Source organism: Gossypium raimondii, chromosome 1 (genome assembly GCF_025698545.1).
Source record: "Gossypium raimondii isolate GPD5lz chromosome 1, ASM2569854v1, whole genome shotgun sequence".
Taxonomy (NCBI): Eukaryota; Viridiplantae; Streptophyta; class Magnoliopsida; order Malvales; family Malvaceae; genus Gossypium; species Gossypium raimondii.
In genome coordinates, this window is record NC_068565.1 from 45,755,422 (window position 1) to 45,827,510 (window position 72,089).

Below are 72,089 nucleotides of genomic sequence, written 5' to 3' on the forward strand. Positions count from 1 at the left end.
ACATATTTATCATACGTATTTAGATTTATTATTCATTTGACATTTCAATTATTCTTACGGATAACAAAATTTGTATCAGCAGAAGTCCAGATTTCGTGTCTTATAATAGATTTAGTCTCATACCGACCCTACGAAAGGTCCACGGTCGTTTGGGATGATGTGTACGACCTTAGGGAAAAATCTTGAATTTCGGGCCCACATACGCCCGTGTAGTCCACACGGCCTAAAATAGCCCAGACCGTGTGTCGTACACAGCCTGGCACTCGGTCTTGTGGCGTCGACAGTGCCCAATTTCAACTTTCACCATTCGCTGTTTTTCGGGTTTCTCATTACATACCTTGACTAGTTCTGATGCTCGAACACCCATAAGACTTTCCAAACCTATACGCATCCATTTGAATCCAAATTAACGACGTGCACGAGTGAATAAAAAATACACACCCTCAATTACTTCCTAGAACAAAATCAAACGAACCACTTAAATAAATTCAGAAATGTAATAACTCCTTATTGCAGAATGAACAACAGCCACACACACAAATTAAGTTGCTAGAGGAAAACCCAATGATTTTCAATCTTCTCCTAAACAACACATCCACAAAAATCAATTTCCCAAACCACAACACAACTTTGCCACTCCAAAAACCCCTAAACCAAACGAACTTACAAAATCAAGAAATTAAAGAAGAGCAAAGCGCTACTTACCAAGCCAAATGAAGGAATAAGGGAAATCCAAATCGCAACAATTCAAATGAACAATTTGTGGAGAAAATCAAAAAAAGAAGCGAAAAGGGAGAATAACCAGAAGGAAAACATCAGAAGGGAATTGTAGAGAAAAAGAAAAATAACGTGGGAAAAAGAAGGGATTTTTGGGAAAATAAAAAATTAAAACTAAAATTTTAAAAAGAATGATCTAAACTTCCCACTATCCTCACTAACAACCAAATCTCACAAAATCCAACACACTAATCCTCATCCCAACCACCACAAAATTTCAATTCCACCAAACTTCTACTACATAACCGACACACACACATAGAAACAAAAATTGTTATCATTCGCTCACGCAGAGATTCAAACACAAGACCTTAGGGTAAACTAACACCTTACCACATGAACCAATAGGCTCATTCTAACATGAGTTGACAGAAAATATAATATAAGCCAAACAGTTAAGGATAAGGCTAGGAACGAAAATAGCAAAATTCCCAAAAGTGAGACTTAAACCCAAGACCTCAAACACACACACAAATCATTTAACCGTTGAATTAGACGCTTATTAATGACATAATAAAACAAATCAGAAATTCATATTTTTCGGCTTTACATATCCCGTATATAACAGGGGGTCTACACTATTGGCATTCATGTACCGAGCATTTATGAGTGTGACCTACCAAAAAGCCATTGGATTAACAGTTGTTAAACCCTCCTACAAGTAGTGTAACACCCCCTAACCTGAATCCGTCGTCGAATTAGGGTTATGAAGCATTATAGATCAAAACACGGATCAGAACAGTCAATTCATTTTCATTTCATCCATTTTTTTACCAAGTAGAATCGTACCTAAATAATCGACTAATCATTCATAAAACATATTCATTCTTTGCCATCATTTAATCATCAAAATGTCACATATCGAAATGAGCGTGCTAAACACAATTCCATCATATACGTCATTTTCAAGCCAAATCACATGGATAGATTTACATTTCAAAAATATACTAATAGATCACTAGCCTATACATGCCATATGTCATATATACAAAGCTTCAAAAGTACCAACAAAATGATCGATAGTGCGATGACGTTTCCCAACGATCCCTGAGTCTAAGCTAACTTCGATAATCTATAAAACAGTGGAAGAATGGACAAAGTAAGCTTTGGAAGCTTAGTAAGTCATAAGCAAATAAATCATTTCAATGAAAATTATAATTCAATTCAACTAAGCTGAACTCAAACATATCACAAATACATATACAATTAACTATCTCATATGAACTCATATTATTACATTAAGGGTTAACTTACCTTTATATTTTATAAACATATAAATTCACACATACCTGAACTATTCAGTTTAAAACCACATTCAGATTTGTTAAGAACACACAAAATCTTATAAAATTGTACAATGCCATACCCCGGATATGGTCTTACATGTTAACGCATATCGATGCCACTGTCTTAGATAGGATCTTATACAAATCATATACGATGCTAATGTCCCAGACATGGTCTTTCACGTTTTCTTACTTTGATGCTAATGTCCCATACATGGTCTCACACAAAAATCGTATCTTGAAGTCCTATTATCATTTCATCAATATCAAATACATTTTCTATGGTTCATTTAGAGCTATCGACTTCATAATTAAATCATTTCATATATATTCAAATACGAATCCAATTCAGCAATGAATATCGACATACCCAACAATTCGGCAACGTATAACCATTCACGAATCAAGTTCGGCAATATATAATCATACACAAAACATTTGGCATCCTATATTCATAAACAATTCAATATCGACAATATATAACCATGTACGAATTAATTTCAGCAATGTACAACCTTGTACGAATCAATTCAGCAACTTATATCCATATACCAAACAATTCGGCAATGTATAACCATACACGAATCAAGTTCGATAATGTATAATTAAATACAAATCCAATTCGGCATCCTATATACATAAACAATTCAATATCGACAATATATAACCATGTACAATTTAATTTCAGCAAGGTAAAACCATATACGAATCAATTCGGCAAATTTTATCCATATGCCAAATAATTCAGCAATATATAACTATACACGAATCAAGTTCGATAATGTATAATCAAATACAAATCCAATTCGGCATCTTATATACATAAACAATTCAATATCGACAATATATAACCATGTACAATTTAATTTCAGCAAGGTATAAAACATTTATATTTAATTTCAAAAACATTTAGTTACTTACAAACTTACCTCGTATTCGAAATTGGCGAATCGGATCGATTACACGATAACTTTCGAATTTTCCCGATCTAACTCCGATTTCTTTCTTTCTTGATATAAATCAATTCAAATTTAGCTCATTTAATCACCTATTCATTCAATTTCATTCAAAAATACTTATTTGGGCATTTTTGAACTTTAGCCCCTAAAGTTTCATATTTATTCAATTTAGTCTCTATTTCACAAAATCACAAATTACACAAAATTTCAATATACCCATGCTTAGCCAAATTTATTAGAGGTCCCTAACAGCCCAAAAATTGCATTTATTTCACATTTCAACCCCCAATTTACAAATTTCACAATTTAATCCATAATAAACATTTTTATCAAAAATCACTTAAGAAAATATGAAAACCTATCAACAAATATTTATTTTTCATCATCAAACAAAAAAAAAGCTTGAATATTCATCAATGACGTTTCTCAAAATCATCATCAAATTCGAAAATTAAAGCATGGGCTAGCTAGAATACGAAGCAACGATCTTAAAAACGTAAAAATTATCAAAAACCGAACAAAGAACATACCCAAATCAAGCTTCTAGAGTGCCGAACCCTAGCTCTAAAAAAATGGATTTTCTTTCTTTGATATTCGGTTGAAAAAAAGAATGAAGAAGATGACAATTTGTTTAGTTTTATTTATTATAACTTTAATTACTTAATTACCTAATTAACCTTTAAAATTAAACCAAATTTCAAAATTTCCAAGCCTCTTCCACTAACTCACTAATGGTCTAATCACATCGTAAGGACCTCATAATTAATTAATCATAGCAAATAAAATCTTAAACAATTAATATGCCACTTTTGCATTTTACGCGATTTAATTCTTTTTACCGAATTAAGCATTTAAACGGTAAAATTTCTTAACAAAATTTTTCTATTGTCACTCTATCATGCAGCAAAACTTATTAAAATAATAAAATAAATATTTTAACTCGGTTTTGTGGTCCCAAAATCACTGTTCTTATCTGACTCAAAAACGGGCTGTTACAAGTAGTATGTGGATGTTGTTCATAGTGTCAATTCCCTCTTATCCGTTCTCTTTTCCATTGGAGAAAAGATACGAAGATATTTATATTTAATATTTAGAGTGTATTTTGAGTTATAAAGTTTTCTTTATAATGTGCCTTCATTTAAAATTTGTATATAATTCATATCTGAACTAATATCGATAAATATACAAGTGAAAGGGTAAGTTATTAGCATATTTCTTTTTAAAGAATTAACAATTATTGTAAGCTTATTTCTCCATTTATTATAATAATTTGTAGTTTCTATAGACACTGCATTGGGTTGAGGAGATTCAAGTCATAGTATCGAGAGACGTAGCCGAGGAGGTGTACATCCTGGGGAGGGTTTACATGTTCGTTATATGCTTTCATATTGTCGAGTGACAATATCATGATCGAGTGTTACAATAGTTTAGCATTTGGAAATCAATCCCATAAGAGTCAATGAACATGGATACACTTCAAGATGGAGTTTTGAGAGGGTGTAAAAAAAGAAATTGGATTGATAAATGTAGACAGAATATCTAACTTTTTTTTTATAGGAGAGAGGGTGATAAAGTTTGAACCCATGTCAAACAACTTTTTGATAAGAGTTTTTATCATCGCTCCATACAAGTTAAGATACAAAGTATCAAACATTAGGACAAGCGTAGACATTATGCCATTTTTAGAGACTCAATCTTAGGATATAAGCTCCACATAGACTCAAGATATACGAATTGATTTAGGGTTAACAATTTACTGTTTTTATATCTTGATGACCAATATCTTGTGATCCCAAAACTATGTGCAGAGAGCAATTGTTGAACTCGACATAAATGAGCCCAAGCTCAAGCGCATGAGATAGTTTTTGAGGAGCTTGTCCCACAGCTAGTCCAACTTGACCCACGCATTGAGAGTAACCATCAAAGTAGGGAACTATGAGCCTGAGCACAAAAGCTTAAGCTACCAAGGAACCTATCAAACAAGCTACCCATTTTGACAAAAAAACTATAATCATTAAGGGCTAAAAAAATAGTTTTCCTTTCTTTGATTCAAAAAAAAATTAAAAGGCCACATCCCGACTTGTTTAGCATTGCTTCTAATAAGTACTTTTGAGACAAAAATACTTTTGAGATAAAAGCATTGCTAATGAAGATGCTTTGGAGCTTTTCAAAAATACTTTTGGGATAAAAAAATCTTTGCAAAATAATTTTTTAGCCAAAATCAGAAGCAGAAGCAGAAACAGAAAATTTAACTTTTGCTCAAAAGTGTTTTTTGGCCCAAAAACACTTTTGAGAAGAAATATTAAACTAAGCCTAAGTATTTCTATAATTTAATTAATGGGGAGCTAGAAATTTTATTTAGAGAAATTAAAAAAAAAGTTATAAAATTTAAAGGTTAAAATTAAAAAATTTATATTAGAAGTGTTTAAATTAAATTATTAATTTAGTACATAAGCATTCTCTCTAACCCTCCAAGCCAAACATTGGCTTTGAACATACACCAAATTGTTCTTGTATGAATACCATATTACTCTAGTTTCCATAATAAGCTTCCTCAAGATTGCAATTTAAATGGAGCACCTGAACCAATGGCAGAACTATAAAGAAGCCAAGGGATCTTGTCCCCTAACAATTTTGGTTTTCCTACCCTATATGCTTATATATATATTAAATAAATTAAATTGGTCTCAAAAACTTCAAAATTCCTTCTTATTATACACATTTGTATTTGAATAAAATTAAAGTACCACCTCAAATTTATATTTTTATCTATAACATGGTTATTTTTTCATAAAAATAAGTCATAAACATGTCAACTTAGACTTTTTGTTTAATCATATAATTACTTTTTCGTGTCTCTCCTTTTAAACTATCTTTACAAAATTCAATGAAAATAATTGGTAAGTTTTTGCTATAACATTCATATTGTCTAATCATATAGATTTTGTTTTTACTGTTTGTATTTCTTTTTATAATTGAGATAGGAGATTGGATTGTTAAGAGATTCATGAATCTAACTTCTCATACTATATAATAAAATCATCTTTGTCATTAACTTAAAAGTTGTTGATGTTTTGTATCCTTATTATTATTTTAGCATGATATAATGTTTTCTATGTAGGTTATAAAGGTTTTGTTGTTACACAGGATACTAGTGAAGGAAAGATATAAGTCAAGACGTTTGGTTTGATGGAAAGTGATCACTAATCTGAGAATTTAATCACTTGAAAAATGATTTCAGCATTTGGTATGTCAAGTTATATTTACTTTCTTTAGAATCTGTGGGGTGTGCCTCGCGTTTATCAGACACGTTGCAGGCACCTTAGATGAGAATCGACGAGCAACAGAAGAATGGCTAAAACAGGCTCGATGTCAGGATGAGAAGTGCTGACTCATCGGAACAACGTGCTGGACGACGTCGTGACGAGGCGAATGGGACTTTGCGATGTCATGACGTGTTTTCCTATTTGGAAGTTGTGTTTTAGACTTCAAGCAAAGCTTCTTCTCCCAGTTAGACTCTAATTATTCCAGGGATATTTTAGTATGATTAGAACTTTAATCTAAACTTAATTAAAGGGGCCATTGTATCCCTATTTTATTAAGTCAATCAAGATGTAGTTGTAGGATTTTTCTTTGAGGGCGACAAGATGTAGTCGCATATGAGTTTTGATGAGATTTTTGCAGTAATTATGGAGAGTATTTTATACCCCTTTTGTGAATGCCCAATGAGATTTAGGATTTTGTTTGCTAGTTTGCTCTTTGGGATTTTGAGCTTTGTATTTGAGATTTGGGTTTGTACGTTTAGTACATTTAGGTTTATTTTCTCCATATTGTACTCTCGTTTGTTTACTCATTTAGTAGAATTTTCCCATCGTTTTTTCCTTTTTGAGGTTTTCCACGTAAAATATTTGTATTCGTTCTTTTCCACTTTTACCATCTTATTGTTTATATAGGTCGATCCCCAACAAATTGGTATCAAAGCCAAGGTTCAACTTTCACAAATCGACTCATTCAGTAGCACAACAATGATTTTGGACACCGAGAAGTTTGACAGATCATAAATTTTAGTTTCTGGCAATTTCAGATTATTACAGAGGTAACTGATATGGTCGAGACAAGGGTGATGATTCGTTGTTCTCCACATAATCTAGTTGAAGGTGGAGTCGCGTCAGATGTTACGCATGTGCCTGATTTAGAGAAGAATCTATCTAATACCCTTTTGGGTCTTTAAGACTTGAATGGTTCCCAGAATGTTTGTGTAATAGCTCGATTTAGACCCTAGTCGGACAGTGGTTTTGGGACCACAAATCTGAGTTAAAAAAATATTTTAATATTATTTTCTATGCTTATAATATGTGAATTGATATGTGTGAAATTTTCGTAATTTAATTTATCTGTTTGAGTGCTTAATTTGGAAAAAATGGGCTAAATCGCATAAATAGTAAAAGAGGCATTCTATATGTTAAAGGTGTTTATTTGCTATGGTTTGTTAAACATGAGGTCCTTATAATGTTATTAAACCATTAGTATCTTGACTGGACCATTATGGACATATATTAGTTTATTATTATGTATTATAATTAAGGTTAAAATAGTAAATAATAAAATAAACTATAAGAAAAGTATAAGAAAAACAAAATAAGCCATGCATGTTCATCTTAGGATAGCCGAAACTAGCTAAAGAAAAGAAAAAGAAAGCCACATTCGGCCATAACTATGTTTGATTAAGGTATGTAAGTAGCTCGATTTTTAATAATTTTTACGTTTTTGAGATCGTTGCTATGAAATCTACAAAGCCCATGTTTTAATTTTTGAATTTGATGATGATTATGTGTTTTGCTATTGATGGTAGCTTGTGATTTTTGTTATTTGATGATAGAAAATAAAATATATGTGATAGATTATAATGTTTTGTGTTTAGATTTTTTATGAATTTGAGTAATTTGGGTTAAATTGTGAAAATAATATTTTGAGGGACTAAAATGTGAAATAAATGAAATGCATGGACTTGTATGAGCATGAGGAAGATTCGGCCTAAGCATGATGTGTGCAAATTTTGCATGTTTTGTGTTTTGTGCAATTTGGACTAAATTGTAAAAAGTGCTAACTGTCAGTGGCAAAATGGTAATTTGCTCATTTATGCGTTTTGGACTGAATTGAATGAAATTATGTTTGAATGAGTTTAATTTGAATATGTTTAGATCAAGAATTAAAGAAATCGGACTTGGATCGGGGGAAAACTAAAGTCGTCGATTAATCGTTTCGTTTCGTTTATCGTTGTCCGAGGTAAGTTTACAAGCAAATAGACGTTGTAAATTTTAAATAAATATTAGTTATATATTGCTGAAATGAAATATGCAAATATATATATATATATATATATATATATATATATATATATGATAGCCGAATGTGTATATGTTTGAGAAGCAAGAATAAATGTGAATGTGATTTGTTGATATTTAGCACTAAATGTGAGAAACTAAAACGACAATGTGTGAATAATAGGCACTAAGTGTGCAATATCGGGACCAATTTGGTTTAATGCGATGACACTAAGTGTGCGATTTCATTATGGCATTCAGCTAATTATTGAGCACTAATTGTGCGGATCCAATGAATGATAAAAAGGTGATCAAATTAGTTAATATATCGAGTTCTAAAGTGGTAAATGTGATATATAAATACATGTTATTACAGGTATGTAATAAGTTATTAAATACTAAATGATAACAAGGTAAGTTTGCTACTTGATTTGTAATACAAATTATATATGATGCAAATGAAGGTATACGTGTGTATGAAAGTCTATATTCGCCAAATGGTAAGTATATGTGATATCGTAATTGTGATTTATATGCATTTATATATGAAAGAATACATTCGGTAAAGAGTGTGAATGTGACTTGAAAGTGAAAAATAACTATGTTATTATCTACATGTGTATTCGGCCAAGTTGAATTTGATTCATAGTTACATGTTTGATATTTAAAATTTTCAAACTCGAATGTGTATATATGAATACAATAGCATTATTTGGTTTTGTTATATTGAATTATTAACGTCATTGAATTGTTTATTTGCTTATGACTTAGTAAGCTGTGATAGCTTATTGTGTATGTGTGTTTGCCTCGGTTTTATAGATTTTGGAAGCTAGTTACGGACTCGGGGATCGTCAGCGAAGTCAATCACACTATCGCCCGTTTATCGATACCTATAAAAGGTAAACTTAAAACCTATGGCATGTATATGCTATACTACCCTTTTGAATATATTTTGAATGATGTGTATATATATAATAAGCCATGCGAAAAGGGCTTGTTTATTTTGATGTGTCTAGTTTCATACTTTGATCAAATATTATGGTTGAAGATTTGGCTATGTTTCATAAATGATTGAGGCTAATATAAAATTCTTTAACTTGATTATTTATTATATATGAGAATGAGTTGCTTATATAATATGTTATATAAAGAAAAGTGTTGTTATGTTTTGGAAGATATGGTGTTTTGATAAATATGCATATTGGTTGTAATAGCCAAGTAAAGTTGATTGATATGATATGATATATGTTTGAGCTATGTTTGAGATCATGGATGGATATATCTTTATAATCGGTAATTGAGATTGAATTTGGATTAGCTTTTGCTATGTGAAAGTTGTATATTGATTTGCAATGAATATATAGTAGTTGGAATTGGTAATTTGCATAATGAGTCTTGTTTATGGAATTGGTCTTATAAATGACCTTTGACACATTGAAAAAAAATTACTAGCATATATATTATCGGCTTTAGTGTGTTATGCATGGAAATGTTTGAGTATTGGTGAATTTGACATTGGTTAAAGTATAAGTTTTAAGCATAATTGTAATCGGCTAAAGCTTGAAAAATTGACCATATGAAGAGTAACTTTAGTTATTTGATGAATGAATATCTATATGCGATTTTGATAAATGGTTTTGAGTATTGGATTAATAATGATTGAATGTACTATGAAGGTATACAAATGCTTATGATATATTCGCCTAATATATATATATATATATATATATATATATATATATAATTGTTTATATTTACAAAAGTTTTATATATATGTGCATGTTATAACATAATGGTTACATGTAAAATAGGCAAAATTTTAAATGTGAGTTTTATATACATAAATATATCATTGTTGTTTATAGTTGGTTTGTTAGCCGAGTAGGCGATGGTTACGGGTTAGGGTGTTACATTTGATTGATATCAGAGCTACGGTTTAGTCGATTCTCGGACTAACGTAGCGCGTATGAGTCTAGTTATACATGCCATATTTTATACTGCGATTATATTTATTATTGTAAAATACTTTTTTCACCCTTTTACTTACGCTATAAATCCAAAAACTATATTATGAAATTAAATTATTTGGTGGCAAGTCAAGGCTAGCAACTATGAGTCAATGTAAGTATATATATATAGATTTAATTTAATAGTTTTAATTTAATGGAAATTTTTAGGAATGCTATACTTTCAAAAAAAACTTTAAAGTCTTAACAATGATAGTAATGAAAATGTTGGGATTATAATGGGACTCATTAGTTGTATTATTATTGGGGGCCCGTAACAAGGAAGTCCCTAAAAATTTCGTTTCTAGCCCATTCATTAAATGTGAATAAGCAAAATCGGCCTCATCTTCTAAAGGATTTAAATTTGTTGATGCAGCCTGCCCTATCCACTGATTTCATAATTTTTGAGTTGGACATAGTCGTGATCCACAACCGACAGGTGTTGGGTGCAGTAATACGTCATATTACACTTTTAAAGAAATGTGCACGTTCGAACTTTGGAGTTGACATTATTGTCAAGGATAGTCTTGAACCCCAAACATGAATTATAAAATGGACATAAAAAAATATAAAAAACTAATAGTCATCATCCACAACACCATGGTGAGTCGTGACCAACATTATGTTGTTATAAGGTTGAAACTAATAGATGTCTTGACCGGATTGACCATCGGCCTAATTTAAAAAATATTAATAAAAAAATTAAAAAGGTAAATATATCAAAATAAGAAAAATAAATACATTTTAATTGTTCATTATTGCATTATCATATTTCTATAGCATGCTAAAAGTTATCATGTTTCAATATTAAAATTTAATTATAAAAAAAATAATATAAAAGTAGATTTAATTTTTATTTTTAGAGAGGGCGCTTCAATTTGTAGAGAGCTTCAAGGGTTAATTATTGTAATTTTCTATATCTTTTTATTTCAATACCTCGATAATTGTAAAGTTAAAAAACGTATCAAATAATTTAGGATTTTGCATTTTAAAATTTAATTTCTTATAAAATTAGAAAAGAAAAAGAAGTTATTTGAAGTATGCTATTTACCAGTTTATGTGTTGAATGAGTCTTCCCTGCAAAAGCAGCACATGGTGGGGGTCCTCTGGACGAGGTCAAAATCCAAGCAAGGTTGATTCAATTAGCATGGGGAGCGAGTGCGATGATGTGGGCCTTCCTTCTATTGGGGGCTTGCCTCAATATCACGCTAGTGCACATATGCATGGCAAACAGGTCGAAGGCATCTCTACTTGCATTGGGATACAGAAAATGATGTCATGGAGGTGGATGATTCGAAGAACCGTACTCGTGCTTCTTTTCTTGCGGATCGAAGTTTAACACCTAGTAAACAGTTTAATGATGATGCTTTTGGGGTCTCCCAAGTTATCGGCTCACATCCGTCGATAGCCATGAATTACTACTTGGAACTGCAATGGTCTGGGCAATTCAAGCGCAGTACTTTCCTTTCGGGGATCTTGTACATACATATAAGCCCACTTTTATTTTTGTGTGTGTGAACCTTTAGTTAACTCTAATAAGATGGAAGAGCAACGTGTCTCGTTGCAGTTTGATAGTTGCTTTTGTGTTGATAGTGCGGGTCGTAGTGGAGGCTTGGCCGCGTTGTGTAGCTCTACTGATGTTGTTTCGGTCACAGGCTACTTTAGGAATTTTATAGATTTATCATTGAGCAGCCTGATCATACGAAATGGGGATCGACTGGCTTTTACGGGTTCCCTGAAAATTCTTTTATACGAGATAATTGGGATCTCATTCGGTCTTTGGCGCAACAGTATGAGTTATCATTGTTGGAAACATCACATATATAATAAATATAATTATATTATTATCATAAAATATTAGTTGAAATTAAATTTATCTAATTTTATTAAAGTTTATTGAGTTTCAATTACTAATTAAAATATGAGGCAAATACATGTAGATATTCTCGTACTAATTTCTAATTTATGATAAACTGATTAAAAATTAAGATTAATATGCAAAAATTATATATTAAGATTATGATCCTCAAATTATACACACGTAACTTTTCTGACATCTCATCTTCAAAAAAGAAAGAGCCACATTCTCTAAATAACTTGTGTGTTAATTTGGAAGATTAAAACCGTAAGATTTCAAGATATCAATGGATTCATGTATGCATCTAGTTTTGTTCTTAATGATTTGACATGACAAATCTTAATTTATTAAGTGTTGTATGAACAGTTTTAATGTTCTAACAAATAACATCAGAGCCCCGTTATGTCGAATCATTGAAAATGAATTGATTTTCTATTATTTTTGAATTGATTTATTTTTTAGATTTTATAAGTTTAATATTTTGGTTATATATATGTTGATGTTTGAAGATCTATATTAAAGTTTTTAGATCTTGATTAATTTGAATGTTTAGGGTTTGATATTTATATTTTAATTTTGACGGATTTTGAAAGCCTGTGCTTTAATTTCTATTGGGCAATCTAAAAATAGTGATGTGGATTGAATTCTATTACTCCATAGATTATTCCACAATTGAGAATTCAAGATTAACAATTTTAGTTTTATTTGGTAATTGTAAATGCATTAGAATTTTAATTTTACTAAAAATATAATTAATTCATACTGTGGTGTATTTATATGTAAATTTATTGTGTATTAAAAAATTATTTTGGCGCATCTCAAGTTTATTAATAAGAATTGCTTTGATGCATATTATTGCATTATTTGTTTGATTCAAAATTTAATTGATTTATATGATTCATATTTAATGTTTTCATGTGTATATTGTTTTATGAAATTTATTATTAATTCTTAAATAGAATTTAATAAATTAATTAGGTTTAAATCAGTTAAAGATTTAGCTTGATTTCCATTCAATAGTGATTCCTTCTGGTTTTTATTTTCGGTTAGAAAACCTAAATTATATAGGTTTCTCATGGTTTTAGAACATTATTAATTAATCCATTAAATTAAAAGAAAAGGAACTTGGGTTTGTGAAATCAAAGAAAGTAATTCAAATTCAATTTTTGTTGGTTTGGTTTTAATAATTGCGGTATTTTATTCATGTTAGTGATATATATTGATTTTCTACTATTATAGTTATAGTTTTTAAGGTAATTATGAACTTATTATATTAAAATTACATCTTTAATGAATGATAATTACACTTATCGTAATATCAATATGCTTATCATTCTCTTGATTTTCATGGATTCAGACTTTGACTTGAATCGTGGCGGACTTTATATATATATATATAAGGTCTTGTATATATTATATATTATTTGTTAAAATATAAAAATCTATTAATGATTTGTTTCTTTATTATGCGTAATTTGGGGTAATATTTGTTGTTAGTCCATTGACAGTTTTCATGAACTGATATTGAATTGATACAAATAAATGATTCTTGAATTTTTGCATAACTTAGGTAAAATTTACCGATTCATATTTGTTAGTTTTGTAAAGTGATGAATTCTAAATTGATTGTACACTTCAGTTTGGTTTTAGTCGGCTACAAATTTAAAAAAAATCTCAAGCACATATATTTTGAATATATATATATTTTTGCTCTATAGAGAATTGTCAATTTATATTTTGATAATTTTGTTATATGTTTAGGTTGAATGCACGTTAAACCCTTATTCAATTGAAATTGTTATCTTTTTTTTATATGAATATATATTCATTTTGGGTGTTTTGACAATACAAGTTTAAAGAATTTGGTTTTAAGTTTGGTTTTATAAAATTTGGTTTTGAATTTTAATCATACAAAATTTGATGGCTGCTTGTTTAAATATTAAAAGAATTAGTTAAAGATTAAGGTTTCGATATTTTATTGCTCTATTTAGACAACCTTATGTTGGGTTATTTTGAAAACTTTAGTGCAATAAAAATTTTAATTTTAACCTTTGACTATCGAGTAAATTTTAAATTTGAATATTGGTATGTTAATATGTATTTTAAAATAACTTAATCGAAGTAATAAGTCACCAAAGTGACATCTGTTATGAAAAATTATATTATTTTAAAATATAAAAGGTTGTGTGCATGTAACTTAAGTTAAGTTAATATTGATTAGTCTAAAGGAATGTTAATATTTAACAAAATTACATGTACAGTTGTAATAATAAACATGTGACGATTTTTAATTTTGCATGTGAGTAATAAATCGGCCTAAAGGAAGATTTATCGTTTAACATATTCTTCTTGTCGGTGTTTGATTACTACACCAATATATCGTTTACAAGTTAATATTTTCTCCAAAATGAAATATTAATAGAGTGTCCAATATTTTGAGATGGGGTTTACCTTTATTCAAATTATTTTGGTTTAAATTTAAAGTATTATGTGATATTGTTTTGTTTTATTTAGCTACTATTATACCTACCAACATCATCGCATGCATTGAAACATTCATGGGCATTATATCTAATAAGATTATTACAACAAAGAATTCATGGCTAACATTTAAAAGAGGTTGGTTAAGAACGAAAAGGTTAAAATTGGTATGTTCATAACAAAGCTAACTTCAATGGGGTATATAAAGAAAAATAATAAAACTATGCATACAACACTTCAAAAGAAATAATAAAATGAATTAACTAAGGATGGTTGTTTCTTTTTTGGTGCGACATGTGCATTTCTTACTGTTTGTTTATTTTAAGGTTAATTTGACTACGATACTTAGACACACTAGGTGGATAGATTCCGATGCAACAACTCACATTAGTGTGTCTATGAAAGATTGTTAGAATTATTGAAAGCCTAATGATGATGAAAGATACATCTATGAAGCTAGCGGTAATTTGATAAAATTTGAAGCAATAGGGACTTTTAGATTATTATTAAGAACTGAATTTTATTTGAATTTGAATGAGATTTTTTGTACCATCTTTTAGGCGGAACTTGATTTCCATTTCGACATTGGACAAATATGGTTATTTTTGTTCATTTAGAAATGAAAATTTTAGTCTCTTTAATAATTCAAATTTGGTTGGTTCTGATTTTTTATCGTGTTATGATAATATATATATATATATGTTTGATACTATTGCTTCCTTTTATAAATCAAATTAACTAATAAGAATGCAGCTTCGTTGTGACACAAGAGATTGGGTTACATCTCTAAAAGAAAAAGAGAATTGAGAACTTGTGTCCAACGGTATTATTAATCCATTTGATTTTTCGGATACTTTGAAAGATCTAAGGGTTTAAAATTTTATGATCCCACTACTAAGGTTATTTTTAAGATGTATAATGTTTATTTTTTTGAGGATGTTTAGTTTGTGAGAGAGAGGGCATTAAGGATATTTTCTTTGGAGAAGAATATGTTGATATTTCTCAACACATTCTTTTACTTGCTATCGAGTATGATTAGGAAAAGTCTATTATACCTAAAATTGTTCAAGTAGAAACACCGAATCAAGAAAATGTTGATGACCACTAAACTAACTATAAATACGACAAAGGCAAGAGTACCTATCGAACAATAGTATAACTATGGTGAGTGGAGAATATCGTATCCACAAGGACTAAGAGTATTAGTAATTACTATTTTTCTATTATTTAGTCGATAATTTGGGGTGATGTGTTTTAATCTAAATTTACTAAGCTAATTTAACTAAGAACGCAACAGAGAATGAATCAAATAAATAATCGAATATTAACAAATGAGAGAGACAATACCCAGGAAAGAATCCACCTAGACTTCACCTATTATTAAGAATCTTAATTAAACGATTTATTCACTTGGTGTCTTGATCTGTAGAAATCCCTAAGTTATGTTAATATCTCTTTCGAGAGTAAAAACAACTAACTCTAGGTTGATTAATTGAAATATCTTTCTAATTAAAACTCTTATCGTCACATTAACTCGATCTATGGATTCTCTTATTAGATTTGACTTTAATCCAGTAGATTTATGTCGTCCTATTTCTAGGATTGCATGCAACTCCACTCATTTATGCTAGATCTACTCTTAAACAGAAACTTTTCCTCCACTGAATTAAGCACATTAAACATGAATTAATATCTTGAAAATATTAAAACAAGAAATAATCACACATAATTGATAATAAGAATCAAGCATTTATTGCGTAAAAACAGAAATTAAATAAAAGGATTCATCATAGGTTTCATCTTCCCTAGGTATCTAGGGAATATAGTTCATAATCCTGAATGAAAACATCTCAAAGTCAGAATAACCACAAGACATAAAAAACTTAATAAAACTTCGAAAGAAATTAAAAGGAGATTTTCAATCTTGATGGAGATTCGCTTCCGAGTTTATTTCGATGGTGTTCTTCAAGTGTTTTCTTTGATCTTCTCTGATTACCCCTTTATGTCTTCTTTTAATGGGTGTTTATAGACTTTAGAATGCTCAGACAGCCTAAAAATTAAGTTCCATGTATTTGGGAAGTTGGATGCAAAATCGATACGATCTGGCACATAGGCACGTGTCCAGCCCGTGTGGCTCACACGGGCATGTGCCTAGCCCATGTGGAAATGCCAAGGCCGTGTGGCTCTTGAAAACAACTCTATTTGTTTGATTTTGGCTTGTTTTTCGCTCCTTTCACTCCCAAATGCTCTTCCAAGTATAGAAACGTGAGTTTAAAGGATTAGGAGCATCAAATTCACTAATTTGCATAATTAATCATCCAAAAATGCATTAAGAATGCGATTAAAATATGTTGCTTTTATAGCTTATCAAATGTCATTGAACCTTTAGGTTAAGTAACAAAATCTAAAACCTCAAGAACTCATGACACTAAAAAGGTCCACTAGAGAAATAATTATAATGACTTTAGGGATATATTTTGACCTTGAGCTACATTATATGGATATTAAGACTGTATTTCTCAATGGTGACATTGATGAGATGATTTATATGGTGTAACTAGAAAACTTTGTGTTCAGCGATGCAAAGTTATTTGTTTGCAAATTAAAAAAAATCATCTATGGGCTTAATTAGGTCTTTTGTTAGTGGTATTACATTATTCACCAAGTGGTTATCTCATTTGGTTACAAGATGGCTTTAGTTAATGATTGTATATATCACAAGTTTAGTGGGAGTAAGAATAGTCTTAATCAATGCCCCAAGAACGATTTTGAAATTATGGAAATGCACAAGATTCTTCACATTTTAGCAGTGAGAAGTCTAATATTTGTTCAATTTTGCACATGTCTAGATATTGTGTACATTGTTTGGATGTTGTGTAGATATTTGATCAATTCGAGTGTGGACAGTTGGAAAACAACCAAATGATTCATACATTATCTTTAAAAAAAAATTATATGCTCACATATCAGAGGTTTGGTAAGTTAGAGATTGTCAGGTATACAAACTCTGATTTTAATGGAATATGGAGGCAAAATTTTGTCACTAAGGTGCAAATTGTGATAACAAATTGTAGTCATTTATTCCAATAACAACAATAACACATGAAAGTCAAAGCACATGGGCTTTAAATTCTTGGTTGTTAAAGTAAGAGTTCAAAGTGGTTAGGTGTCTATCGAGTATAATGGTAAAAACTCCATGAATGTGGATCCCTTAGTGAGGGACTACCGTCCAAGGTTTTTTTAAGCACACCGCTTATATGGGTGTAATGTCTTTTCAAGATATTCAATTTTAGTGGGAGTTTGTAATTTTAAATGATTTTCTATTATAGACACATTTTTCAGTTATTTCAGTTTACGTATATTAATGATATTTTCTTCAAAAATAAAGTTTATTTAGTTTATTCACACTTTGATTTTAGTAAAATTTGATCTTACTAAGGCTAAGGAGGACCAGTTGGAAATAAACATGTTAGATCACATTGCATGTAATTTATACGCTACACTTTCATACTTGATCTAAGCCATTTGACTGTGCTAATACACATGATCAGGGATGGATTTAGTTACGATATATGTAACGAAAGTCATTCTGGTCCTATGTTAACATAATGAATGGATAAGATGGTTCAGAATACCTTTTGAATATGATAGTAAGGTTTTGAGCTCAAAAGGTTATGTAAGGACTTGTAATTATAAGGTAATCGATATATATATGTGGTCCAAATGGGAGATAGTTGGAAAAATATGGACATCACATATATAATAAGCATAATTGCATGTTATAATTTAATATCATAAAATATTAGTCCAAATTAAAAGTGATCTAATTTCGTCAAATTTTATTGGGCTTCAGTGAAGTAAGAAGGAAATCACCAGAAAGTCTAGTACAGTGATCTACTCAGTAGGTTATTTGCCATTGTTGCTGGGGCCTTTGTTAGCTTCTTGAGCTAAAAGAAAGATAAATTTCCCTATCAAATTATTAAACTATCGAAACTTAACATGCATACAAGAATCAGTATCCAACAACCAAGAATCAAGAAGTTTTCTTCGTCATAAATAGTTCTAAGATCTATGCATGTAATATTATAAACACGTGAATTTCTTCGATAATAACCTAAGGGTTTACTAGAAATTACCAGTAAGCTGGTACAAGCGTAGGTGCTCAGTAAACATTGAGAACCCTCTTCGATGAAGCTTTCTACTTTAAGGTTTTCTAGAAACTTATAGAATAATTCAAGGAAGAAGAAGATGTAAAGGTAACTCATGATGGCCAACAATATCCTTATATACTCATGCAACGGAGACGAGATTTAATGGAAAAATCAAATAATCCCACAAGCACCCTTGATTCCTGTGATTAAATGCACTTAAGAATTTTTAAGTCTAATCATCTACATCATTCTATTTTAGTTCTAACTAGGACTTAACTAAACCCCAACATTACTAATTAAGCTATCATAATATGCACTAAATATAGAAACAAATCTATTAAAACTGCGAACTTAACGAGTTCGCCCAAAACATCTGGGGTGGGCGGATACATAACAAAAGAGTCTAGCAAACCCTAGAGTTCACCAAACCTTGGAGTTCGCCAGATGACGAATCCCATAGAGTACGCCACTCAGCCAAAATAAATACTTTACTTACTCAAATCTACCCTTGACTACCCTTAACTTAACAACTTATACGCCAAACAGTAACTTGATATTGAGTCTCTGTCAGGTGGGCTGTTACATTTTCGGCTTTCAACCAAATGATATTCTCCGCTATTCTCATACAATGAACTACTTTGAGTGTAGGTTCGAACCAATTGAAACAAAACACAAAACTAGAAAAGTTTTCTTTTCTTTTTGGGGTGAAAACAAAAATTCTCTCTTCTTTTAATAGACACCAGTAGAATTGTTAAATATTCTCTATTTTAATATATTTAATAGTTGAGAATAAATTCTCTCTATTTTCAAGAGAGTAACAATCTATCAAAGTTGTCTAAATAGTTTTATCGTGTCATCTATTTATAAAAGAGAAAGTAAAACCCTTATTGAGTTGTAGTGATTTATTTCAAATAGACAAACAACTTCTTACTTAGAGTAGGAGTGGGGTGGACAACACACCCTAGTAATCCTATTAGGGTTGCCACCCCATTCATGTTACATAAGAGGCTTTGGGCCTCTTTCATATCAAATACAATTACGAGTACTTTCCGACTTTTGACCTAATACTTTGTAATTTGATCCAAGCCAATTCGCCTTTTTATTCCCCAAAATAAACTTCAATATATTTATATTAAATAATTTTCCCATCCCAATTTTACCATTGGAATTTTTTTACAAATTTACCCTAGTAAAATTTTGATGGTTTTAGCCTTAATAAAATTTCGAGAAAATATATTTAATATTTCACCATTGAACATGTCCACTATGATTGAATGGTTTATTTTCATTTTCGGCTTTAAAACAACTTAAAAACATAAACTCATTCTCCCAATCATTTTGAGTAATCAATGTACATTTGCAAATGTATCATTTCTCATTTACATTTCCATTTCCATTTTGAGAAAACAAGATTCATTTTCAAATGATTCCATTTCTCAATTTCGGATAAAACTATAATCATTCTTAAATGTTTTTTGTTTCTCTATTTCTATTCACCCCGTTCAGTTCTATTCAAACACGCAATCCATTTCTAGTTTCACGAGCTAGCGGAGGGACTGATTGGACATATGTAATTAGGGCTCAAATGATTTATAATTAAATTTCAGCTTTTCACCTATTAAATATAAACTCATTTAGTCACAAAGTCATTCAACTATAGAATCATGATTAAGCTCTCCCAACGACATACCATTATGAAAGCAACTACTCATTGCTCGTCCAATGACCTTGTCATAAGTGTGTTGCCCTCATAGGATATCATTGATCTCTTTGGGATAATATCCATTCTCCCAATATGATATTATATCCATTCTCCCAATATGATATTATTCTATCTCATGGTAATCATTACATCTTCCTTTATGAACAGTTAATTACTATCAAATCGTAATCAAGTCATTCATCACAAAGACGAACAACCTATGACCATGCTTGCTTTTCATCAACCATGTAATGTCAGTGACAGGATATTATTTACCCATGTCTTAGGCTATGAATTTCACTGTTATGAATGACGCTACATACGGCAAAAGTCGTACACCCAATACACCAGCTTTTTGCTCCTAATCTATTTGAACTCAAGCTTCTACTTACATCAAAGTGTACGAGTCACGTATACATAGTCCGCGATCCACTCAGGATTGAGGTATGTCACACTATGAACATCACAAGTGGATCAATTCATAAACAAATTCAGGATCTATTCGATTTGAGTCTTGTTCAATGTACTGTTAGTCCAGTCAGTCACATCTATGTCTCTATCTTCTAGGAGTCATTCACTCAATGCCCAAGACAAGACATCTCTCTAATTGGACTTGATACAATATTAGTCTTTCAATTGGTTTGCTCATTTTTTTATTAGACTAAGGACATGTTTAGGTTTGTCTACTAATAGAAGTTGTCTTTCTGTGCTATGATTCGACTACATAATACCGCTTAGTATTAGTTTAAATATTAGACAACCAATGAACAACATTTGCTTCTATTTTGCTTTGTGTTCAAAAACTATTTGAGGACAATAATACAAAGTATATTAATTAATGAATACTTTTATTAATCAACTTGTTCAAAAATTACAAGTGTACTTAGATGAAAATACTACATTTAGGGCACTAGATCCAACACCCTAGGTGTATTACACAAGGCTAGAATGAAAGATTGTTGGCACCCTTTAGCTTGATAGAATTTCACACGACGTTGATGGATATGCATTCGAAAAGACACTGGTCTTGATAAGTTGAATTCAACTTTTACCGACGTGTTGGCCTCTTATTGGTGCAAACATTTTTCACGTTGTTGTGGGTGACGTGAAGCGAGGTGAGTTCCTATAGAGCTTAATGATACTATAATTTATCTTATACTGAAAAAGACAAGCCTTATAGTATAAATGACAATAGATTGCTCATTGCAATGTCTTATACAAGATTCTTGTCATGATCTAGTGTCATTTAATGCCTTTAGTGTAGTGATATTGTTTATGTACTTTATGTATATGTAATTTTTCAAACAAATTGATTTAATAAATTCTATCATTATCGTTAATATATATTTTATAATGTCCTCAAATGGTTTTTGCACAAAAAAATGAAAGCAAATATTAGCTCATTGATTATCTAGTATTTAACTAATACTAAGTTACATTATGTGGTCGGATTATAATGCGAGAAGGCAACTTGTATTAGTAGAAAATCTAGAGAAGTTCGTAGTCTAATAGAAATTGAGCAAGTCAATTGAAAGACTATTATGCCGTCTATTAAGTCCTAATTGGGAGATATATTGTCTTGGGTATCAAGCGGATGACTTTCGTAAGATAAAGACATAGATGTGATTGTCGGACTAAAAATAAATCGGACATGACCTGAGGAGGATACATCTTAGAGTAGTTTATTAATTTATTCATTTGTGGTGTTCATAGTGTGATTTACATTAATCCTGAGTAAGTGATGGACTATGTGTGTGTGACTCGTATACTTTGATGTATAAAAGTTTGAGTTCAATTGGTAATAGAGTCAAACGTTGGTACATTGGATATACGACTTCTACATGACATAGCTTCACTTACAGTGGAATTCATAGCCCAATAAAGAGTAAATAATATCCTCTCATTGGTATTACATGATAGATGAAAAGTAACGTGACCATGGTTCATTTGTCCAAAGATGAATGATTTAATTACTATTTGTTGGTAATTGAATTTTCATGTAGGAAGATGTAATGATTACCTTGAGATAAAATAGATCATATTAGGATAACAAATTTTATCCCAAAGAGATCAAGGATATCCTAAGAGGGTAACACACATATCACAAGGTCCTTAGACAAACACTTAATGTAGTAGCTTTCGTAGTAATATATAATGGGGACAACTTAGTCATGGTACTTTAGTGGAATGACCCCATGACTAAATAATGTTGTAATTAATAGATGAAAAGCAGAAACTTAATTACAAATTATTTGAGCCCTAATTATATGTGTCCAATTGGTCCTTTCGCTAGCTCGGTACAACCTTGATGGTTTGCATTAATTGATGGTATGAAAAATGTGAAACCATGAACTAGAGAAATAGACTGCATGCATCACTATCCGCAATGAATGCATTTTCTCACTATGAAAAAGAGATGACTAGATAATTAAATTAATGTCTTTGAATTATTATTTAATTAATTTGTAAGTAAATAATTGAAGTTCGAAGGGAAGTTAAATTAATTTTAGTCATCATGATTTCATGAGAACAAGTTAATTAAATTAATATCATAGATTCTAGTATGGTAAAGTTATCATGACTTTAACGGAATTAGAATTGGGTTAAAAATAAATTATTTAAGTTAATTAACTAATTAATTAATTAAAATAAATAAATGATATTTTGGGTACAAGAAATATATACCCAAAATATCATTTATAAGATTGGATAAATTATATGAGTTGGCTTAAACATGCATATTTGCCTCACGTCCTTAAATAGGAGGATAGTGCGTTTTAGCGCTTTCGAATCTATGTCCTCCTCGAGATTACGTCCTCTTACATCGGCAACAATGCCGATGTCAATTGATTTTCGACTTTCAACCAAATGATATTCTCCGCTATTCTCATACAATGAACTACTTTGAGTGTAGGTTCGAACCAATTGAAACAAAACACAAAACTAGAAAAGTTTTCTTTTCTTTTGGGGTGAAAACAAAAATCTCTCTTCTTTTAATAGACACCAGTAGAATTGTTAAATATTCTCTATTTTAATATATTTAATAGTTGAGAATAAATTCTCTCTATTTTTCAGTAGAGTAACAATCTATCAAAGTTGTCTAAATAGTTTTATCAGTGTCATCTATTTATAAAAGAGAAAGTAAAACCCTTATTGAGTTGTAGTGATTTATTTCAAATAGACAAACAACTTCTTACTTAGAGTAGGAGTGGGGTGGACAACACACCCTAGTAATCCTATTAGGGTTGCCACCCCATTCATGTTACATAAGAGGCTTTGGGCCTCTTTCATATCAAATACAATTACGAGTACTTTCCCGACTTTTTGACCTAATACTTTGTAATTTGATCCAAGCCAATTCTGCCTTTTTATTCCCCAAAATAAACTTCAATATATTTATATTAAATAATTTTCCCATCCCAATTTTACCATTGGAATTTTTTTTACAAATTTACCCCTAGTAAAATTTTGATGGTTTTAGCCTTAATAAAATTTCGAGAAAATATATTTAATATTTCACCATTGAACATGTCCACTATGATTGAATGGTTTATTTTCATTTTCAGGCTTTAAAACAACTTAAAAACATAAACTCATTCTCCCAATCATTTTTGAGTAATCAATGTACATTTGCAAATGTATCATTTCTCATTTACATTTCCATTTCCATTTTGAGAAAACAGCATTCATTTTCAAATGATTCCATTTCTCAATTTCGGATAAAACTATAATCATTCTTAAATGTTTTTTGTTTCTCTATTTCTATTCACCCCGTTCAGTTCTATTCAAACACGCAATCCATTTCTAGTTTCACGAGCTAGCGGAGGGACTGATTGGACATATGTAATTAGGGCTCAAATGATTTATAATTAAATTTCAGCTTTTCACCTATTAAATATAAACTCATTTAGTCACAAAGTCATTCAACTATAGAATCATGATTAAGCTCTCCCCAACGACATACCATTATGAAAGCAACTACTCATTGCTCGTCCAATGACCTTGTCATAAGTGTGTTGCCCTCATAGGATATCATTGATCTCTTTGGGATAATATCCATTCTCCCAATATGATATTATATCCATTCTCCCAATATGATATTATTCTATCTCATGGTAATCATTACATCTTCCTTTATGAACAGTTAATTACTATCAAATCGTAATCAAGTCATTCATCACAAAGACGAACAACCTATGACCATGCTTGCTTTTCATCAACCATGTAATGTCAGTGACTGGATATTATTTACCCATGTCTTAGGCTATGAATTTCACTGTTATGAATGACGCTACATACGGCAAAAGTCGTACACCCAATACACCAGCTTTTTGCTCCTAATCTATTTGAACTCAAGCTTCTACTTACATCAAAGTGTACGAGTCACGTATACATAGTCCGCGATCCACTCAGGATTGAGGTATGTCACACTATGAACATCACAAGTGGATCAATTCATAAACAAATTCAGGATCTATTCGATTTGAGTCTTGTTCAATGTCTTGTTAGTCGATCAGTCACATCTATGTCTCTATCTTCTAGAGTCATTCACTCAATGCCCAAGACAAGACATCTCTAATTGGACTTGATACAATATTAGTCTTTCAATTGGTTTGCTCATTTTTTATTAGACTAAGGACATGTTTAGGTTTGTCTACTAATAGAAGTTGTCTTTACGTGCTATGATTCGACTACATAATACCGCTTAGTATTAGTTTAAATATTAGACAACCAATGAACAACATTTGCTTCTATTTTGCTTTGTGTTCAAAAACTATTTGAGGACAATAATACAAAGTATATTAATTAATGAATACTTTTATTAATCAACTTGTTCAAAAAATTACAAGTGTACTTAGATGAAAATACTACATTTAGGGCACTAGATCCAACACCCTAGGTGTATTACACAAGGCTAGAATGAAAGATTGTTGGCACCCTTTAGCTTGATAGAATTTCACACGACAGTGATGGATATGCATTCTGAAAAGACACTGGGTCTTGATAAGTTGAATTCAACTTTTTACCAGACGTGTTGGCCTCTTATTGGTGCAAACATTTTTTCACAGTGTTGTGGGTGACGTGAACGAGGTGAGTTCCCTATAGAGCTTAATGATACTATAATTTATCTTATACTGAAAAAAGACAAGCCTTATAGTATAAATGACAATAGATTGCTCATTGCAATGTCTTATACAAGATTACTGTCATGATCTAGTGTCATTTAATGCCTTTAGTGTAGTGATATTGTTTATGTACTTTATGTATATGTAATTTTTCAAACAAATTGATTTAATAAATTCTATCATTATCGTTAATATATATTTTATAATGTCCTCAAATGGTTTTTGCACAAAAAAAATGAAAGCAAATATTAGCTCATTGATTATCTAGTATTTAACTAATACTAAGTTACATTATGTGGTCGGATTATAATGCGAGAAGGCAACTTGTATTAGTAGAAAATCTAGAGAAGTTCGTAGTCTAATAGAAATTGAGCAAGTCAATTGAAAGACTATTATGCCGTCTATTAAGTCCTAATTGGGAGATATATTGTCTTGGGTATCGAAGCGGATGACTTTCAGAAGATAAAGACATAGATGTGATTGTCTGGACTAAAAATAAATCGGACATGACCTGAGGAGGATACATCTTAGAGTAGTTTATTAATTTATTCATTTGTGGTGTTCATAGTGTGATTTACATTAATCCTGAGTAAGTGATGGACTATGTGTGTGTGACTCGTATACTTTGATGTATAAAAGTTTGAGTTCAATTGGTAATAGAGTCAAACGTTGGTACATTGGATATCGACTTCTACATGACATAGCTTCACTTACATGGAATTCATAGCCCAATAAAGAGTAAATAATATCCTCTCATTGGTATTACATGATAGATGAAAAGTAACGTGACCATGGTTCATTTGTCCAAAGATGAATGATTTAATTACTATTTGTTGGTAATTGAATTTTCATGTAGGAAGATGTAATGATTACCTTGAGATAAAATAGATCATATTAGGATAACAAATTTTATCCCAAAGAGATCAAGGATATCCTAAGAGGGTAACACACATATCACAAGGTCCTTAGACAAACACTTAATGTAGTAGCTTTCGTAGTAATATATAATGGGGACAACTTAGTCATGGTACTTTAGTGGAATGACCCCATGACTAAATAATGTTGTAATTAATAGATGAAAAGCAGAAACTTAATTACAAATTATTTGAGCCCTAATTATATGTGTCCAATTGGTCCTTTCGCTAGCTCGGTACAACCTTGATGGTTTGCATTAATTGATGGTATGAAAATGTGAAACCATGAACTAGAGAAATAGACGCATGCATCACTATCCATAATGAATGCATTTTCTCACTATGAAAAAGAGATGACTAGATAATTAAATTAATGTCTTTGAATTATTATTTAATTAATTTGTAAGTAAATAATTGAAGTTGAAGGAAGTTAAATTAATTTTAGTCATCATGATTTCATGAGAACAAGTTAATTAAATTAATATCATAGATTCTAGTATGGTAAAGTTATCATGACTTTAACGGAATTAGAATTGGGTTAAAAAAATAAATTATTTAAGTTAATTAACTAATTAATTAATTAAAATAAATAAATGATATTTTGGGTACAAGAAATATATACCCAAAATATCATTTATAAGATTGGATAAATTATATGAGTTGGCTTAAACATGCATATTTGCCTACGTCCTTAAATAGGAGGATAGTGCGTTTTAGCGCACTCGAATCTATGTCCTCCTCGAGATTACGTCCTCTTACACTGGCAACAATGCCGATGTCAATTGAGCTAAGACTCAATCGACAAGAAAAATCATGCTAATTATAAGTAATAAAGTTAAACTTTTGTACCAACAAGTGTTGGGTGCAATGGTAAGGCACGTTGCATTCGCAAGGGAAGATGCAAGTTTGAACCTTGGAGACGACATTGTTGGGAGGAACAACTACAAACCTTGAACATGGACTGTAAAACAGATATGAAGAATAAAAAAAATCAAATTTAAATGTAATTATAAAAAATTAAAATGGTTAAGATAAAAAAAATTAAAAGTTGATTAAAATATCAAAATATTGTACAAATTAGCATGAATTGATGCCTACCAATCCAAACCAATATAGATCGAAACGAATCGAAATACACCGAAATATTAATAAATAAACTATTTGATAAGACCGAAATTACAGTGTGCACTATTATGATTTCGAAATGAAATTAGGTAAAAGAAAATTACGTATGGCACCATGTAAAATTTAAAATTTAATGGCAAACTTTATTATTAGTTTAGTGTTTCTATAAATTAACAACATTGCAAATCTTTCAATTGTATGCAACGATATTTAATATCATTGTAATTAATAAATAGATAATTAAATTATTAAAATATTTAATAACAATTTATTTTAATATTATGTGTCAAATTCAAAATTTACATTTGTCATTGAAATTAGCACTTTGAAAATTAAATTTAGCTAATTATCTCTAAGTTTTTATATATGTTTCAATATGTAATGTATTTGCAAAAACCCATTTCACTTGTAGTGTACTACTTACTTGGCATCTTAGGAGAAAAATATTACAGGAAAAATATACTTTGTGTTTGAATCAATAATGTCATCACATCTGAAACTGTTCCTAATTTATGTGTGTAATTTTAATATTTAAAATATAATTTATATAAATAATTTATATTAATTTCTTAAAATATTAATGTATTTAATATCGTCTTTACTTTATAATTTTATGTTTAAAATGAATATTTTAAATTTTAAAATCAGTTTTTAACAGCACCGTAAACAATACATTTCGAATTTTTAAAAAATTACGTTTTCATTTAAAGTATTTTTAAGATGTTTTGACAAATTATTTTTAGCAAAAGATGGAAATTTCCACTAATTTTTGGAAAGAATAGGCAAGCTAATTAATAGAGAAAATATTAAGTATTTATAAGGAAGCTAAGAGTTAGATTTGAACTGTCTGAGCTGTCAAAATTCCTATGTTTGGCATTTTGTTTGAATTAAATTATATACTAGTTTAGGATATGATGTTTTGGCAACCCTTATATTTTATAAAAATATTATTTTAGTTTTTAGTCTTAAATTTGTATTATTTATCAAATCACTCTAAAATAGATAAAAAAATTAACATTTCTTAACTTTGCTCACGGAATTAACAATTAAAATCTATATTTTATACTCTGTATATTCTTTTGAATTTTTAAAAGTTTAAAAATTTAATTAATTGCTAACATGATATCCACATGGCAACTCTTCCGTCTATATTGAGGTGAAAAATTAAGTGGAGGGGTAAGATAAAGCTTTTGTTTTTATAAAATTGGAGGGAGGTATGGAATTAAGGTGGAAAGACTAAAAATGGAATGTCACTGGGTACTCATTGACATAATTAACCTTTTGTATAGAAGATGTGTTAATTTTTGAAAGGCGAAGAATGGTTAGAAGTCAACGGCTACTTCTGTATTCTAATAATAGCGCCATTTCTTTCCCGCCCTTTTAATTTTTCTTTATTATAACAAAGAAACTTGAAATTAAATTTTGAAACACGAAGAACCATTGGAAGCCAGCTGCTATTTCGTTATTTCTTTGCTTCTCTTCTTTAGCAGACAATTATCATCATCAGTATCCCAATCTAACAAAAATAACAACAGTCTTTGAACCAAATTCAAAAGATTACACATGGAGAACCAACTCAAAAGCCAAAATACGTTATAATAGAGCCATAAAGAGAACTTAAACTGTGGCTACCATTCAACACAAAGAAATTAATTAACTAGAAAAGCCCACTACCAAATCCAGGAGAAGTTGGAGCAAGAATATCGGATCCCTCAGGGTTGGGATTGATGTGTCCTTCAGCAGGACGATTAGGATTGTAATTTGGAGTTGGAGCTATCATATTCGGATCAATGTATTCCCCACCCATCCTATTTGCATTCAATCCCATATTGTTGTTCATTGTCTCATAATTAGGAGTCCCTCCTTGGCTTGAACTCCCAATGAAAAACAATGATGGATTTCTATCCATCTCTTGGATTGAGCTTCCAGTGAAAAACTGTTGCGGATTTGTATCCATTCCTTGGCTTGACTTCTCATGGAAAAGCTGTCGTGGATTTGTATCCATCCCTTGGATTGAACTCCTAGTGAAAAACTGTTGTGGATTTGTATCCATCCCTTGGATTGAACTCCCAGTGAAGAACTGTGGTAGATGTGGATTTGTATCCATTCCTTGGCTTGAACTCCTAGTGAAAAATTGTTGTGGATTTGTATCCATCCCTTGGATTGAACTCCCAGTGAAGAACTGTGGTGGATGTTGTGGATTTGTCTCCATTCCTTGGCTTGACTTCTCATTGAAAAGTTGTGGATTTGTATCCATCCCTTGGATTGAACTCCTAGTGAACGGATTTGTATCCATCCCTTGGCTTGAACTCCTAGTGAAGAACTGTGGTGGATGTTGTGGGGGAGAGAAGAACTGTGGTGGATGTTGTGGATTTGTATTCATCCCTTGGCTTGAACTCCCAGTGAAAAACTGTTGTGGATTTGTATCCATTCCTTGGCTTGAACTTCCAGTGAAAAACTGTTGTGGATTTGTATCCATTCCTTGACTTGAACTCCCAGGAAAAAATTGTTGTCGATTTGTATCCATTTCTTGACTTGAACTCCCAATGAAAAACTGTTTTGAATTTGTGTTCGTTCCTTGGCTTGAACTCCCAGGGAAAAGCTGCTGGCAATTTGTATTCTGAATGATAAGTTGCTCAGCTTCCCTTTGCACGATCTTTTTCAACTCTGCCATGGCTGATCTCAGAAACTGGAGTTGTGGGAGGCTAAGTTCTTCAATGGGGGACTCCCACCAGTTTTGCTCTTGGCTTGCTTTCCTCATTTTGTCAAGCTCTTCGCCACGCTTTTTTTGGGCTTCTATTTGGCTCATCATCTGATACAAATGACTCATGCACACATAATATTTATGTAATATTGTTCATTCTACAAGAAGAAGAAGAAGAAGAAGAAAAAGAAAAAGGGTACCAAACCTCAGTAAGCTGCGCGTTGAGCCGAAGGATAATAGCATTACGATGAGCCTCAATGAGCTGCCAAGTTGGAGAAGTATCCTTTGTGTTGTGGACATAACGGTTGAGAATGTTTTCAACATCAGGGTGGCCAAAAGAGAAGACCTTATTGCCAGGTGAAAATACTATAATGGCGATTTCAACACCACAAAGAGTACAAAGTTCACTAGCCTTTTTGAAGAGACCAGACCGACGTTTTGAGAAGGTTACTTGGAGATTGCTCTCATCTTTTATTTTCACCATCTCAATCTTTTGGCGGCCTAAGGTTTTCTTCACCATCTCTAAAACCAACAAACAACAAAAGACAAAGGGGAGAGAGGAGGGAGGGGGATATTTTGGAATGGGCAAGATAATTAATACAGGAAAATTTTCAATATTTATAAGGAAACTAGGAATTAGTTCTTTTAAAAATTTGAGCTGTCCAGATTCACTATATTAAGTTAATATTGTATTGTATTTTTTTAAATTAAATTGTATACCAAATAGGAATCATTTTTATTTATAAGATTTAATCCTGCAAACACTACAGAATTAATCTTACTCGATATTCATTCAATTTTTCATATTTTTTTTCTAAATATTTACACAACCAAAACTTTTATTTTATTTTTATAATTATAATATTAGGGAAGAAGATGGTGGATTATTAGGGATATCTAGTGTCCGGATTGGACAATTTTATCACTTCAATAGGCCAAAACTAATTAATTTAAAATTTTGAAGTTAAAGTTTTTTTTTTTATTATCTTGAAACTACAACATTCCATCTAACTATAAACTCTATATGTAGATACCAAATGATGCATAAATGCCTCTTTCGGTCATAATTAATCTTTTGTATAGAAGGTGTTTAAGATAGTTAAAACATTACTATTTCAAAAAGAAACTTTTAACTAATTTTGAAAGGCCCACTTATGAATTTTGGCGGCACCATTTCTTTCTCGCTCTTTTTAATATATATATATATATATATATATATATTCTTTCTTACCATAAAGTTATAAATACATATGAAAGAAATTGTTTGAATGGAGTAAACTGCCTCCTCCCATATGTGATAATTAACCTTTCATATAGAAAGTTTACAGGATATATAGCTCAACCTTTCCCTTTGAAGTGAAACTTTTACTTAATTTTTGAAGAATAGCAGGATAATGGTTTCCTGCTACAATGATTCCTAATTACTCTATTAGGAATCTAATTCAAGAGTAGAATACCAAAGTTAAGCATTTTCTTATATTCAAGGTGCACTTACATAAATTATAAATGAGCTGTAAACTTTGTAGGAATGGATGGAGCAAATGAACTCAACAAGATTTAATTCAGAAGCCGACACAAGAAGAGTAAGTTGAAGATTTGGGCAGTTTGGAATTGAAGTTAATAAGGTTTCCTCTCCTGTTTAACCTTATTGAATTAACATGAAAATATAAGGACTGAATATACAGGGTTTGCTATAAATTGCTTAACAACATTTGGATATGTTTCTGAATCATTTCCAAGGAGGCATGTGGTAAAATGAAGTTTTAGATTTGCCTCCAAAGGGGAGGATTTGGAGCATCTAGGAAACATGAACCATTTAAGAAATTAATAGAGGCGTTTTCGCAAATATATGGGGTAAAAAAATGGAAGCTTTGTTGGATCAAATGTATACAAATCAGCGGCTGGCACTTTTCCTTTTTCTGGCTAAATGATTTCTAATCTGCCTCCTTTTAACAGTTGATAATAAGGAGTAAAGAGGTTTTTATTTTATTTTATTTTATTTGCATATATGTCAAAAGTAAAAAGAAAAATAGTAAAATAGGTTAACTGGTCAATTATTTAGTTAAAAAAATATACAGTACTTGGAAAAAGTTAAAAGGCATGAGATGGCGTCCTCAGAAGATGTTGGTAAAACACAACGATTTTAGGGGATGTCGCCAGCAGCGGCTGGTCACTTTAGATGTCGCCGTCATGTGCTCGCGACTTTAGTCAGTAGGTGGCAACTTTGATACAGAGATTCCGAGTTGCACGGGTTCATTAGAAGTTTCACTAGCTAATTGGTTCATTGAAAAATTTGGAGCAAAATTTGGTGCAAAGATTAAACATAGAGATTCCTGAGTGATTAGGAAATTCATAGCAGGATTCTCACTTTTGAAATGAAAATTTTGTCTTTGTAAAGTTTGAAGATGCAATTTGCTTACATAACGGTTTCATTCAACTTCGGAAGGAATTATCATAACTTTTTTTAAAAGAAAAACCACTTTGCAGTAAAAATTTAGATACAATTGACATACCAATAGGATTATATGCATGTTTGAATAGAGATTCTACATGTTATATAACGGAATCTAGCATTTGTTATAGATTCTCGGGTTATTTAACGAGATCTAGCTTTGTTGCAGATTCTCAGGTTATATGTAACATAGGTTTAGCCTGGACGGGTAATCTGAGGTGATTTCAGCTCGAACGAGAAACTTAATTCACCCGTGTATCCAAGTCCATTTTACTAGAGTTTCATTGGACAATATTCATTTTAATTGAAATGAGTGACTTGAAAAGGTATTGACAATGAAATGATATATATTTATAACTTGATATGTGCCATGTGATTATCTTAATGTTAGTGATATTATTCATGATATGTAAGCATGTCTAACCTATTTTATTGTTAATGTTGTCAAGTGCCTAGTTATACCAATATATGCCAAGGATAGCCATTTTGAATGCCTAAATGATTTTTAATTATTATAATTTAAATGATCAAGGTAAACATCGTAATTTTAGTTGAACTTACTAAGCATTGGTATGGTTAGTCTAGTTGTTTCCCTTCCCTTGTAGATCGTCACCTTGTAAAACTTGTCGACTGGATTAGTGGGAAGCACATACTATCAAAACACAATAGAATTACGTTTTTTTCAGTCTAAATTTTGTGGCATATATATGGGGGCACCTTAGTGTGCAAATGGTCATTTTAGATAGTTGGTTATGTGGCAATTGTGGTATGGTTGAACTTGTGTAATACAATTTCCTTGTGACTTGGTAGATGTATGGAATTGCTAGTATGAGTGATGATATAATCTTGTATGATTTTGTATGTGAAAGATTAAAAAATGAGGTAATTAGTGAAACTAAGTTGATGAAAGGTTGGTATTGGTATAATTGAATATTATGCTTGAAACATAATTGGTGTATGTTTTTGGTTTTGGCTCATACTAAGGTCATATAGGTTCTTGGTGTTCAAAAATGTATAGGTAAGCATGTGTTGAACTTGAATGACATAGTTGATATGTTTAGGTGAAAAAATGGATTGATTGAACCTAAATGATGATCATGTATTGAATGTCATGTTAAATGGTTGAATTCAAATGTTATGAACTTGTTTTAGCTTTTTTTTTATATATATGTTTTGGTATAGGTGGAATTGACATATGGATGAATGTGATGAAATGTTTTGGTTGGAAACGTTTGAATAGGTACCAAATGTGCATTTTGCCAAAAACAATGGAACCGTCGCAACCACGAACCCCCAATGTTGTGGCATAAGCTAACAGTAAGTGATGTAGTGACATCATGATGCCTAAAGTTGCGAGGTGACTCACTGAGTTGGCAATATCACGATGAGGAAACTATGAAGTTGCTATGTCGGACTAAGATTTTGAAAACTTTACAATTTGGTCCTAAATCACCCTCAGGTCAACAAAAGAGCTTTTGTAAGCTCATGTGAGACTCAGAAATGATTATTTAGCTTAACATGAATGTGGTTTACACTTAATTACATGTATGAATGATAAAATAGTGTATAATTGTTTGTATTTGCTCTGAAAACAAATGTAGCATATTGTAGCTTGGACCCGATGATCAGGTTGGGCAAAGGGTGTTACAGAGAGAGAAAGGGGTGAGTGAGCGAGTGAGTAAGTGACTAAAAGTCAGAGATATTTTGGAGTAGGAAAGGTAAATAATAGTAGAGAATATTAAGACTTTCTAAGTAACTAAGAATTAGCTTTTTAACCGTTTTGGTTATCCCAAGTCACTATGCTAGGTTAATTTTGTATTGTATTTTGTTTGAATTAAATAAGGTTAAATCGCTATTTGGGGCTTGAAATTGTTCTCACATTGGGGCCCAAATGTGGGAACAATTGCCAAATTTAGCGCTTAACTTTGTGGTTTTTATTTATTTGGAATTAACCGTGCAAAAACTAAAAATTGTAATGCTGGTTAGTACTCATTGAAAAGTTACACATCCAATTTTACAATGATTTTATATTTTGAATAAATATGTAAAAGATAGATAATTGAACCAACACTTTTATCTTTTATAGTTACAAATTAGGGAGATGATTGGATTTTAAGGGAACATTAGTGTTAGCATTGAACAACTTTATCACTTCAAGCTGTGACTATATCACTCAAAATAAATTAATTTAATTGCTTGAAATCGTCCTTTCAATTAGTAAACTTTTGTTATATATCTTAACATATGCAAAAATAAAATTTCTTATCTTGAGACTATGACATCCTATCTAAAGATAAACTTTGCATGTAAAATACCTATTATTGATGCATAAATGTGTCTTCTTAGAAGTCATAATTAATCTTTTGAATAGAATGTTTACATAATAAAAAAACTTTCCCTTTTTAAAAGCTGTCACCTAAATTTGGAAGGAAAATAATTGTTAATAGTGAACAATTACTTACAATTTTAGCAGCATCATTTTATCTTGCTCAATTAAATTTTGTTTTCCTTTTCCTTTATATTATAAAGTTTTAAATACAAAAGAAGAAAGTATGAAAGAAATTACTTGAATGGATTAAGCGAAATTCTAATGTAAAGTATATATCTAATACAAATTTATGCATAAATGATGCCTCCGAGTGCTCAGAATTAACCTTTCATAGTGTACAACATATTAAATACTTTCAGTTTTGAAATGGAGACTTGTATTCTAAATTATATGCTACTCAACTTCCTTTTCCACATTCTTGTACAACTCCCCCTTGGTAGATCTTTGTTTCTTGAGTTGTGGGAGGTTAAGATAGCCTCCTTCAATGAGGGGCTCTTACTACTTTGCTCTTGACTTCCATTTTTCTTTTTTTCAAGCTTTTCATCATTCCTTTTTGGGAATTCTATTTGGCGAGTCATCTTAAACAAATGTGACGTAGTACTAATATAATATTGTTTATGTTAAAATCAAATAAAAATAAAAATAAAATGGCTACCAAACCTTAGTAAGTTGCATCTTGAGCCATAGGAAAATAACATTACAGTGAGCCAAATTGAGTTTCCAAGGCGAAAAAAAATATCATGTGTATTGTCACTATGCTAATGATTTTTAAAGTCTTCTACATCAAGGTGGCCAAAAGAGAATACATTTTTGGCAAGTGAGAAGAATGGAAGTCAAGAGGAAAGTAATAAGAGCCCTTCATTGAAGGAGGCTATCTTAGCCTCCTACAACTCAAAAAACAAAGATCTACCAAGGGAGAGTTGTAAAAGAACGTGGAAAAGGAAGTTGAGTAGCATATAATTTAGAATACAAGTCTCTAATTCAAAACTGAAAGTATTTAATATGTTGTACACTATGAAAGGTTAATTCCGAGCACTCGGAGGCATCATTTATGCATAAATTTGTATTATATATATGCTTTACATTAGAATTTTGTTTAATCCATTCAAGTAATTTCTTTCATACTTTCTTCTTTTGTATTTAAAACTTTATAATAAGAAAGGGAAAAGGAAAACAAAATTTAATTGAGCAAGATAAAATGGCGTTGCTAAAATTGTAAGTAATTGTTCACTATTAACAATTATTTCCATTCCAAATTTAGGTGACAGTTTTTTTAAAAAGGAAAGTTTTTTTTATTATGTAAACATTCTATTCAAAAGATTAATTATGACTTCTAAGAAGACACATTTATGCATCAATAATAGGTATTTTACATGCAAAGTTTATCTTTAGATAGGATGTCATAGTCTCAAGATAAGAAATTTTATTTTTGCATATGTTAAGATATATAACAAAAGTTTACTAATTGAAAGGATGATTTCAAGCAATTAAATTAATTTATTTTGAGTGATATAGTCACAGCTTGAAGTGATAAAGTTGTTCAATGCTAACACTAATGTTCCTTAAAAATCCAATCATCTCCCCGAATTTGTAACTATAAAAGATAAAAGTGTTGGGTCAATTATCTGTCTTTTACATATTTATTCAAAATATGAAATCATTGGAAAATTGAATGTGTAACTTATCAATGAGTAATAAGTAGCATTACAATTTTTAGTTTTTTCACGGTTAATTCCAAATAAATGAAAACCACAAAGTTAGGCGCTAAATTTGGCAATTGTTCCCATGTTTGGGCCCCAATGTGAGAACAATTTCAAACCCCAAATAGCGATTTAACCTTATTTAATTCAAACAATATACAATACAAAATTAACCTAGCATAGTGACTTGGGATAACAAAAACGGTTAAAAAGCTAATTCTTAGTTACTTAGAAAGTCTTAATATTCTCTACTATTATTTACCTTTCCTACTCCAAAATATTTCTCACTTTCAGTCATTTACTCACTCACTCGCTCACTCACCTCTCTCTCTCTCTCTCTCTCTCTCTCTCTGTAACACCCTTTGCCCAACCTGATCATCGGGTCCAAGCTACAATATGCTACATTTGTTTTCAGAGCAACTAAAAACAATTATACACTATTTTATCATTCATACATGTAATTAAGTGTAAACCACATTCATGTTAGGCTAAATAATCATTTCTGAGTCTCACATGAGCTTACAAAAGCTCTTTTGTTGACCTGAGGGTGATTTAGGACCAAATTGTAAAGTTTTCAAAATCTCGGTCCGACATAGCAACTTCATGGTTTCCTCATCGTGATATTGCCAACTCAGTGAGTCACCTCGCAACTTTAGGCATCATGATGTCACTACATCACTTACTGTTAGCTTATGCCACAACATTGGGGGTTCGTGGTTGCGACGGTTCCATTGTTTTTGGCAAAATGCACATTTGGTACCTATTCAAACGTTTCCAACCAAAACATTTCATCACATTCATCCATATGTCAATTCCACCTATACCAAAACATATATATAAAAAAAAGCTAAAACAAGTTCATAACATTTGAATTCAACCATTTAACATGACATTCAATACATGATCATCATTTGGGTTCAATCAATCCATTTGTTCTCCTAAACATATCAACTATGTCATTCAAGTTCAACACATGATTACCTATACATTTTTGAACAACAAGAACCTATATGACCTTAGTATGAGCCAAAACCAAAAACATACACCAATTATGTTTCAAGCATAACATTCAATTATACCAATACCAACCTTTCATCAACTTAGTTACACTAATTACCTCATTTTCTAATCTTTCACATACAAAATCATACAAGATTATATCATCACTCATACTAGCAATTCCATACATCTACCAAGTCATAATGAAATTGTATTACACAAGTTCAACCATACTACAATTGCCACATAACCAACTATATGAAATGACCATTTGCACACTAAGGTGCCCCTATATACATGCCACAAAATTTAGACAGAAAAGAACGTAATTCTATTGTGTTTTTATAGTGTGTGCTTCCCACTGATCCAATCGACAAGTTTCACAAGGTGACGATCTACAAGGGAAGGGAAACAACTAGACTAAGCATACCAATGCTTAGTAAATTCAACTGAAATTTCTATGTTTACCTTCATCATTTAAATTATAATAATTAAAAATCATTTAGGCATTCAAAATGGCTATCCTTGGCATATATTGGCATAACTAGGCACTTGACAACATTAACAATAAAATAGGTTAGACATGCTTACATATCATGAATAATATCACTAACATTAAGATAATCACATGGCACTTATCAAGTTATAAATATATATCATTTCATTGTCAATACCTTTTCAAGTCACTCATTTCAATTAAAATGAATATTGTCCAATGAAACTCTAGTAGAATAGACTTGGATACACGGATGAATTAAGTTTCTCGTCCCAGCTGAAATCACCTCAGGTTACCCGTCCATGCTAAACTTATGTTACATATAACCTGAGAATCTGCAACAAAGCTAGATCTCGTTAAATAACCTGAGAATCTATAGCAAATGCTAGATCTCGTTATATAACATGTAAAATCTCTATTCAAACATGCATATAATCCTATTTGTATGTCAATTGTATATAATTTTTTACTGCAAAGTGGTTTTTCTTTTCAAAAAAGTTATGATAATTCCTTCCGAAGTCGAATGAAACTATTATGTAAGCAAATTGCATCTTCAAACTTTAAAAAGAAAAAATTTTCATTTCAAATGTGAGAATCCTGCTATGAATTTGCTAATCACTCAAAAATCTCTATGTTTAATCTTTGCACCGAATTTTGCTCCAAATTTTTCAATGAACTAATTAGCTAGTGAAACTTCTAATGTACCCGTGCAACTCGAAATCTCTGTATCAAAGTTGCCACTCATCGAGTAAAGTCGCCAAAGACATGACAATGACATCTAAAGTGGCTCGTCACCGGCAACATCCCCTAAAATCGTTGTGTTTTACCAACATCTTTTGAGGACGCCATGTCATGCCTTCAACTTTTTCCAAGTACTGTATATTTTTTTAACTAAATAATTGACCAATTATCCTATTTTACTATTTTTATTTTTACTTTTTACATATATGAAAATAAAATAAAATAAAATAAAAACCTATTTTCTCCTTATCATTAACTATTAAAAGGAGGCAGATTAGAAATCGTTTATTCAGAAAAAGGAAAGTGCCAGCCACTGATTTGTATACATTTGATCCAACAAAGCTTACATTTTTTACCTCATATATTTCTGAAAATGCCTCTATTAATTTCTTAAATGGTTCATGTTTCCTAGATACTCCAAATCCTCCCCTTTGGAGGCAAATCTAGAACTTCATTTTACCATATGCCTCCTTGGAAATGATTCAGAAACATATCCAAATGTTGTTAAGTAATTTATAGCAAACCGTGTATATTTAATCATTATATTTTCATGTTAATTCAATAAGATTAAACAAGAGAGGAAACCTTATTAACTTCAATTCCAAACTGCCCAAACCTTTAACTTACTATTCTTGTGTCGGCTTCTAAATTTAATCCTGTTGAGTTCATTTGCTCCATCCATTCCTACAAAGTTTACAGCTCATTTATAATTCATGTAAGTGCACCTTCAATATAAGAAAATGCTTAACTTTGGTATTCTACTCTTGAATTAGATTCCTAATACACTAATTAGCAATAACCATCTGCTCGTTATAGCATGAAACCATTATCCTGCTATTCTTCAAAAATTAATTAAAAGTTTCACTTCAAACGAAAATGTTTAGCTATACATCTTGTAAACTTTCTATATGAAAGGTTAATTATCACATATGGGAGGAGGCCTTAATATATCAAATGGTTTTTACATACAAGTCTCATATAAGATTTCAGTTTACTATATTCAAACAATTTCTTTCATATGTATTTATAACTTTATGATAAGAAAGAAAATATATATATTAAAAAGAGCGCGAAAAGGTTATTTACCTTTCCAACGGTTATTTAGATTTCAAAAACTTTAAAGAGAGCAAGAAAGAAATGGTGCTGCCAAAATTCATAAGTAGTCGTTGGCTTCCAACGGTTTTTGGCCTTTCAAAAATTAGTTAAAAGTTTCTTTTTGAAACAGAAATGTTTTAACTATCTTAAACACTTTCTATATAAAAGATTAATTATGACCGAAAGAGGAATTTATGCACCATTTGGTATTTACATATAGAGTTTTGTAACGCCCCAAAATCTCTTATATATTTTTCCATATGTTTGTGTCATAAATATCTGTCAGCTTTAATGGTTATGTGTTCTGACAGTGTTTGGGAGGTCTCAAGTTTGAGCCTTCACTTGGCTAAATCTTTATTTTTAATTGAATAAACTCCTATCTCTAGCCAGTAGCCTTAAAAATAAATATTGTAAAAAATATGACAAAATGAGCCTGCTGGTTTGGTGGTTAAGTGCTGTGTTAGAGTGTTAGGGGTCTTGAGATTGAATCTCTGTATGTGTAAGGGGGATTTTTTTTGTACATGTGCCGTGAAGGAATTTGAAATGTGGTAAAATTCTGAGTATTTGAGGAGTGTGGGGATGTTGTGGCCGATTTTTAGGAGGATGTTGAGGGAATTTTGGTTGTTCAGGGATTTGGGGATTGAGGGGAGTGTTTTATGGAGATTTGGATGGAGGAGTTTTGATTGTACCGAAACTAGTAGTGGCAATTTCGGCTACCCTCTCTCATTCCCCAATTTTCTGATAGTTTTGCCGTTTTGGCTTTTGGTTTTTCTCTATGTTTTCATCTTTTATTCTTTTTATTTTTCTTCCCAAGCCGAATGATGACTGTTTCTTTTCTCAAATCTCAGTTGCTCCTAATCTTTTGACGTTTTGAATTTATTTTCTTTGTTGTCGAATTACTACCAAAATTTCTATTGAAAGTTCTTTCCCCTCTCACCTATTTTCTTTTCCTATTTGCTTCTTTATGTTCATTCGTTCCATGAGTAAGTGTACGTTTTCGTGGTTCGAAAAGTTATGTTTCTACTTCTTGATTAACTTTTGTTTGGTTAAGTGGTTTGAGGGGATTTTCTATTGGTTGATTAGGAGTTGACCAAAAGGTTGGAGGTCTTTGATTGGCGTCTTAAGTGGGCGAAACCTCCCTCTTTACTCACTCGAAGGTAATGTTGTTGTGAGTTTAACGCTTGGTCAACTTGTGTGTATTCGATTGAGTAAATGTTTAAGTGAATAATTGGTGATTGTTCGGTCAAGTGTAGGTTTCAAAGACTTGGGGCAGTTTTCTCAGCAAATAGAAACAAAGTGTGTAAACACAACCCCAGAATTGGAATTTGACAAGAGCCAGAATAGGTGAAGATCGACCCTCGTATGGGCCACATAGGCGTGTAGGCCCCACACGGGCGTGTGGGAATATTGGGCCAGGCTGTGTGATCTACACGGCCAATGCCATTTTGGGCCGTGTGGGCCACATGAGAATGTGGGCCCACATGGGCATGCAACATGGGCCTATGGGCCCATTTTTACTATTTGACTGCTAAGGTTGCACGGGTCACCCGAGTCGATTGTGGACCTACTGTAGGGTTGGTAAGCTTACCTAGACCCCTAATTGACTGAAATGACTACATGACTGATATGAATAAGCATGATGATGATCCACTAATTTGATACTATATGCCCTGATTACATGCATGATATTATGCTATAGTATATCATATTTGTATACTACACTGCATTGGGTTGGAGGTTTATTTTGATTGGAGGAAGTCTACTGAAAGGGCTCGAGCCTAATTTTCTGGCAGCTCAGCTGCAAACTACTGTCTAGTGTCGCATTCAGTACTTTTTGGAGTGTAGGGATGAGTGGGTTGATTATATCCCCACATGGAGTGTAGGGTTAGACGAAGATGGAGTGTAGAGGCTGGCTGGGTAGGACTTGTATACTGTATAACCTAATACTGTACTGATTATTGTTACTATTATGGGCCAAGGCCCAAACACATGATTGCTTATGTGCTAAGATGAGCTAAAGCCCAAACTGATATTGTCACTGATACTGAAAAGGGCATAGGCCCAAGCTGTGATTACATTCTGTCTGTTTGCTTTATATGGGATTTACACATTGAGTTTTCGTAAACTCACCTTTCTGATTTGACTGTACAGGTAATCCCCAGACATAGGCGGTTCGGTGCGACGGAGGACTCAACGGTGGCCACACGACCTATTTAATTTGACTTAGTACTTAATTATAATTTTGAATTTATTTTGGGGGTATTTTACTATATCATGGCCTCTTTGGATTTATATTTTTAATTTGGGATTTTTATTGTTTTGATTTATAACTGCTAGTAGTAGGGATAATCGAGCTTTCAAAAAGAACCAAACGTTTTAACAAAATTCACTCAAATATGCAACTGTTTTAAAAAGCTTCCGCAATAAGTGACGTTTTGAAAATTAGTAACGTCTTGAAATAGAGTAACTTTATGAATTATGTTTTGAAAATGAACGACTCTTCCTGAAATTAACATAAGATACTGTCAAGAGGTTATATAGGTAAGAGGTTTTTGACGACAACTCTTTTTTTTCGAAAAACACTATCATGTGACATTACCAAATTCGGCCATAACGTCTAGGCCGGGTTTGGGGTGTTACAAGTTTATAGTTAGATGGAGTGCTGCAGTTTCAAGATAATAAAAAAAATAACTTAAATTTACTAAATGCAAGGACAATTTCAAATTTTTTAAATTAATTAGTTTTGGTCTATTGAAGTGATAAAATTGTCCAATCCAGACACTAAATATATGAATAGATTTCTCCTACTTATAGGTGCCAAAATGGATAATTTATTCCCATCCCTCTTACTTTTTAAATTTACAAAAGAATACACCATTTTTTGCAGTGCTGCCCTCACTCTCTGGCTTATTTACACCAATAACCCTTTTGTTTATTCAAACCTTCGATTTAATCTGAAATTCAAAATTAAAAGTAATTAATTGCTACATCAATCCTCTGTCTTCTACATTTTTTTATATTTTAGTCCCAAAATCAAGTTATGTCCTTTTGTTTCCAACTTTAATAAATTATTTACACTTATATCTTCCCTTTCATTTGCATTTATACCTTATATATTTAATGTCAATTGTACACTTTATTTTAATGTTTTATATTTATTCACACTTGTATAATTTTTATTTATTCTTATTTCGTCTTTATTTATTTTCATGTCTATTTATATTTATGTTTTTTTACACATTCCGTTACATATGTTTTAATATTATTTATTTATGTTACTTTGATTCTTTTATTGTATTATGAATAAGGTGTATTATTGTTATTATTATCATCATGTCAAGGTTTTATTTATTTCATTTATTTAATTTTTCTTTTTATTATGGCCCTTTTTGAAGGAGTTTTAACTTTTCATTAGCTTTAGTCAATTTAATTAATTTTCCTATTTTATTACTATTCATTTTAAAAGGTGAAACTTTAGATCATTTTTCCATCCTATAAATGTTGACATGAAGTTAGTTAAGTAGGTGTTACATTTTAATGAAACCATAAGATTTTTACATTTGAATTTAAGTTAATCTTTAAGATTTTATCTACCTTTACCCTAGAAAAATTATAAATAATATGTAGGATTTTTTAGGGTTTTAAATTAATTTTAAATACCGTATAGGATTACTCTTTAGAATCTTAAATTAATGTGTAAATATTCTTTAGAACTTTGTTCAATATTAAAACTAAAGATTTTTTAGGTGAATTGTAAATCATGAGTAGGTCTTTCTAAGTATTTTATTTTAGAAACTCTTTAGGAAAACTAATAAATGTTATTTAAGATATACTATTTTAGGATTTTGACAATTTAAACGCTAGATCAAGAATTTTATAGTAAGAAAATCATAAACCCGACATAAGATACTTTCATAAGATCTTGATAGGTTCAGCGTTATTAATTAAATCTTTTAAAAATAATCATAATAAAATATCGAATAAGTTGTAGATGGATTTTAATATTTCTCTTAATTAATTGGTAATTTCTAGGTTTTTAGAATTCAAAGATAGAATTAATTTTAGGAATTAAAGGTATTTTACTAGAACTATTTAGGTATCCTTTAGGGTTCCGTTAAAAGTAAAATCTCTAATTTAAGTTTCAAATTACATAAGTTTAGTGAACATATCTTAATTGAGTTAGAAGTAAACCAGAGGCATTTTCTTTAGAGTTTTTTATTTAAGATTTCCATAGGGTTTTAGCCTAGATTAAGACATTAATATGCTGAAATTAATAAAAAAAAACCTAGCTCCCAAGACCCCGTAGGACTATCCTCGAATAGGCATTGTGGGGGTGTTATAACCTTCCCCACACATAATCGTACTCCTGAACTCGAAATTTGGTGATGAGTTTGAGTCTAGACTTTTAGGATTTTTCGTAGTATTAATTCTAGACTTTTAAACGATAGGTGGCTAACCAACCTAGCCCTAATTGGTTAGTGGCGACTCTACGTTAATTTAGGTCATTCGTGTCTAGCTTTGCTTACTAGGCCCCCGTACTCTTATATAGGCAACGTTATGACGAGAGAGAGATGTTGTAATACCCCGAAAATTACTACAGTAAGAAAGTAAGATAATATCCTTGATATAGTAAAATAAGGAAATAAAGTGATAAAAAGGGTAATATTGAGTTATGTCAACATTAGGAAGTATATTATGACATATTAATTTAAGAAATGATTAAATTGCAAAAGTGAAAAAAGTTTTGTTGCCTAATAGTAAATACTCAAAATTTGAGGGTTAAAGTGTAAATACGAAAACTTTGAAGCACCAATAGTGTAAATATTTTAAAAGTGGAATAATCTAGAAACTAAGGAAAATGGATGAATTAGGACCAAATTGAAAATGTGAAGAATTTTGAGGATTAAATTACAATTTTACCAAATTAGGTGATGACTCAAGGATGGAATTTCAAAAGATTATAAAGGGAAAAATGGTCAAATAGAGAGAGAGAATTCTAGAAGGTAATGATGATGTTTGTGATATTTTTTAATTAATTAATTAGATAAATGCTATTTAATTAATATTTTATTAAGATTTTTAGTATTATTTTATTATTAAATGATTAATATAAAAGGGAGGAAAGATGATGAAAAAAATTATCATCTTTCCATGCAACCAATGTTAGAAGAGAAGAGAAGAAAGAAAGTTTTGCTTTCTTTACAATTTGGTCCTTTCACCAAAAATTCACTATTTTCACCTAGAAATCAAAAGAATTTCCATAGCTTCCAAGAGAGAAAAATAATAAGGAGACAATGGAGAGCTAGAATGTCAAGTTAGATTCAAGAAATAGAAGCTGGAGGAGAGAGAAAATCAAGTTAAAGATTGAAATCAAAGCACAAGGTAAGAACATCAAGATTTCAATATATTTTTAAGTTTGTTATTGCTGAAAAAGCATGGAAATGATGTTATAGTAGAGTTTTCTTAAATAAAGTCTTAGGTTCTTGATATATTAGTGAAGGAAATAAGTGAAAATGATGGGAAATATTATAGAGAAAGGGAATTAGGGAGTTATAAACTTAGTAACCAACATCTTGTACTAAAACAGTTTTGGACAATAGTAGTAGGTTAAATTTGAAAAATCACCATAAATTGTAGAAATCTAATTAGAGGATGAAAAATATGGAATTAAATAATATTAAGTCTAGTTTCTCATAGAAGAAATGGTGTAAGTAATGGAATTGTAAATCATGAGATATAATAAATTTTGTGGGACAAGGTCAGAATGAATTCGGGTTCCCCTGTTCTGATTTTGGAAAATCATAAAAAATTGAATAAAAATAATTATATGTTTAAATTTATATTTTTAAAATCCTGAATGAGCCTATTTTCAATAGAAATAAACGAAAACATCATCCAAACTCTGTAAAAAGAGATAATTAATTTTTAGTGAAGAGGGGTCGGAACTGTCAAACAGTGAAACATGGGAAACTTTAAAGAATAAAATATACTTATTGGCTAAACCAAAATTTTTTTAAATCTTATGGTAAGAAGATATGTGAGTACAATTTCATAGGAATTTAGTGGATATTAATTTTTAGTTTCGTAGCTCAAGATATAAATAATTTAGTGACTATGACTCAAGTGGATGACTTTGAATTAATATATAAATAAATGGTGGAATTATAGATAACGTTACATATAAGCATATTATACATTAAGGATGTGGAATGGAGAGGAGGAGGAGAATAAATTATTATTCAACTAGCATGAGTTCTCATTAAAATGGCCAATTTGCATGTTTTAGGTTCAAGGACTAAATTGAATAAAAGTAATATTTTAAGGGTAAATTGGTAAAGATGTCAAAAAGTGACCAAATTGCATGAAATGAATTATTTTATTATTTAAATTAATAAATTGAATCAAATATTAATTTATATCGAGATTGGGTGAAAATTCGAGGAAAATAGAAAATTACCAAAATGTCCCTAAATTTTGGTATTTCTGCAATTTAGCCTGGTAAGTTCGTGTAACTTGAATTATATTCTTAGATGATTGAAATACATATATTTGATTGAGAAATTGATTTGAATTGTGAACATGAGAAATTGTGAATTGAATGAAATGAAAATGAAGCTTTGAATTACATGAGTAAATATCGGGTCTCGTAGGCCCTATTTGTTATGAATATAATATTCCGAGGATATGTTGTAAAGAATTATAAAAGCACGTTAATAATTTAAAAGTTTTAATTCGGATGAAATTTTGTAAGTCGGTTTAACACTTATACAAATGTATGTCTTCTAGTAATGCTTCGTACCCTATTCCGGCGTCGAATACGGGTAAGGGGTGTTACAATGTGACATCGCCAGATTCGGTCATAATGTTTAGACCGGGTTTGGGGTGTTACAGATGTCTTGGAGCAGGCAAGAATATTAATATGAGAAAATATTAGATTTTATGGGTAACTAAGAATTAGCTTGTATTGTGGTATGGTTGGGCCTGGTATGGTTTTGTTTTGTTAATTGGATTGTGATTAAAAAAAAGAATTAGCTTTTTAACAATTTGAGTTATCCAAATTCACTATGTTAGGTTATGTACCACCCTATACCCGACCTGGTTGCCAAATCCGAATATTAGGATGCCACACCATCATCTCATGGCAAAACCAACAAGTAAAAGCTCATTCCAACAAAGCATCCATTAGTTTGCTATTCGCATTGGTCTTAAGTCAATTATACTAGCTAGTTATCATTATCATGTGCTAAACTTACATTAAATATGTAACACCCCTAACCCGAATCCGTCGTTGGAACAGGGTTACGGAGCATTACCAAAATTTACAAATTAATTTTCAGACATTTCATTTCATCTAGCATTCATATTTAAAACCAACCAAAATCAAAATATTATTGAGCCAACGTTGGCTAAATTAACTTATACATGCCACTATAACTAGAATCAAATCATCCAAAATTACCGATAAAACCAATGGATAGTATGATATATCTCCGACAAGTTTCCAACCCAATAGAGCTTCTAATAATCTGTAGGGTAAATAATAAAAAAATAAGTAAGCAATGAATGCTTAGTAAGCACGTGTAGTCTTTAATCATATTAGTTCTTTTAAAATATGAAATCTATACATATCAAGGATAACGCAATATTGATACCACAATACCCATGAAGCTATATTCATCAACTTACAAGGTGAATAAATCCACAGTATCACTTAAACATATTATCCCAAGCTTGGTAGGATTTTATATAACTTTAACTCTTGATAATTTCTTTATTTTCATTTTCATTTATTTACTTTCCATGATTGTTCCATATGCATGTCACACAAGTCATAAACATATCATTCAACCATGGTCACAAGCTAGTGCATTTACCCAAAGCCTTTCCCGAACTGATCACATGATAAGTCATTTCATAAAAAAATTGTTTAATTTAAACCTTAATACTTTTTTATGAGCAGTAGCATATTTTCACTTAAATACTTACCAATTCAATGCATCATATAAATAATTATATTACCATTCAAGACAACTCCCGATATTTTACCTTTCGAAGAACAACTTACGGATATGAATACATCTTTTTCAAAAGCCCGAAGGCTGAACTTAAGCTCATGAGAGCTAAACAGATAGTAAACACGAAAGTCCACAACAAATGTTGAACCTCAGTTTACTTGGGTAATTTGCCATCAATTCATCCTTTGGCACAGAACGATTGTACTCAATCCCGCGTTCAATCCAAACTGGGTATTAAATTCGATAATATATTTCCAATAATAATTCAATTCCATGTTTTCTATTACCCTTATTATTTTCCATATCTATCCTATTGAATTCCTCGAAAATTTCGATGGATTTTTAGAGGTACACTTTAGTGTACCAATCCGAGTCCGTCAATTCATATTCATGTGCACACATTTCTATTTCAGAGAGTACACTCCCGTGAACCTCATCCTTACAGTGGAATTACCAGTCCAGGCTAAATCCCCTGTAATATAAACTCATAGAGTATTGTCGGGATTACCAGTCTAGGCTAAATCCCCTGCAATGACAATTACTCTAATGAGCTTGGATCTGAATTACCAGTCCAAGCTAAATTCAGACCTAATTCAAATTACCTGTCTGGGCTAAATCCATTTTCCACATATTTTTTGAGAGGGCTATATCAGGATAGGATCACCCGTCCGGGCTAGATCCTTTTTACCGTTAATTCCTTTTCAAAGATCCATCGAATTTTCCTTCCATTCAACTGAGATTTCTTCCCCTTTTTTATCAAATACATCAATGTTTCATCAATTTTCATACAATGAACATTCAAATCATATTCACATCAATAACAAACATTTCAAGCATTTAAGAATATAATTCAAGTTACACGAACTTACCGGGCTAAATCGCAGAAATACCAAAATTCAGGGACATTTTGGTAATTTTTCATTTTCCTCGAATTTCCACCCAATCTTGATCTAAATTAATATTTTATTCAATTTATTAATTTAAATAATAAAACAATTCATTTCATGCAATTTGGTCTTTTTGACATTTTTACAAAATTACCCATAAAATTTTACTTTTATTCAATTTAGTCCCTAAACCTAAAACATGTAAATTAGCTATTTTAAAATAAACTCATATTAGCTGAATATTCACATATATTTTCCTCCTCCTCCACTCCATTCCATATCCTTGATATATACATAATACCACTATTTACTTGTTTACTCATAACAAGCTATTCACTTGAGTCATAGTCACTAAATTAATTATATCTTAAGCTACAGAACTTCGAATTGAGATCCGCAAATTTTTTTTGAAACTATACTCATATATCTTCTTACCATAAAATTTTTAGAATTTTTAGTTTAGCCAATAAGTACAGTTTATTTTTTAAAGTTTCTCTTGTTTCATTGTTTGACAGTTCTGACCCCTCTTCACTGAAAATTAATTATCTCTTTGTACAGAATTTGGATGATGTTCCTGTTTGTTTCTATTGAAAATAAACTCATTCAATATATAATTTTAAGCTACTAATTATTTTTATTCAATTTTTTATGATTTTCCAATATCAGAACAGGGGAACCCGAATTCATTCTGAACGTGTCTCACAAAATTTATTATATATCATGATTTACAATTCCATTACTTACATTGTTTCTTCTATGAGAAACTAAACTTAATAAGCTTTAATTCTATATTTTTCATCCTCTAATTCGATTTCCATAATTTATGGTGATTTTTCAAAGTTAGCCTCTTATTCTTTGTTCAAAACTGTTTTAGTGCAAGATGTTTATTACCATGTTTATAACACCTTATTTTCTTTCTCTACACTATTTCTCATCACTTTCTCTTATTTTCTCTTCACTAACATATCAAGAACATAGGACCATATATATGAAAACTTTACATTAACAAACATTTCCATACTTTTTCAATAATATCAAACTTTAAAATATATTAAAATCTTGATGTTCTTACCTTGTCATATTAATTTCAATCTTTAACTTGATTTTCTCTCTCCTCCAGCTTCTATTTCTTGAATCTAACTTGATATTATATCTCCTCATAGTCTCCTTATTATATTTCTCTCTTGATGGATATGGAAATTGTTTTGATTTCTAGATGAAAATGGTCAATTTTTGGTGGAAGGACCAAATTGTAAAGAAAGCAAAACTTTCTTTCTTTCTCTCTTTTTCTAACGTTGGTCATGGGAAAAATGGTGGGTTGGATGATTCTTCATCTTCCTTTTCTTATATATATACTAAATAAAATAATAATAAAATAATAAAATATCATTTAAAAATCAAATTAAAATATTAATAAACTAATATTTATTTATTTATTTAATCTAAAATATCTCCAACATCATCATTATATTTTAGATTTCTCTCTCTTCTAATTGACCATTTTGCCCTTTATGATCTTTTAAAATTCCATCCTTGAGTCATCACTTAATTTGGTAAAATTGCGATTTAGTCCCTCAAAACTCTTCACCTTTTTCAATTTTGTCCTAATCTATCCATTTTCCTTAGTTTCTAGATCATTCCACCCTTAAAATATTTACACCATTGGTCCTTCAACTTTTTCATATTTACACTTTAACCCTTCAAATTTTGAGTATTTACTCTTGGGCAACCAAACTTTTCTCACTTTTGCGATTTAATCCTTTCTTGAACTAATATGTCATAATATACTTTCCAATGTTGACATAACTCTAAAATTTCAGAATTAGGTTTTAGGTGGAATTAACTATTAACTAGCCGGTATTACCTTTCACCCTCTACTAATTAATTAGTTGGTAGGTAATTGCTTATCTCTTGACCTCACTTTCGCTACTGGGATAAACTATGATTTACTTGGTAAACTTATCTCTTGACCTTACTTATCCTAGATTACTTCCTAGAGTTGTCACTCCTAAGGTTTAAGCACACATAATTTATTACTAATTAATTCCTCTCAGGAAACCTAATCCGTCCGTTAACTACTCTCACACCCACTCGTTAATCTTCCTAGAGATTTAGCCTCTGTTCGATCCATATTCCATAACTCTTAAATTTAATTTGAACATGCAAAAGAACACAAATAAATTAAATAAGAGAAGGGTAAGAATTTTCTCAATCAATGAAATTGGATACTCTTAAATTTAACTTGATCTTCGATGTTTGAATATGAAAAATAAAAGAAAACTGAATACTTTAATAGAAATGACTTAGGTTCAAATCAAACCTAGTCGAAAAGAACAAAGAATTTTTGGAAACGAAATAAAAATGTAATAAAAACCTAAATCTACTACTGCGGATCCTAATCAGCCTCCTTTAGCTTAGGAATAGCCTTCCTATTTATAGAGACATTTAGAAACCCTAACTAGGTCAATAGGATGCCCTAATCTCAAAATATATTGATTGTAAGGATGATTTTAACCTTCCCGGTACCTGCTCTCCACGTTTAGCCCTATGTCGCAACACGCCATGCCCATGTCACGACATGACATCAACAAGTGGCAATTGGTCTTCCAGCTTCACATGTTACATCTCGGGAACTTGTGCTCCACTCGAGTGCCGTCCATGAGGCTCTTGGGCTACTAAATAATCATCCTTCACGCCCATTAAACACATTAGAACTACCTAAGGCTCGAATTGGCCTAATAAGTCAATTTATGTGTAAAAACGCTTATTTTTATACTTAAGTTCCTAGTGCGGAAAATAACATAATTAATCCTAAATTGCCTAGAACACAAGCCCCTAAAGTGTCGAAACATGCCAAAACTAGCACCTCATTTGGTGGCAGGTCATTCCCATATTGGGGTTTGATCATTTATTTAACCTAGCTAGTCACTGAACTTGAAAATTTTTCATATATTGGTGATCGAACTTTGAAATTGTTCCCACATTAGGGCCTAAGCTTTAGGCTTTTTAGGGAAATATCAAGACTAGCTCGTACAAAAAAAAATTAAGGCCAAAATGTGGGAACTTTTGCCAAATTCACTACCTAACTTTATCCAAAAAAAAATTAGGGCCAAATAGTGATTTAACCTATATAATTATATACTAGTTTAAGGTGTTTTGGCAACCCATAGTGGTTTTATTTATATGGAACTAACAGTGCAAACACTAAAAATTTAATGCTACTTAGTACTCATTGATGCGGTGCACATTCATTTTTCCATTAATATCTTTTTTGGTTTAAATATGTACAAGTCAGATAAATGAACCAAAACTTTTATTATTTATAGTTACAAATTTAGGGGAAAATATTGGAGTTTTAAAGATCTTTAGTGTCAATATTGGACAACATTATCACTTCAATTGAGACTATACCGCTCAAAACAAATTAATTTAACTACTTTCAATCATCCTTGCAATTAGTAAATTTTAGTTACTGGTCTTAACATATGCAAAAAAAATCTTATCTTGAGACAACAACATCCTTTCTAAAGATAAAATATGTATGTAAAATAACTATTATTGATGCATAAATGCGTCTTCTGAGAGGTCATAATTAATCTTTGTGTAGAACATTTGCATAATAGTTAAAACCTTTTCATTTTGAAAAGAAACTATTAACTAATTTTTCAAAGGAAAAGAATTGTTTGCAGCGAACGGCTACTTACAAATTTTGGTAGTGTCGTTCTTTCTTGCTCATTTTAAGATTTTCTTTTCTTTTTTTTTTCCTATCTTATTATAAAGTTATAAATACAAGAGAAAAAAGCATGAAAGAAGTTTCTTGAATGGATTAAATGGAATTATAATATAAAGCATATATATAATTGTTGATACATACTACAACAAGGGAGCAGGGCAAGAAGGATGTCACGGTGGCATTATGGAGGTCAGTTCACCTGTAAAGTCTGAGAGCTGGAACAAGGAAAAGAAGACAGACTTATTGAGAGAGAAAATATTTAGAGTAACCTTAGGATGTCCAATGTTTGATCCCCTATCCTTAGTAAACTACATGTTGAGCCAACGAACATAATTACAGTAAGCGTAATTAAGTTGCCAAGTTGTAGAAATATCATCTGTGTTGTTACTGAGGTAATGATTAAATTTTTTTTTTTCAACATCAGGGTGGCCAAAAGATAATACATTATTGGCAAGTGAGAAGACTACAAAAGAAATATCGATAACATAAAGAGCAGAAAGTTCACTAGCCTTTTCTTAAGAGAGTAGACTGACGTAATTACTATGCGACTACTATCATCTTTTATTTTCACCATCTTAATCTTTTGGCAACCTAATTTTTTCTTCACTGTAACAACTCAATTTTAGATGGTGTTGGAGAATGCAGTTTTGAAATTTCAATTGAAAATATATTATTGGATAGTTTGGAAATTAAATTGAGAAAATCATTTAATAAATTTCAACGACTAAATTGTAAAAGTCCAATCGCTATAGAAATGTTAATTTGAAAAATTTTAAGGACCCAATTAGCAATTAACCTAGGACCAATTTAACCATTATTGTGAAATAAATTAGTGGATTTTGATGTCATCCACTTATCATTCATTAAGTTAATTTAATTAGTAAGTTAAGCAAAATTAATGGTTAAAATTTAAGTTAATTAAGCTTAATGGCATTTCTAATCTAAGTATATATTATAAGTTAGTGGAGAGAAGAATGAAAGTTATCATCTTCTCCAAGCTTGTGTCATCCAAGTAGGAAGAAAAAGAAATAAAATCCCTTTTTGATTTCTTTAAAAATTGGTCCAAAATCCTTAAGGTGCTTAGGTCTTTTCTTTTAAAGTTTTATGTTTTCATGATTACCTAAGCTTGATTAAGCTTACTCATGCCTTAGATTTTTCAATTGTTAAATGTTTATCAAACTGTCATTAAAGGGTATTTAATGAAATTGAGTTTGGTTTTGATGAGAAATTGAAGTATGAGTTTTGAGCATGTTAGAGCTAAGTTCAAAAGTAGAGAAAAGTGTTGGAATTTATTAGAAATTAACTAATTTTAGTAGTTAATTTTGTGAAATTAGGGACTAAATTGAATAAATTGAAAGTTGTTAAAAATTTATGCTATAGATTAAAAGTTCAAGGTCCCTAATGAAAGAATATGTAATTAGATTTTGATTAGATGTTGAATATCAAAAAATATGAACAACTCGGATACAAGGACTAAAATGAATAAAATGCAAACTATGTTTGATTATGTACTTTTTATGTGATTGAGTGGAAACTAATGTTGTTTCTATATTAGAATTATCATATGTAGCTAAAGACAACGTCGAGCTATCTTGAGAGAAAGGAAAGGCGAAAGTTGTAGACGAGTAGCTAATATGGTTTGTGCTTCCATAATTTGAATTCAATATATATAGATATATTCACATGACTAGTTACACACTAGCTTGATTAAGGTAATGTCCCTACTTGTCTCATGAAATTGGTAAGTATTACTTGGTTGGTAACCTGTGAAACATGTAGTGATATGTATGTGATGATATGAAATTATATGAATTGAATTGGGTTGAGCATCATATAAATTGGCATTATATGAAACTATTATATGTTATCATGAATATCTATGTGTGTTTGGAACATTGGTTACCCTATGAACAGTCTCAGATAGAGTTAGGTATAGTTGGCATGCCATAAGATTGGATTAGTGTACGGTATTTTACTTCGGTTTATACCGATGAGGTGTGAAGTGCATATTATACTTCGGACGCTCAAAAAAGGTGCATAGCACATTTTACTTCGATTTATATTGATAATGCATGGAGCACATATTATACTTTGGACGTATCGATGATGCACTGAGTGCTAAATATATTTGTGTGGCGGTTGGATGATTCATGTATCTGTCTTGAAATAGGGATCATAAAGCATATACCTTGCTAAGTGATATTTGATATGAAATGCTAATAGTAAATGGTGTAAATTAAATATTAGTGTTAAAGTAACAAAAGATGGCATGTGAAAGATCATGTGAACTGATTTAAACGAGCCTTGAGGGTCGATATGGAAATAAACGAATCGGTGTATTCAAAATGGAAATGAAAAAATGAAATGAACTTTGTGACAATATGATACATATGTAAATGTGACTTGATGATAGAAGATATTATATGTTCATATATGATATGCTAAATGACATATGGTATGAGGATTGATACATGAGACAAGAAATGCAATTTTGATTTAGTTGATATCTAGATCACATTTTGATTTTATTTTACATCTTATTTCTATTTGTATTATTGATTTAAATCATGTTATCACCATCCAGCTCTATTGCTAAGTGTACGGTTTGTTTACTCCCTCATGTAGGTGTCGTAGATATTAAGGTTGCAAAGTGATCAGCAGTATCTAGATTCAACCCTCTCGACTTAGCAAGTTTGTACAATTTTGTTATGTTAATAGTATGTGGCATGCACCTAAGGTTTTGGGTTAGATTTTAAGTTCAATGTGTCATTTGGTATATATATATGATGGAAAAGATTTACATTTTGACCATGACCATATGTGTTTGATGACATGTATAAACATCTAGTAAATTAATGTTTACTTGCCCAATAGGCAATGTTAACCTCCTGAATCAAAGGTCACGACTCACTTCGTTTGAAGTCAAGACGTCATGGTTCTACCCTCAGTGTCGTGACATGCCTCTTTCAGGGTCGCGACAATACATCTGTATTTTGAAAATTTTACGTTCCAGTCTCTCGTTTATCACCGGCGTTTCAAAAGAGCTTCCATAAGCTTGTTTATAACCCATATTTGATTGAATAATGTATTTAGTTAAGTTTTGGAATCTAATGGCTTGTATGATTGTTTATATGTAAATGAAGTCATAGTTGCGTCAGCAATTAATGTGGCACCTCACATCCAGATCCGGCAATCATGTCAAGTGTAGGGTGTTACATTTAGACATCTCAAAAACCAATAAGCAACAAGAGAGAGAGAGAGAGAGAGAGAGAGAGAGAGAGAGAGAGAGAGAGAGAGAGAGAGAGAGAGAGAGATTAGTATGCAAGGTAATTAATAGGAGAAAACATTAAGTTTTTATAAGTAACTGAGAAATAGTTTTTTAACCGTTTGAGTTGTCAAATTTCACTATGTTACGTGAAATCTATATTGTATTTTGTTTTATTTAAGCTGGGTTAAATCGCTACTTGGGGCCTAAACTTGGCAATAGCTCCCACATTGGTGCCTAAACTTTTGTCATTGTTAGCCCCTAAAATTTATATTTATTCCCATATTGGGGCCTAATCATTTTTTAACCTAGTTAGTCCCTAACTTGATAATTTTTCCTATATTGGTGCCTAAACTTTAGGCTTTTTAGGAAAATATCAAGACTAAATTAGATAGAAATAAAAAAATTTAAGGCCCAAATGTGGGAATGATTGCTAAGTTCAGTGCCTAACTTTATCCAAAAAAAAAGTTCAAACCCCAAACAGTAATTAAACTTAATTAGATTATATACTAGTTTAGGGTGTACTGGAAACCCATAATAATTTTTATTTATATGGAATTAACAGTGGAAACACTAAAAATTGTAATGCTACATAGTACTCATTGATGTGTTACACATTCTCTTTTCCATTAATTTCACTTTTGGTTTAAATGTGTACAAGTTGGATAAATGGGCCAGAACTTTTACCATTTATAGTTACAAATTTAGGGGAGAAGATTGGATTTTTAGAGATTTTTAGTGTTAGCATTGGATAGCTTTATCACTTCAACTGTGACTATATGGCCCAAAACAATTAGTAAATTTTAGTTATTGATCTTAACATATTATATATTATTATCTTCAGATTACAACATCCTTTCTAAAGGTAAACTCTGTATGTTAAATACCTTTTATTGACGCATAAATACATCTTCCAAGAGATCATAATTAATATTCTGTAAAAATTGTTTTCATAATAATTAAAACTTTTCTGTTTTGAAAAGAAATTGTGCAAAAAACTTTCAACTAAATTTAAAATAAACTCTACTTCAAATTTCTCCCAAACTCACAATTTCAATGTTAAAATGAACCTTCATCTTCTTTTCCATTAAAACAAATCCCCATTTTCAATATTAAGAACTCAAAATAAGATAGAACAAAAATGGCAAAAGGAAAACCCATTTTCTCTGCTTTGAGACATTACAGGCTTTTATCGAAATTAATGGAAAAAAGAATGTGTAACACATCAATGATTTTTAGTTAATGTTAACATCGAATATTTTATTTAATTAAAAATTATTCAAACATGTTTTTTTAACACCCTTAATAACTCTAGTGGCAACAGAAAACATTAGGTGCCTACTTTGAACAAAAAATCTTTAGATGCCAAAATGTTAAATTTTACATAATTTGGCTACCAATTTTTCATAGTAAAATGAGTTTTGAGATCTGATGCGACATTGAAAACAATAACCGAACTTGCTAGCATACAATAAACAGTCCAATAGTTTATTTAGGTAAAAAGAATCAAATCATTCCTAAACTCAGCCATCCGTAAAGCACAGTTAAAATATAAAACAGGGGAAGAAGGGGGAACGGGGACGATTGCTGTATGTTTTCTAACTTTAAAGGGGCATAAACAATGGTGATTAAGAAAAGGCTAATTAATGGCCAGCCTAGTTGGGTTCGCATTGAGACAGGCAAATCAAGAAGAAACTACTGGGCTTGCTGCAGTGACAGATCTTTCAACTGTTGGATATCCACTTTTGATGGTGCTCGAGTGAGAGCACACTGAGCAGTACTCGTCTTTGGGAAAGCAATGACATCTCTGATTGAATTTGCATCCGCTAACAACATAACCAATCTATCCAAACCATATGCGATTCCCCCTGTGAATAGGTAAAATAGATAAAATAACAACTTAATTCCAGGTAGAAAAATGACAATTGTTTCGTGGCCTAGGCATGTCATACCATGTGGAGGAGCACCCATGTCTAAAGCTTCCAGAAGATACCCAAACTTATCTTCAGCCTGTAAATAACATAAAACTCACATTTCTATTTATTTGGACTGTAAAAGAACTGAGACCTCAGACATATTGATCTTAGCTTTTCTATGATCTAAAAGCATTCTGGTTTTTTACATTCCTTTAGGCCAGTTTGTATAGGACCAGGCCATCACATCGACACTAGTTAGAAAACAGAACAAATTTGTGTAACAGGCACAAGACTTGCCCAGTTACATGACGCTAACAATAACCGTTGGTTTACAAATTGTTGAATAGCTTAAGGTTTTCTCACCTGTTCAAGAGAGATGCCAATAGTTTCCAATACTTTCTGTTGGATCTCACGTTTATAAATTCTTAAACTTCCTCCACCAATCTGAAAATGCAAGAGGCAATAATAATTCATTCAGTTACACCATCTATAAGAGATAGTCAACCAAATCTTTACCCTTTAAAGTTTCTAAAAAGCACATAATATAAATACCTCAACTCCATCATAAACCATGTCATAAGCTAAGGCACGTGCAGAAGAAAGATCTCCCATGTCTTCAGGGTTTGGTGCAGTAAATGGATGGTGCAAGGGCTACAATATGAGTAAATTTTCATCAACAGGCAGTTGCAAACGGAAAATATTGTATTCAACAAAACTGAAACTTCCATATATATAAATATTAATTTAACAATCTAAAACTTCCATATAAATTATATTAGCAAGCTAAAGCTTTCACCAAATTATGTTGTGGATGTAAAAACAAAAAGAAATTATAAACCTACATTTTGAAGTATCGACTTGTATTTTGATAAAACAGAGAGAACTTAATAATACTATCGGAAACTAAATCTTAAAATGCAGCTACTCTGTTAATTCCTCAAAAATGACAATCACACTGATATAATAGCAAACTAACATAGGAATAAATTATAAGATACAAAAAGGATATACAAAGGGGCATATCATAAAAATGCCAATTCTTTCTTAAGAATATATAGGGTTCAGTTTTGGCAAACCAGCGGTGGAGTTTTTTCAACTCCACAAGCAAAGTTCACAAGGTGCCACATGTCCAACCCTAAGGACATGTGCCACCCTTTTAACCTTAATTGTGGAGTCTAAAAACTCCATTAGCAGTCTATCAAATGAAAAACTTTTCATGCATATGATATATATCAATTATTTCAATAAAATCACCAAAAACATAAGAGAATGATACAGACCTCAAGCCTCTGTTCTGAATCATTCCACTCAAACATTGGGAAATCAGTCACCCACAAAACTGAATGCCTAGACTGCATTTCAGAATTGAAGCAAATGCTTAATTTTAGAGAAAATAATAAGAGAAGCAACAACCATGTGTATTTCAGATTGAAGACTGGTCAGGAACTTACATGGTCAACCAAGCCCAGTTCGTGGGCTAAGAATACCCTAAGTCGATCTAAGGTTCTATTAACTGATGTCTGATGGCCCACTGCAAACAAGATCAGATCACCTGGTCCTGCAGAGCATTTTCTCAAGAAATCTTCTCTGTTTGTTGGACCCAAACTGGATACTAGTGCTGGAATTCCTTCGACCTCCCCTAAAAAGAATAATAAAACCATCATGCCGAGATTTACAAATAGCAAATCAACTTTTCAAAGGAGGGGGGGGGGATCCGAACTAGGTATGGAATATTATCAATTACCATCATCCAAGACCTTAAGGAAAGGTAAACCCTTTGCTCCAGACTTGATTGCCTCATTATAAACATCACCTTTCTTAAGAGCTGTGTTTGAAAATCTTTTAGCACCTGAAGGCACACATATTGTTTTGATAATCCCCCCATTTTTTAATGTATCTGCAAAGAGCCTGAAGGGAGAGTCTAAGAAGACATTAGATACCTGCAGCTCCAACAGGGGGGTAAAAGTTAGAAAACACCAGATAATGAAGTAAACCAGCAAAAACTAGACAACATGTGCAAAAACTTACATTTTTCAACTCAAGATCAAATCTGATATCAGGACGATCAGAACCATATCGATCCATTGCCTCAGCATATGTGAGTCTTGGGAAAGGGTTAGGTAGTTGCACGCCTTTAATCTCTAGAAAGACCTGCATAAAATAAGCTTTCTTAACCCTCCCATAATGTGAAGATACCAAAAAGATCTAAAATTGTATATGCATTAACTATTTCAAATGTCCAATATGGTGAGAGTGATCAGCTTCAGTCCTTTAACTAAAAAGGCAGAGTGCCAAAAAGCCCATTGATGAATGCCTTGGGGGTCTACCTAGAGCATCAATTACCAAACCTAGCTAGACTAACTAATGGGCTATGAGGCAGTGTAGATTCAAGCCAAGCCACTTAGAAGGCCCACAAGCTGAGCCATGAAGCTTATCTCAAGCCTGAGCTGAAGATGAACAGGCCAGTATTTACTTAAACTCCCCAATTTTAGGTAAGTGAAAAGTGTAACTTAACATTTGAACCCCTTCCATTGAAACATACCAGAAAATATTTATGAATACTTACTGCTGAAAGATATTGTGGAGCTAGGACTCAAATTATCTTATAGCATATAGGCCACAATTCACAAACCTTTCTAATTAAATCTTCATTAAGCCTAAGCATGTCCTCCAACGGAATGAAAGCCATTTCCATATCAAGCTGTGTGAACTCAGGCTGTCTATCTGCTCTCAGATCTTCGTCTCTAAAACATCTGGAAAAAATTATATCCTGGTTATAGCCCAATGATTTCTCACAATACCTAGTTTTTGGATTACCCCTAATTCCTAGCAGGAAAAAGGATATTCTAATCCCCTCTTCTTTTTTTCTCTTTTTCGTTTCTCTCTCATAACAAACATAGGAAATATAAATCAAACCGAGTCCCGTGAATAGAACAGGATCATGCTAACTCTCAACACGGGGGTCGAGAAACGGGATGAAATGGGCCTGAGTAAATCAGTTCTTCACAAAAGAGAAATGCAAAAAGCTTATCAAGATAGGAGACAAATTGCATCACTACCACACAATGAAAAGTAAAAAATTTACCTTGCTATTTGATAGTATTTATCAAAACCAGAAACCATCAACATTTGCTTGAAGAGCTGTGGACTTTGAGGCAAAGCATAAAATGTTCCTGGCTTCAAAATATATATAAGAGTGAATCAGACCTGTTCCATTGTCCCCATGATATAGGTAATTGACGAACACTAGAAAATTTAACACTTATTGACTGAATAACAACCAGTTAGGATGCAAAGGTCTCTGACACCATACAAGTTCTTCATGCTGTCCTAAGGCATTTAATAGCAGCTTGATCATTAATACCTGGATTCTCGAGGGAACCAAATAATCCCGAGCACCTTCTGGAGTAGATCTAGAGAGCATTGGGGTTTCAATCTACCTTATAACCATGAACAGGTCAGAACCAAAACAGAGACTGAACATGAATCAGTAGAAAGTAACTAAAGAAATAACACTAAAATAAATTACTGTACTATAACAAACGTAATAGGGTTACACCTCAACAAAATTATGTACATCCTCTAGATATCGTCGAATGAGTTTCACCACTCTATGACGCAGCATGATGTTGAAATTCATTTGCTGTCGGCGTAAATCAAGGTATCGATATCTATGAGACAGGTATCCCAACAACAAAAATCAATTCAGAGTCTCAAATATATCATAAGGAAAACATTAACAAGTAATTGAATGGCTTGTGAAAATTAAAGATTTTTAAAAGCAAAAATCTAAAAACATATTGTAAAACTAATCAAGGCAAGTCATCAGGAACAATGTAGCTCATTATTTATCCCTTCTTATGATAAAAGACAGTATCAGTTTTATCAGCTAATAAAGTGCATAGCTTTTCTTGGACTAATTGAATTAAACTCCAAGCTGACTACCTCAAACGGATTTCCTCCTTGACAAAATCATTTGCATCATCCGCACTAGTAACCAACAATGGTAGTTTTGATCTTACAGCATTCAATATCTGAACATGCTCTGCGGCGACCTGGCAGACATAATTGACATCTAATTAAATACATAGTAATAAAGAATAAAAGCATAATAAGCTCAAATATATTAATACACCTCTATTGAGCCGGTTTTCATTGAAAGCATAAGCTCAAACACAGTAATATACCTCTATGGAGCCGGTTTTCATTTTCTTATTAACAGACTCACTGGGCCGAGACCGGACAAAACCGTCAACAGCAACTACATACTCAAGCCTCAAGTCTTTAATAGCTTCATGGGCATCAGGAAACTCACCTGGAAGTGATGTAATCTATAATTCGAAAACAGTAAAACAATCAGTCAAAAAAAATTCACAATTTCATTCATAGAAAAAAGTTGAAAATAAGTAAATACCTGGACAATGCCGGTGTGGTCTCTGAGATTAAAAAAGGTAAGGCCACCATGGACCCGGTGGAGAGCGACCCAGCCGCAAAGACGGACCCGAGAACCCACATCTTGATTAGACAAATCACCACAATAAGCGGTACGAGAGACCCAACGGAGAGAGTCAGAGAGAGGGGGTATGGGGGTGGGAGTTTCAGGGGAAACGGAAGGAGGAGGAGATTGAAAAGTGGAAGCAGAAACAGAGGAAAGCGTTCGGGTTCGACGGTTCCTTGGAAGCGATTTTGGAATTAGAATGGAAGGGAAAACAGCGAGAGGTCTGGCGCGAAAGGAGAGGATAAGGAAGGATTTGAGAAGCACAGACATTGTGTTCTTAAGGCTTTTTGAGGGAAGTGAAAGAAATGGGGGTTCGGGCAATCTTTTAGTTTAGGGACACAAGCAGAAAACACAGGGTTTAATGGATTGGGTGCTGGCGTGCGAAGCACGTGGCTTCTATATTGCTTAAAAAATGGACTTTAAAAATCCGTTTAGAAATCGTTCCCATTGTTATAAAATAATTAAATAAAAAAACACTTAAATTAAATAGAAAATTTTCTTTTCATTTATAAAAGAGTTATATATAAGCGATTGACATTTCATGCAACATAAATGAATGAAGCTTATTTAACTGTTTCATTAACACGTACATTAAGCATCTTTAATGATGAATGGGGATTTTAACTCATTACTTTTATAAATGTTTAAAGGTTATAGATATCCATTTAATGTATTTACAACACTCCCCCTTAGATGTCCTTTAAATAAAAATGTGTCTCATTAAAACCTTTATTAGGAAAAATCTTGTGGGATAAAAACCTAATGAAAGAAAAAAAGTACACAATCTCCTATTACAAGTTGCCTCATTCAAAACCTTTACCAGGAAAATCTAGTGGGACAAAATATTGGTTAAAGAAAAAGAGTACAACATGTTTTTTACTCCCCCTAATAGCAACATCACATGATATTTTCCTATAAAGGAAAATTACATATCTTCTGGATATGTTGGGTTAATAACATTAGTCAAACACACTCTCGGCTTGCCTCATGCATTATAATTATTTCAGCATGATTTGAAGAGACAGCAGTTAATGTCTACTTTGTCCAACGCCATGATATGGCAGTACCTCTACATGTAAATAAATATCTCGTTTGAGATCGACCTTTATGTGGATCCGATAAATATCCAGCATCGCATAACCAATTAATAGGGATTTTGAATAATTTGAATAAAATAACCCCATATCAATGGTCTTTATGAGATATATAAATACATGTTTAATTTCATTCCAATGTCTACGTGTTAGAAAAGAACTAAATCTTTATAACAAGTTTATAGCAAAAGCTATATCAGGTCTTGTGTTGTTTGCAAGATACATCAATGCTCCTATGGCACTTAGATATGGTACTTCAGGACCAAGAAACTCTTCATCATTCTTGCAAGGACGAAATTAATCTTTATTCACATCTAACGATCATACAACCATCGGGGTACTCAATGGATGTGTTTTATCCATATAAAATTTCTTTAAGATCTTTTTCGTATAAGTTGGCTGATGGGCATGAATTACATTTTTAAATGCTCGATCTACAGGCCAATACAAAACTTTATTTTTTCAAGATCTTTCATCTCAAATTCTTCCTTTAAATAATTTACTACATTTTGAAGCTCTTCAGAAGTTCTAATAATATTTAGATCATCAACATAAATAGTAATTATCACAAAGTTTGATCCATACCTTTTTTTATAAAAACACATGGGCGGATTAGATCGTTTTTATAACCTTTTTTTAACAAATATTCACTAAGACGATTGTACCACATACATCCAAATTGTTTTAATCCATATAAACTTTTCTTTAATCTAATAGAGCAATTTTCCCGGGAAGCTCTATATCCTTCAGGGATTTTAAATCCTTTTAGGATTTTCATATAAATTTCACTATCAAGTGTACCATACAAATAGACTGCAACAACATCCATTAGACGCATGTCAATTTTTTCATGTATTGCTAGACTAATAAGGTATCAAAACGTGATTGCATCCACCACAGGAGAATATGCTTCTTCATAATCAATGCCGGGCCTTTACGAAAATCCTTGTGCTACAAGTCGTTCTTTATATGTTACGAATTCATTTTTCTCATTTTGTTTTCTCACAAATATTCATTTATATCCTATCTGCTTTACATATTTAGGTGTTTGGACTATAAGTCCAAAAACCTCACATTTAGAAAGTGAATTTAATTATGCTTGAATTGAGTCTTTCCATTTTGACCAATCTTTTCTATTAATACATTCCTCAATAGATTTAGGCTCAGGATCCTCATTTTCTTTTGCTATTTCAATAGCAACATTATAAGCAAAATTGTTGTCGACAACTATATTTTTCCCGTTCCATCTTCTTCTTAAAGTAACATAACTTATTGAAATTTCTTCGTTATCACCATTTTCAGGTACCTAAACCTCTTCTGGGTTTTTTTGTTAGTTATATCTTTGGTCTCTTCTTGGGAACTTGCCTCTACAATATTACCATATTGAATAATTGCTTCTTTCCTTTTATGAGGATTTTTAGCTTTGGAACCGATTGGCCTTCCACGCTTCAGGCATAGATTACTTTCCTTTCCACTAACAATTTTCCCTATTGGGATATCAATTCGTATTGGAGCATTTTCAGCTAGTATGTGAGATTTTATAATTCTTTTTAGGTCAGTAAATGAATCAGGCAATTGATTGGTGATGTTTTACAAATGTATGATCCTTTGAACTTCTTGTTCACACTGACTTGTGTGAGGATCTAATTGAGACAATGATGATTCATTCCATATAATTTTTTTTACCAGTTGTATTTTCTCTCCCCCTAATGTTGGGAATGTTGTTTCATTAAAATGACAATCAATAAATCGTACAGTAAATATATCTCCAGTTAATGATTCAACATATTTAATTATAGAAGGAGATTCATAACCAACATATATTCCCAACCTCCTTTGAGGACCCATCTTTGTGCGTTGTGGTGGAGCAATTGGAACATATACTGCACATCCAAAAATTCTAAGATGGGAAATATTTGGCTCCTAACCAAAAGCCAATTGTAATGGGGAGTTAGTTATTATAACTTGTTGGCCTTAAGTGCACAAGTGCTCTTGTATGTAAAATAGTATATCCCCAAGCTGTAACGGGGAGTTTTGTTCTCATAAGCAGTGGTCGAACTATTAGTTGGAGGCATTTGATAAACGATTCAGCTAAACCATTTTTGTGTGAACATGAGCTACAAGATGTTCAACTTTTATCCCAATTGACATACAATAATCATTAAAAGCTTGGGATGTAAACTCACCAGCATTATCAAGACGAATAGTTTTGATTGCATAATCTGGAAATTGTGCTTTTAATCGAATTATTTGAGCAAGTAGTCTCGCAAACGCCAGGTCGCGAGTCGATAATAAACACACATGTGACCACCTACTAGATGCATCTATTAATACCATAAAATATCTGAATGGTCTACATAGTGGATGAATGGGCCCACATATATCACCTTGAATACATTCTAGAAATGCGGTAGATTCAATCCCAAGCTGGTGATAGTCTAATAAACAATTTTCCTTAAGAATAAGAGACACAAGACAAATCCTTGAATTCAAGAATCTTTTGGTTCTTTAATAGGTGTCCAATTGAATTCTCGATGATTCTTCGCATTATAATATATCCGAGATGGCCTAATCGGTCATGCCAAATAGTAAAAGTATATGGTTCTACAAACTTCTGGTTTGTAGTAACTTGTGACTCAATTGCACTAATATGTGTATAATATAAACCTGATGAAAAAGTAGGTAGTTTTTCCAAAACATATTTTTTTCCACATTCAGCATTTGAAGTATATAGATATTCAATATTTTTCTCTCATAGTCTCAATATGATATCCATTAAGACGAATATCATTAAAATTCAATAAATTTCTTTAAGACTTAGTGGAATATAAAGCATCATCAATGACAAATTTTGTACCTTTAGGTAATAAAATAATAGGTTTTCCAGAGCCTTCAATAAGTTTTGAACTACTTGATATTGTATTAACATGGGCATTACTCATTTTCAAATGAGAACAATATTTTTTTATCTTTGCGTATTGTATGTGTTGTGGCACTATCTGCAAGACACATGTCTCTATTGATTTTGGGTCCATCGAAATTTTGTTGAATATTAATATTCTTCATAAAAATAAACAAAATATAATATGAGAAACATTGCAAATATTTATTAAATATATAAATTATTCTTTATGCAAGAAAATAAAACATACTTAAAACAACATAAAAATGTCAAAATAACATCAATTTTTCTAATGATTCTCAAAGAAATCTACCACATCTAGGTGAGTTATATTATTAAGGTCATTAAATTATCACCCTCGTAGGCATGGTCAGTTTTAATATTATAGTGAATATCTTCATCTTTTGCCTCCATTTCATCATTTTGGGATATAAAATTTGTCTCCATATGCTTTCCCTTCTTTTCAATGAATGCTTGATAAAGTTTCACTAAATGCTCAGACGTACGACAGGTACGTGACCAATACCCCTTCATACCACATCAATAGCATATATTCTCAACAATCTTTGAAGGATTATTTTGACCACTTCTTTCTTGTCTTTCATTGTTATTCTTATTATGGTGTTTAGAATTATCATTGTTATGACCACCATGATAACGATTGCTAGTATGTCCTTGACCACGTCTTTCACTATGTCTACGACCACGATTGCAGCCTCTATATTTTCTATTTTCTATTTTCATAATTATTGTGTAATGCTACATTCACTTCAAGGAATGGTGCAGAACCAGTGGGACGAATTCCATGATTTTTCATCAACAGCTCACTATTTTGTTCAACCACCAAAAGGCATGAAATCAATTCATAATACATTTTAAAACCTTTTTCACGGTATTGTTGCTACAGAAACACATCAGTAGCATGAAAGGTTGAAAATGTTTTCTCTAACAAGTCCTCATCAATTTTGTTTTCTCCACATAATTTTAATTGAGAACTAATTTTGAAAAGTCCTTAATTGTATTTACTTACAGTCTTAAAATCTTGCAACCGTAAGTGCATCCAATCATAACGAGCTTTAGGGAGTATCACCATTTTCTGATGGTCAAATCGTTTTTTCAAAATTTTCTACAACTCAAGAAGGTCTTTCACAGTGAGATATTTCACTTTTAATCCTTCATGTAGATGATGACAGATGAAAATCATTGCTTTTGCCTTGTCTTGATTAAATGCTTCTTGATCTGCTAATATAGTATTTCCTAGACCTTTAGCATCTAGGTGAATTTCAGCATCTAACACCCATGACAAATATTCTTACCTGAGATGTCTAAGGCCTCAAATTCAAGTTTGGCAAGATTTGACATTATAATCACTTGAATCAAAATAATAAAAAAATATTAGTAAAATAATAAGCATTCTCAATCGTAAAATAATTCAATTATATATACCAAATTTGCTAAATAATAATATGTATGTCAAATATTGGCATAGAGAGGAATAGTCATAATAATAACTTAACACAAATTACATTAATCGAAATTTATTTTAATAAAAAACATGTATATATAATTATCATTATTAGATTTGAGTTGTAAAATAAATGTGCAAATGTTACCCAAAGCAAATATTTCATCTAGAGAATAAAATAAAAGAATTATGAAATCATTATACCGTATATAGTTTAATGAGAGTTATACGGGCAAATTATATAAAGTCGAAATGACGTGAACTTCACTATGAACTCGTAGAAGCTCTGCTAATAACGTGTTATAAAATAATTAAATAAAAGAACACTTAAACTAAATAGAGAATTTTCTCGTCTCCTCTTTTCAGTTATAAAAGAGCTATCTATAAGCCATTGACATTCAATGCAACATAAATGAATAAAGCTTATTTAACTACTTCATTAACGCGTACATTAAGTATCTTTAATAATGAATGGGGGGTTTTAACTCATTACTTTCATAAATGTTTAAAGGTTATAGACATCCATTTAATGTATTTACAACACCCAATGGTTTTTATCCAGTTCAAATCATGAGTAGCAATTATTGTATAAAAAATGGATTTTATTCATTAGTCCGATAGTTTAAACCTAAAACATTAAAAATCCAAAAATAGTTTGGAGGGTTTAGATGAAAATAAGTTCAAACAAAAAATTTAAACATGATTAAAATATGAGTTGAGTTTACGTTTAAATATTCAAAGTTCGAGTTTATCTTGGCCCAATTCAACTCCAATAATGTAAACATTGATAAATACTAAGTTAAAATGAAAAAAATGATAATAAAGCCTTGGCACAATTAGGAAAGGCAAATGCCTTAGGTCTTTAATACACAAATTCAAGATCAACAACGCGTATTACATATGTTGGTCTCGGAAGTCCCACCGCAAGCTCTTGTCATGTGTGGATTTCAGTTTAGATTAGTTTGCTCGTAGTTTAGATTGTTAAACTTTCAATATATATATAATTATTAAATATTAAATTAAAAATAATATTATCATAATATTTTTAAAAAATTAAAAGGTTAAACTTTGCTATTAGTCACTATACTTTATAAATTTTATGAATTTAGTCCCTATACTTTAATTTTGTCATTTTTATCTATGTGCTTTTGAATTAATCAAATTTAGTCCCCATACTTTTGAATGTTCAAATTTAGTTCTAATCAAAATAGTAATGATTAAGTCCAGTTTGTTAAATTCAATTACTAGTCATGTACTACACCTACAATTATTCTCCAATTAGATCATTTTACATCCTTATACTTTTCAAAATTTGAAATTTTAGTTTTATACAAATGATTGTCATTAATCTATTTCTAGATTTTACGTGAGCAATAACAACATGACATGCAAGTAAACATATGATAATATGTTTAACGCGAGAGATTCTGGAAATAGCATAACATAATGAATTTAATAGTTATCGTTTAATGAGAATTGAAATTTTAAATTTTGAAAAGTATGGACTAAAATGATCAAATTAAAATATAAGAACTAAATCTACAACTTTCATAAAGTATAGGGACTAATAGTAGAATTTAACCTTTAAAAAGAATATGGGTGAACCTATAATGGACTTGGTAATTATTTATAAATATGGATGAGCTTAGACAAAATTAGCAATATTATCTGAAAAGCAGGGCTTTTTTACCCCAATAAAAAAATTAATATCTTAAATGGTATGCCCACCAAATTATTTATCAAAATGGTATCATTTGAACAGTAACCCGAGAGGTGTTTGAGAAGGGGCGACACCACCCAACTTTATCACTAAAATCATGAGGCCATCATTAGGTCATTATAAGGTTATAAAAAATATATTTTATTGATGGTGCCACCCTATAGCACCGGTATGAAGAACAACCGAGTAAAATACAAACAGTATACGAGTTAAAATTTGTTTTTTAAATGGGTGGAGAGGGAAAGCCAGACGGCACCACTGCTTGTAAAAGAAATAGTAACCTGTGATTGACAAGCAGAAAAAGGGGAGTAACAATGGGAGATTTCAAGCCTGAGAAAGCAAAATAAAGGGTGGACCCTGTGACTGTCCAGTCACGTCCAACGCAAGCGATCAGACTGATGCCGCCTAATAGTCAAGCCCACTATATATAACCTAAATTTTCCCCCAATGTCCCTATTTTTTTCATTCCTCTTAATCCGCTATATATAACCTAGCCCCCTTCCCAACACTTGTTTGTATGTTTAAAAAAAAAGGCACTTTAGGGTTAGAGAAAAGTGGGGATTTATGTTGGAAAGAGAGGAAACATCCTATTTTTAATTTTTTTGTAATTATTATTTGTTTGTTTGTTTTTTATTTAATTAATATAAAAAGACTAATTAAATATTGAAATGGTATGGCCAATTTTTTTTTGAGATTTTTAGGGCTTTTTTTATAATTATTATTTGTTTAAGATTTTCAACATTAATTTTATACCTTTGTAATATTTTTGTGTTGAAAATTTATTATGTGGTGTTGTTTGAATGCATTAAAGATATATGTTGAACTTTTGTTATGTAGAATAAAATAATAATTTTATTTTTATAATAAAAATGTTTTTTAATTGCAGATATCCAAATGTGTTCTTTGATTAGAGCAAACGATCACACAACAAATATGATTGATGTGCCGGTAAAAGAATTATTATTTGTTATTCACAAGCCCCCTTATAAAGTTATACGTCATTTTCTATTTAATTGGAAAATTTTAACTAATGTCGTAATTTAATATGATAGGGTGAGTACTGCATATTGAGGGCCACTATCAGTGGTCCGAGCTATCGGCCTGATGAACAGATTATGCCATACTTGGAGGCAGCTGGATTTAGACCAGCGACATTGATCCGCATGTTCGATTTGAGGGCCGACTTGATATTCGCTTTGGTTGAACGGTAGCGCCTGGAGACCTACACATTTCATTCGTCGTGTGGGGAGTGCATCATCACCCTAAAAGATGTACCTCGAACTCCTAATCGATGGTAGTGCAGCCACACGTACAAGTAAAGTGTTCGAATCCGTGGCGCTATGCTATCACTTACTTGGACACTCGCCTGGTGATGATGAAAATAGATTTACAAGTTTGAAATGTTCCTAGTTGAAGGCATAAGATGTAGCACTGCAACTCGAACTCCTAATCGATGGTAGTGCAGCCACACGTACAAGTAAAGTGTTCGAATCCGTGGCGCTATGCTATCACTTACTTGGACACTCGCCTGGTGATGATGAAAATAGATTTACAAGTTTGAAATGTTCCTAGTTGAAGGCAAATTTTGAAACTTTATTGAGTAGTGCCACTGAATGGGAGAAGATGTGCGTTGTTCGAGCATATATATTATATCTGATAAGGGGTACTTATGCCAGACACAAATAATAGTAAGGTCCACTTAATGTACTTGTCCCTGTTGTCTGATTTGGAAGCTACTCGTTCGTATAGTTGAGGTTCAGCAATATTAGCAACGTTGTATCGTGAGCTTTGTCGGGCAACAAAGCATGAAATATAAGACATAGGTGGGTGCTTGATATTGCTGCAATCCTGGGCGCTGTACAGGATGCCATTTTTTGGCATCAGTTAGTCACCAAACACATGTCTTCCCTCTTGTAAATAAGTAATAAAATTTAAATTTTAGATCAAGAATTTTGCTTTTTATGAAAATGTGTTCTAACAAGTTTAATTTATTTTAGATGGTATACTTGTCCGGGTATCAGGATGTCCTATACCCTTGCGATTTACCGACAAATTATTGAGGCATACGTTGGGGAGGGTAATTTTTCCTAATATTCATGTTATGTAATAACTTTATTTATGTTATTTGACTCATGTTACTATAACCATGTTATTAATTGTGTAGTTTGTGTGGATGACATATTCCACCCTAGACAGTGTGGTTCTTATTCCCCCATTAGCTTACATCCTCTCATACCTATGGTATATTAATGCACCTGTGTTGAATTTCTCAACAGTCGAGTGGTACAACAGGGATCGAGTTATGTGACAGTTCGGGTGCAAATAAGATGTTTCGAATGTTCCACAAAATTTTGACAATGTTCACAGAA

The 72,089-nt window shown here is 31.5% G+C and overlaps 2 protein-coding genes across 2 annotated transcripts; both read right to left on the bottom strand.

The window, feature by feature from the left end:
• Positions 1-29,279: 29,279 nt before the first annotated feature.
• On the bottom strand, positions 29,280-30,952 carry LOC105787329 (agamous-like MADS-box protein AGL66). Its single transcript, XM_012613696.2, has 2 exons — positions 30,619-30,952; positions 29,280-30,521 (listed from the first exon to the last, which is right to left on the bottom strand). Exons 1-2 carry the CDS (start codon positions 30,931-30,933, stop codon positions 29,367-29,369), a joined length of 1,470 nt encoding a protein of 489 aa, XP_012469150.2. The 5' UTR covers positions 30,934-30,952; the 3' UTR covers positions 29,280-29,366.
• Positions 30,953-57,592: 26,640 nt separating this feature from the next.
• On the bottom strand, positions 57,593-62,882 carry LOC105786067 (aspartate--tRNA ligase, chloroplastic/mitochondrial). The gene is made up of 15 exons (XM_012612331.2): positions 62,456-62,882; positions 62,229-62,372; positions 61,987-62,096; positions 61,601-61,712; positions 61,406-61,477; positions 61,127-61,218; positions 60,674-60,794; positions 60,070-60,192; positions 59,786-59,981; positions 59,493-59,680; positions 59,322-59,393; positions 58,594-58,692; positions 58,405-58,485; positions 58,078-58,135; positions 57,593-57,993 (listed from the first exon to the last, which is right to left on the bottom strand). Exons 1-15 carry the CDS (start codon positions 62,807-62,809, stop codon positions 57,821-57,823), a joined length of 1,995 nt encoding a protein of 664 aa, XP_012467785.1. The 5' UTR covers positions 62,810-62,882; the 3' UTR covers positions 57,593-57,820.
• Between the last annotated feature and the right edge of the window lie 9,207 nt (positions 62,883-72,089).

Coding starts and splice junctions, on each gene's coding strand:
- LOC105787329 (XM_012613696.2), bottom strand. CDS start 30,933: ATGGTGAAGAAAACCTTAGGCCGCCAAAAGATTGAGATGGTGAAAATA. Junction 30,522..30,618: donor TCAACGCGCAGCTTACTGAG/GTTTGGTACCCT, acceptor CATTTGTATCAG/ATGATGAGCCAAATAGAAGC.
- LOC105786067 (XM_012612331.2), bottom strand. CDS start 62,809: ATGTCTGTGCTTCTCAAATCCTTCCTTATCCTCTCCTTTCGCGCCAGA. Junction 62,097..62,228: donor TGAAAACCGGCTCCATAGAG/GTATATTACTGT, acceptor TATGTCTGCCAG/GTCGCCGCAGAGCATGTTCA. Junction 60,193..60,673: donor ATGAAGATTTAATTAGAAAG/GTTTGTGAATTG, acceptor TATTTTATGCAG/GTCTTTCTAGAGATTAAAGG.